This window comes from Hyperoodon ampullatus (genome assembly GCF_949752795.1).
Source record: "Hyperoodon ampullatus genome assembly, chromosome: 3".
In the NCBI taxonomy this organism is placed as follows: Eukaryota; Metazoa; Chordata; class Mammalia; order Artiodactyla; family Ziphiidae; genus Hyperoodon; species Hyperoodon ampullatus.
Genome location: NC_136916.1, coordinates 170,155,263 through 170,226,868, shown reverse-complemented (window position 1 = coordinate 170,226,868; position 71,606 = coordinate 170,155,263). Strand labels below are relative to the sequence as shown.

The following is a 71,606-nucleotide window of genomic DNA, read 5'->3' as shown; positions in this document are numbered from 1 at the left end:
GCTCAGATTCTGGAAGGCCTCGGCTTCAACCTCACGGAGACCCCAGAAGCTGACATCCACCGGGGCTTCCAGAGCCTCATCCACACCCTTGACCTGCCCAGCCCCAAACTTGAACTGAAAGTAGGCAACTCCCTGTTCCTGGACAAGCAGCTGAAGCCTCAGCAGCACTTTTTGGACAACATCAGGGAGCTGTACCGGGCTTTCGCTTTTTCTGTCAATTTCACGGACTCTAATACAACTAGGAGGCAGATAAATGACTTCGTGAGGAAGCAAACGTATGGGCAGGTCGTGGACTGCCTGGAGGAGTTCACCCAAGACACGCTCATGGTTCTCTTGAATTACATGTTCTTCAAAGGTGAGGGTTGCCTCCGGCTCCTCCATCCCCAGCCCTGCCCCTAAAAGGCACCTATCTAGAAGCCTGTAGCTGTTTCTTCTGAAAGTTACCTCTGTATATTTAAATAATGTTCTTATAGGGCTACTTCTTTTTTTTTTTTTTTTGTCCACACGCGGGCCTCTCACTGTTGTGGCCTCTCCCATTGCAAAGCACAGGTTCCGGACGCGCAGGCTCAGCGGCCATGGCTCATGGGCCCAGCCGCTCCGCGGCATGTGGGATCTTCCCGGACCGGGGCACGAGCCCGCGTCCCCTGCATCGTCAGGCGGACTCTTAACCACTGCGCCACCAGGGAAGCCCAAGGGCTACTTCTTAATTTATCAATATTTGATTTCTCTTGCCATGTTTTTCCTATTCTACTTTTATCCTGATTTTTAATACCACTGACACTCAATCTCACTTTTCTATTAATACTTCATTTTTTAGAGAAATATTTTATTTTTTATATTATTGCCTATTTCAAACCTACAGAAATATGCAGAGAATGACATAGAATCCACCATGCACTCCCCCCCACCAAGAAATAGCAAGTATTAACATTTTTACTATTTACTTCAGATTTTTATTTTATTTTTTTAATGTAATATTGCAGATACAGTTCAATTCCTTTTTAATCATCCCTTGGTCCCATTTTCCTCCTTCGATCCCTCCCCAGAGGCAACCGCTATCCTAGGGTTGGTGTGTATCCCTCACATCCATGGGTTCAACCATTACGGTCTGAGTCTGAATCATCTTTGATTCTCCAAAGGTAAGGAAAGGGCCAAGGAAAAGAGCTGCCATTGACCTTCAAGAAACAAACAAATTTAGTTGGACTGGAGCATGGAACACAACAGTGGAATGCCTAGATGGGAGTGCTGAGAGTTGTAATAAAAAAAGTAATCAGGGGCTGTGTTGAGAACCCTAGACGTTATCTTGAGATCCCCAAATCACCAAAAAGTTCGAAGCAGTGCAGTGACATACCTGTTGTAGAAAGTTCAGTCTGGCTACAATTTGGGAAATGGTTGGAGGAGAATAAGGGTGGAAGAACAGAGACAAGTTAGCTTAGTGAGATGGTTCAAAGTAAGACGGTGGCCTCAAATCAAGGTGTGGCTTTGGAGGCAGAATCAGCAGTACTTGGTCACTTGGAAGTGGGCGTGAGGGACAGGATGAGCCAACCTCCTCTCCCTGTCACCAAGATCGGTGCTTTCAGGAGGTCAAGTCAGGAGGTGGTTGTCAGTGGAGATTATAAGTAGAAAGAGACGAGATACTACACATGGGGACAAGACTGTGACAGATTCTGCATCTCTAACCAGTGTGGCTTAGTGCATGCCTGCCTAACTTGCTGTCTTAGAGTCTGTTCTCATGGTTTTGTGGGTTTTGTGTCCTAAGCCAAGTGGAAGCATCCTTTGAATTGCTACCAGACCCCAAAGCAAGAGAGCTTCTTTGTGGATGAGAGGACCTCTCTCCGCATCCCCATGATGCACCAAAAGGAAATGCACAGGTTCCTCTACGACCAGGAGATGGCCTGCACCGTCCTCCAGATGGAATACAGTGGAAACGCCCTGGCCCTGCTGATCCTCCCTGACCCGGGAAAGATGGCTCAGGTGGAGGATGCCCTGCAGCCAGAGACCCTGAGGAAATGGGATCAACTGCTCCTCCCCAGGTAAGTGCCAGAGTGCAAGGACTTTGTTCAAGAACTCGAGCAGGCCTTGATCAACTCCAGTTGCAAGACCCTAAGCCCTGGCTTGGCTCACTGCCCTACCAGCTAACCAACTGTGTGGTCTTGGGCAATTCTTGCTCTTCGGGCCTTGAATTTCCTCACATGCAAAATGGGGCCATAATAACCACCACGTTGGTTGGTTGGAGGATTAATCGAGTTAATATGTATAGAATATGAAATTGGTACCTGGTGCAGGAGAAGTGCTCACCAGGCATTAATCATTCTTATCCCCTCCCAGACATCTTTCTGCCTTTGCTCTTCTCTTTTTCTCCAAATAATAATTTACTACCAGAAGGTAGTTAAGTGTAGGCAACAAATCAGATCAAGGACAATTATTAAGAATAATTATGACCCCCACAGAACAGTGGGTGTTTCTCAAGAGTACCTCTGTTTTAATTAAAACATTTCTTTAAAAAATTAAATACCAAGAAAAACATTGTAAAAATCAAAATGCCAATTGCCAGTTTGGGGGAATCTCTACCTACCCCCTTCCACCTCACTTGCTTTTTGGTTTGTGGTTTTTCTCACAGTGGTTTTAGCCTTTTCTGGTTTCCCTAGACCCCATACTCCAGCTACCCATTCTTGAAGTGTATCTTCCTTTATGGGGCACTCTGGGATAAAATCTGGCCTCAAGTTCTAATTACCTCTTGCTGGATAACAAACCATCCCAAAATGGAATGGCTTGAAAAAAAACCCATCTGGTATCTCTCTCAATTCTGTGGTGGACTGGGCTCAGCTGGGTGGTTCTCACTTGGGGCTCTCAAGGATGGAGTCAGATGGTGGCCAGGGGTGGAACATTGAAGACTCCTCCACTCAGATGTCTGGAGGCTGGGCTGGCCGGCTGGCTGAGCTAAGGGCCGAGCAGGCACCTCTCTCTCTCTCCATGCAGCATGTCCATGAGGCTAGCTTGGGCTTCTCTGCACAGCAGCTCAGCACAGTTGATATTGTTATATGACAGCTCAGCGTCCCAAGAAGGAGCGTTCTAAAAGGCAGCAAGTGAAGGCTCCCGCTCTCTTAAGGCCTGGGCTCAGAAATTTGCCAGTGTCATTTCTGCCATATTCTATTGGTCAGATCTTTCACAGAACCCACCAGATTCAAGGGACGGGGGGCATATAGACTAAACATCTTGACGGCCATCTTTAATCCACCATCACCAACTGGTGGGCATCAGTCACCTGCATGTCCATGGGAGCCTTCTCTCAGCACCCCAGTGACATTGGGGTATCAAGGATAGAGAAAGGGTGTTTTGTTTTGGGGTAGGGATTCAAGTACCAAATAAAAGAGACACAGGTCAAGAACAGAAGCCAGGATTTAAAGTATTATTCCTGTTGCCTGTGAATCTACATAGCTCTGGTCAGTTTCTGATTCCAGCCCCATATTCCTAAGCTCCCTTGGAGTGAACCTGCCCCTTCCCCCATCACAGGAGGAAATACTATAGGATCTTCTAGACCAGTAGGTTTTCCCTTAGGAAGGGTCTCTTTTGACCTCCCACTTAGACCTTCAAAAATCAAAACCAATCCAAGTTATTTTTCTAAACCTCAGATGCTCCCTGATACCATTTCCTGTGCCCGAGAGTTACAATATCATGGCAGCATATGTTCTTTTTTTTTTTTTTTTTTTTGCGGTACGCGGGCCTCTCACTGTTGTGGTCTCTCCCGTTGCGGAGCACAGGCTCCGGGCGCGCAGGCCCAGCGGCCATGGCCCACGGCCCCAACCACTCCACGGCATGTGGGATCCTCCCAGACCGGGGCAGGAACCCGTGTCCCCTGCATCGGCAGGCGGACTCCCAACCACTGCACCACCAGGGAAGCCCTCATGGCAGCATTTGAATGGGCTTTCAGACATGGAAAATTCAGGCTGCCAGGTTTCCCTCCATTCAGCTGTGAGAAAGGTTAGTTTTTTCAAAGGAATCATGCTTCCTGGTAACTCCATTTCTTCATTTACACTGATTGAACACCTACTGTACATTGGGTTCTCTAACAGACACCCCTCAGCTAGACTGTACTCAAAGCCCCCTCCCTGGTAGGGCCTACTCTCCAAGTTCTATCTGTGAAAAAATTATGTCAAGTAAGCCCTGTTTTCTGTTGTCCACATTTTTTCCCTTTTTTTCACCATTCAACCCCTGACTTCCAACTGCCTCCCACTTCAGTTAGACATCTGGACCCTCATATTGGCCCAGGAGTTAAACCGGTAAAGATGTTCTAACCTGAATTAGCATCTCTAATCTGAATTCATTCGAGGCAGAAGTTTCCAAGCTGGCTATTAACTAAGCAAGCTTGCGGGTGTCATGGCAACTGTCAGACAATAATTCCAGAGGAGAATAATCCCAGGAAGAAAGGGACACCTTTTCTATGGGTCACAAGAAACTTGTGAATGTAACACAAGGAATATGGCAATCTGATGGTAAAGGCATGACAATAACAGGAGGGAGAGTTATTCCATTGATTTGTACCCACACTGTACATGCATGATCTCTCGTCAGATCTTCAACAGGGCGTGAAGCTCAGACAGGTGAGAGATGGTGTACCTTCTATTAGGGGGTTGCCAGTAGATGGATTTAGGATAAGGTTCAGAATCTGAGCCAACAGAGCTTGCTGATGAATTGGATATGGAGGTGGGATAATGTTAACAGTACTTAACTTCCATGGTTATTACATGGCTTCGATCAGTGAAGCCTTGTAATCCAATGTCTGGCACCTAGAAAGCCCTCCAGAAATGTGACAGAGATGAAGACCTATGGCTATGCCAGAAGTCTTCTCAGATCCAGACACAGACTCTCTGTGAGGTCTGAAGAGAAGGAAGCTCTGGGTTGTGGAATGTCCTGGCATAGCAGGTAGTGTCATGAGAAGACTGGTTCCCACACTCCGAGAAGCACATCTCCTTCCCAAAGCTCAGGCTGCCCCCAGACAGGGCAAAAGCAGCACAGATAACGAGACAGCGGTGCTTCTCCGTCTGATTCTCTCCCCAGCCTGATGGATTTGCATTTGCCAAGGTTTTCCATTTCTGGAACATATAACCTGGAAGAGATACTCCCCCATATTGGTCTCACCAGCTTATTCAACTTAGAAGCTGACTTCTCAGGAATCACTGGGCAGCTCAACAGAACTATCTCCAGGGTAAGGTGGTGAGTGTGGATGTGTGTTGGCAGAGGCGGGGTGTCTTTTCTCCTCTGACATGGGGTGCATTTGAAAGTCAAGTCCCCCCTTTTTTCTATTCTGGCTTTTTAATATCACAATCTTTAAGGCTTCTTTTCATAAGCATCTCCCTTTCCATCCCCACCCACTTCTTCTAGACCTTTATATTCTTCAAAGCAGGGACAGAGTCTTGAATAGAGTAGACACACATTCAGGGTCATCCACAGAGCCAGAGTTTCCCCAGGTGTGGGACTAGCCTTGTTTTTATCCCTTAAACTTCCTCCCAGGGCAGGTGGTGAGACTCTATCTGCCTTTGTTATAGCTGTAGAGAGTAGTGGGCATGAATAGGAAGTATATCCATCAGTTTTGCTGCAATAACAAATGATCCCCAAATCTCAGTGCCTTATCATCACAGAGGTTTATTACCTGGCCATATGACATGTCAGAGGCGTGTCACTACCATCTGGCTACAGATCTACTTCTCATGTTTTCTTCCTTCTAGAATGTAGGTCAAAGGAGAAGCTCTATTTGGGACATACCATTCTTATAGCAGTGGGAAAAAAGCAGAGATAATGTGCTATATCTCTTAACACTTCTCCTCACGTGTGGTCTCTGTCAAGGCCACTCACAAGTCATTGGCTAAAGCAAGTCCCACAGTCAAGACCACCGTCAATGGGGTGGGCTCGTGTTCTCCTGCAGGAGGTACTGTAAGCCACAAGGCATGGGTGAGGGCTGATGACATCCTACAGGAAGGGAGAGTTCATACTTGAGAATAATAATGCAATTTTCCACAGGAGGGAAGGCAAAAAAAGACCCTTCTCTGTTCTTCCATCATCTTCCTAAGATAGAGTCATTATCAGCTGGGTCTTTATTAGAAATTTCATAAGGAAAGTTTACTCTCTTTTATTTGGGAAAGACCAGCTGAGGTTTGGAATGTGAAACCATGGAACAGGGATGTGGTCTTGTGTGTGTGTGTGTGTATGTGTGATTGCGCATGTGCATCCTCTGTGGAGAAGGTAAACAAAAAGGAAAAGAAATAGTTTAGTTTTTTACAGAATTTCTTCCACAGTGACCTCAGATGTTAGATTTATCTCTTCATAGACCTTTTTGGAAATGAAAGAGACTGTCAACACCAATGTTTTTCAACTTTTTTTAGTTAAAGCCTCAGAATCCTTCCTAAGGAGTTGTGTGAAAATGAGGTTTTAAAAAAACAGAATTCTTTCCATGGAGCCCAGTGGAGGGCTCGGCACATCAGACAACCTGGTTTCACTGAGCTTATTTTGAAAACTGTTGACTCAGGCTGAGCAATCCATTTTTCTTTTCATGCTTTTTTTAAAAAGTTTTTTTTTTAATTTTATTTTTTAACATCTTTATTGGAGTATAACTGCTTTACAATGGTGTGTTAGTTTCTGCTTTATAACAAAGTGAATCAGTTATACATATACACATGTCCCCATATCTCCTCCCTCTTGCGTCTCCCTCCCTCCCACCCTCCCTATCCCACCCCTCTAGGTGGTCACAAAGCACCGAGCTAATCTCCCTGTGCTATGCGGCTGCTTCCCACTAGCTATCTATTTTACATTTGGTAGTGTATATAAGTCCATGCCACTCTCTCACTTAGTCCCAGCTTACCCTTCCCACTCCCCGTGTCCTCAAGCCCATTCTCTACATCTGCGTCTTTATTCCTGTCCTGCCCTTAGGTTCTTCAGAACCATTTTTAAAATGTTTCTTTAATTTATAATCATACTTGCCCTATCAAATCAGGACCTTGATCCATCAATTTCAACATTCTAAAATGCAAATATTTTTTAAGATGGGAGTACCTTTCATCATATCTCTAAAATGTGAGTGCTTTTTGTTTTGGAGCTCCTAATCTAATTGGTATATATGTATACGTATGGCTGATTCACTTTGCTGTATGGTATAAACTAAGACAATATTGTAAAGCAACTATACTCCAAAAATAAACAAATAAATAAAGCCAATTAGATGAGCAAGCTATTTTAAAGATGAGAAAACTGAGGCTGAGAGAGGGCAAATGCAGCTCGTAGCAGAAAATGACACTTGGGTCTGTGCCACATGCACCCAGGTGCTTGGGAAATGTCCCTAAAAGTCGCTGTTGGGTTTTTGCAGCCTGGTGCATGCTCAGGTAGCCCTCAGCCCTGTTCAGGCCCATCTGTCTCCCCTTCAAAGAACAAACAGCACGGTCAGGGTGACTCCCCAGGAAATGATGGAGGCGGAGAAACCGGGACGAGGCAGGAAATGAAATAAAGGTTGGAGTGCTGCCTGGGAAGGCGGGACCTGAACGGGGTGACTGCCTCCATCTCCCTCGTGCTGCACGAGGTGGCATCGGCCCCTGGAAACGCCCTGCCCCAGTGCTGTCTCTGCCCCTCTTCTCTCCTTCTAGGTGTCACACAAGGCGGCGGTGGACGTGAGTGAGCGGGGAACAGAGGCAGGTGTGGCCTCCAGCCTCCTCTCCCAGCCCCAGTCTCTGAATGCAACGTCGGCCCCACATGCCCATTTCAACCGACCTTTCCTGGTGCTGCTTTGGGAGGTGACCACCCAGAGCCTACTCTTCCTGGGAAAAGTCGTCAACCCAGTTGCGGGGTGACGGTGGTAGGAGGCCAGGGAGTGTCCTGTCCCCTCCCTGAAAAACAGGAAGGCCAGCACCAGCCTGCATCTCAGGGTTGCTCTGAGGACCCTTTAATCAGTGTGCAAAGATGCTAATAAAGTTGGCCTTGGGTTTTGTGAACAGTGAGGGGCAATGCTTACAAGGGGTGGGGGTGGTGAGCACGCAGAACAGCGGTCAGTCATTCACTCTACAATCTCCTCCAATCTAGTGTCAACTGTGGTTAGGAATTTGGAGGTGAGAACAGCCTCCGATTAGGGTCTCCTCAGAGACGTCCACCACTTCTGCTGCCACTGCTGATCTTTCCTGAGTGTCTTTTGGGTCCTAGGAAAAGGCACAAAGGATATCAGGAGGAATAAACGCGTCTCTCACTTCATAGTGGCCGATCTTGGCTATGCAGCAAAGTGTCGTCCTGAAACGTCATTGCCTCGATGTCAGGAGTTAGTTCACCTTGAGAGGAGATTGAAGCCGGGGCAGGGTCTCTAAGACATGTTCTATGAAAAGAAGAGGATGTGAGGATAGGCCAATGCAATAATGGGCCAATCCAGAAACGGAGGTCAAATGCCCAAGGACAACCCCAAGATCAAAGAAAATGGAAGGGTTGACATGGCCTGGTGAGACAGTGGGCTTAAGGCACAATCTTGGTCAGTGGGATGAATTCGGGGGCAGTATTCAGAGGCAATGATGCATTGTTTAGAGGTCAGAAGTCCCACTCCCACAAGTGTGCCCCCCAGTCTTAAAAAGGCATCAATCTGGAAGTGGTGGGGAAACTCAGAAATGCCATCTTAGCTGCATGTATGTACCATACATGTGACAATACATCCCCACAATGAAGTCAGTGTCGAGACCTAGAGGGTGGCTGTGTGTGGTACATGTCTAGGAAGAAGCTGTACCAAAAATCACAAGTGGTAGAACTCCCCCACGCCCACACAAAGGAGGCAAGACTCGAGTTGGGTCTTGAAAACAAGGGAAGCCTTAAATAAAGGGAAAGAGGGTAAGATAGTCCCGGAGAGGGTGGAAGAGACACACTATGGGCAAAGGCCACTGGGGAAAAGAAAGAAAAATGTATGTTCTAAGAAGAGAAAACTAGGTTTGCAGCAACAGAAAGTTCATGTAGGGTCACAGTGGAAGGTCATGATGGAGAGGGATTTGGAGGTCAAGGGTTGGAGGCTTTGGATGCCAGCGTTGAGGCAGACTTCTGGACACTAGTGAATTCTTGCCACCTCCCACCGGTCAGCCAACCTTGGACATGATGCTTGATCCCTCTGTGCCTCAGTCTCTTCTGAAGAATGGAAAACATAAAACCTAAGTTACAGAATTGTGAAAATCAAATGAGGTCACGAATGTGAAGCATTAAGCACCTGGTAAACAGTAGGTGCTCAATGAACATTTATTCATCTCCACCCTATTCTTTTGGCTGCCCCAGCCCTCAAGGCTGTCCTTTATTCTCACGGAGCATAGCTCAGGTCTAGGGAATGTCCAAATCCCCCAAGTGGCCACTGGTCCAGGTGCCAGATGTGAACCCTCCCAGTGAAACCACATAGGTAGCACATCCTCAGAACCCAAAGGTGTAGATGGAGAGCTTTCAGGGACTTTGCCCGGGCATGAAAGATTCCATCTGGAGGGCAAGACTGCTCTTGCTGCAGGGACTTTTGCTGTGACAGGGACATTCACTGTGACAGCACTGTGGCGCCCAGAGGGAGCCGCTGGCCCAGGGATCAGGGCTGAGACTGCAGAGGCACACGTGGATGACAGCCTGCAGGTTTTCTCTCTGGAAACCTGATTGTTAGTGATCATTCACTGGGTTGTTTTCTTTCTTCCCATCTTAAGCTGTCACTTTCAGTCATCTGTGAATTGAGTAAATTTCTCCCCAAGTGGAGATTCCATATGTATTTATACTTCAAACTGAACTTTTAACCATCTAGAAGAACCCGATCATTTTCTTTTTTTTAATTTTCATTTTATATTTGAGTATAATTGATTTAAAATGTACTGTTCGTTTCAGGTGTACAGCAAAGTGATTCAGTTATACGTATACCTGTATCTATTCTTTTTTGAATTCTTTTCCCATTTTGGTTATTACAGAATACTGAGCAGAGTTCCCTGTGCTATACAGTAGGTCCTTGTTGGTTATCTATTTTAAGTATGACAGTGTATACATGTCAATCCCAAACTCCCAATCTATCCCCGCCACCAACACTTCCTTCCTGGTAACCTAAGTTCATGAAGAACCTGAACATTTTCAAGGTAAGTCAACAGCTACCTAAAATGTATATTTTTTAAGATCTTGTGATGTTCTCTTTGGTGGGTCTTGAATCATTTCTGCCATGCCATAGAGTCCCAGCTACACTTATTTTGCCCCTGGGTCAAAGCAGGTAAATAGGCTTTGAATGTTCAACTAAGCCTCTGGCCAGGTACAACCTACACGTATACACAGGACCCTGTGGGGAAAATAGCATTAAAGCCACTGTCACCCTACCTCAAGTTTCCATGAGTATCACAGAGTCCATGAAAATGGGCATAAATGTTCTCCCTTCATTCCAGCCAGGAACAGATCTGAGAGCTTTAAAGTTGTCCAAGTATGAGAGGGTGTTTTCTAGACTCCTATTTACTCTTCTGTTGAACTATTTGTCTTTTCTTGCGTCAGTACTACACCATCTTAATTATCGCAGCTCTGCAAGTCTTGATATTAAGCCAAGCCCTCCAGCTTTGTTTGTCAGAAGTTCTTGTTAGCTTGTTTTAATTTGTTTTGCTTTCAATGTTTGTTTGCCATCCTGTCCACTCCAGTAGTTCAAGCTAAAGTAGTTGGTGACTTTCTCTGTTCCCCCAGCTGCAGCCTTCCAGAACTTCATACCAGCCCCAATCCACCCACACTCATGGGATCCCCAGTTCCTATAATAAAACCCTTTATTACAAAAACTACTTGCAGTGCCTCTGTTTTCCTGTTCAAGGAACCAGACGGATTCAGATAAAAACACCTTTGTTTTGCCTTCATTCTTGAAGGATAATTTTACTGGGTATGGAACTTTAAGTAGGCAGATGTTTTCTTTCAGTGCTGGAAATATGTCACTCCATTATATTTGACTTTCACATTTTTAGTTGAAAAGTTATCTATAATTTTTATAATCCTTTGAAGGTAATGAATTTTTCCCCCTCTGGCTTCTTTACATTCTTTCTCTCCTCTCTTTTTTTTGGTCTTTCAACTGCTTTAAAATGATGTCCCTAGGTACAGTTTTTCATGTATTAATCCTGCTTGGGGTTCATATAACTTCTTGAAAATGCAATTTGATGTCTGTTTTGAAAACTTCTCAGAAACTGTCTCTTTAAAAATTGCTTGTATTCCAATTTTTTTCTTCTTCTGGGACCACAGTTATGCATATATTAGATGTTCCAGTCATGTCCCATATGTCTCTTATGTGCTTTTCTGCATTTTCTATGCTTTTTTCTCTCTGGTCTTAATCTGGATATTTTCTACTTGCCCACCTCTCACTTCTGCTCTCTTTTGCTCTGTTTGATCTGCTGTTAAATACCTCTATTTTATTCTTAATTGCAGATATTTTAATTTTTTAGTACTAGAGTTTTGATTCTTTTTATGGATTCCACTTCTCTGTGAAATTTTCTATCTTTTCATCTATTTTATTATACAGAATAATCATGGTTAAAGTCTGTGTTTGATGACTCCAATATCTAGATACCTGTGAGTATTTATTCTCTACTTTTCATTTTCAGTATGTTTTCTGTTATTTGTTATGCCTGGTCATTTTTTATTAGATGCCAAACAATGTATATCAAAAATTATGTAGCTGTGGCTATTTTCTTCCTCAAGAGGAGATTTGATTTTCTTCTCTCAGGCAGATAGAGTACAGACTGGGTTTCAGTCTCTTTTGAGGTCTGGTTTATTTCACCTCCCCCGTAATGTAGCAGTGAGGAGGTATCCACTGAAAGTGTGGGCTGTTTTCCAGAGTCCTGGCTCCTTCACATGTTCATACACCAATTTTTGTTTCCTGAGTACTATCAGCCTACTAAAATCTGTGTTATTTTAGCCGGTGACTTTCTCATGATTATTCAGCATCTCATCGCATACATTCACTACACAGGAGTCAGAAAATTCTTTGAAGGGAAATTGTATGCAGAACACTGGATTCACTTCCTTGTGGTTCTCTATTCTCTAGGAAGTTGGTCCCTCGAGTCCTAACTTCTTGTTCCTTCTGAACTCCCATTTTTGTTTCCCCAGCCTAGTGACACTATTATCAGCTCTAGGCCACTGTGTCTTGTGCCCCAGATTGCAAATTAGCAAAAGTCCCAGAAGGAAAAGGCAGCAGCAAATGTTAGCTTCACTATAACACAATTCCTTTCTCTCTGGAATCTTCTCCCCAACCTTATCTCATCCTTCTCCAGTACCTTTAACCATCTATATTTTTTATCTTATTCAGCATTTATAGTTTTCTTGAGGAAGGATGAGTCTGATATTAGACTCTCTCCCATAATCAGAAGCCAGATGTATTCTTACAAAGAGAAGCCCATGCTACGATTCCATGCCCACTGTAATAACCTCATATTAGGTGTCAACTTGGCTGGTCCATGGAATGCCCAGACATTTGGTGTCCAGACATTATTCTGAGTGTTTGTGTGTTTTTTGGGTGAGATTAACATTTAAATCAATAAACTAAGTAAAGCAGATTGTCCTCCATAATGTAAGTGGGCCTCATTCAATTCATTGATGGCCTGAATAGAACAAAAAACTGACCCTCCCCTGAGGAAGGGAGAATTCACTTGCCTGATGGCCCTCACACTAGGACATCAGCTCTGCAGATTTGGGACTTGCCAGCCTCCATAGTCACTTGAGCCAATTCCAATAAATAAAGATGATAGATAGATAGACACATACATACGTACATACATACATACATACATAGAAATAATCTCTCTTATTGGTTCTCTATAGGGAAACTTTTTTTTTCTTTTTAGAAAAGACCATTGTGTAATAATAAACAAGAATAAAATGCAATTCTTTATGGAAAAGAATAGTAATAAACTTGTATTTGCCAAAAACACAGTAGCTGATTATATACAGACTATTTACTGATTGACTGATTGATTTTTAACTTGATCTTATTTTATTAATTAAAGCAAAATTGTGCTGATGCCAAAAGAGACAGATCAATGAACCAGTACATAAAACATATAATAGACCCAATTGCATCGAGGCATTTTTTTCCTTTTTTTTTTTTACTGGTTTTAAATATTTTTAACTTTTTATTTTATATTGGCATATAGTTGATTAACAATATGGTGTTCGTTTCAGGTGTACAACAAAGTGATTCAGTTATACATATACACGTATCTATTCTTTTTCAAATTCTTTTGTCTCTAGGGAACCTTGACCACACCACCCCACACTCATCTGCAATATCCAATGGCAACTCCACTGTGTGAGAAGACCCTTGGTAATGAGAAATCTTGTTACCTCTTCTCTGGATCTCTCAACATTGTAGAAGCGGGTTTGTATTTATTTTGTTCACTAATGTGTTAGAAACCAGTGTGCTATTAAAATTGTAAAAGGGCAGGAATCTGAAAACGCCCATGGTCCACTCCAATTCACAGTCCCACCTCTCCAAGAGTTTCCTGATAGTGGTGCTTGAACAAGATGCAAAAGGCAAATGGAAAACCAAGGTTTGTTTTACTGTTGGCAATGGCTTTGAACCAATATCATCCACAAAACCCTGGTCAGCTGAGCTGGACCCAGTGACATCTGCCTCAGCCCCACAAGAACTGTTTCTTCCAAAGCCCAAACCCAAATCTGGAATCCTACCATTAAGACAGTTCAAGATAGAAAGCCTGTGGTAGATGGAGGGATGAGGGAGTGTGGGATGAGGATGTACTCAAAGAGCAGACTGAGAGGGGATATGTTCGCCCCGATGCCTCATGCTGCAAGTGTGATGGGGGAGGGGCCCATTCATTCAAGAAAGAAAGCCCTCCCCCCCAAGTTAGAGGAAGGGATGACCCTCTTGAAAGCCTGCCTGAAGGGCTCTGACCTGGACTGACTACTGTAGTTATGCAGAGATGTGAGAAAGTGAGTGTCATAGCAGAGCCTTCTCCTATGTGGAGAGAGGGCTGGACATAAGATTGGGTCTGCACCCCTGGGCCCAAATCCAAATCCTGAATTCAGCTTGTGGGCCACCAGTTTGAAATACCTATAAAGCATCCAGGTTGCTAAATGTTTAAATAATATCAGGATAGCCTGGGCCCAGAAGTCCATGGACTTCCGCACCAAATAGAGTAAGATTCATGAGGCAATACTGAATCTTGTGGATCTATGGTGATGCCTTGATCAGCTTCATGTTTGAGAGGGAAATGATTCCCAAAGTAATTGGGATCTCTCAAATAATGAGTACCCTCAGCCTACATTTTATCACCCACCATTTACAAGGAGAGAGAGAATGAGAAGATGTTGATCCCATACCCACTGCCCTATTAGCGAAGGCTAGCCCTGCCCCCTGCTGGTTATAGAGGATCATTGATGCATCCTAGAAGCAGCCCAGCACCCTCTCCTCTCCCTTGAGGCTGGGCCAAGGACTTGTGGGAGGGGAGGGTTGCCAGACAAAATAAGAACACCCAATTAAACTTAAATTTCAACAAGTAATCTTTTAGTTTAAGTATATCCCATGCTATGTTTGGGACATACTTATACTTTTAAAAAAAGGTTGTCGTTTATACAATATTCAAATTAATATTGTCATATTTTTATTTGCTGAATCTGGCAACCCAGGGAGGGGTATAAATGCTCATTATTTGTGAGGGGGTCAGAAGAAAAGAAAGATCCATCAAGCTGGAGGGCAGGCTGGGTTGGGCATCAGGGTAGAAAGAGCAGTGAATATGGTTAAAAGAGAACTCAGGAGAGACATCTGTGAGGCAGAACCAGCTCCGGACCCTTGCATGTGAGCAAATCCAGGCTGGCCTGCTGAAGGATAAGAGACACATGGCTCAGGACCCTCCATCACCATGGCTGACATCCAATCTCTTGCAAAACTGTGAGTGAGGCCATCCTAAACCAGTGGCCCAGCTGACCTGCCAGCTGACCACAGATGCTGAGCAAGCCCGGCCAAGATCAGCCAAGCCTGGACCAGACAAGAACTGCTCAGCTGACCTAAAGATTTATGAGCTAACTTCTGGAGTGGTTTGTTATGAAGTAACTGATACAAAGGGGAGAATGGGTGTGGGGATGGACCTTGGGAATTCCAGACCAAGAAGACAATATGATGAGTTGTGGTGCCTGAGTGCCCAAGTTCTCTAGGTCCTTCCCAACCCCCTCCCCAAGGACTGAAGTGTCAGGTTTTGAGGTACCTGCTCATGTCCCCATCTCAAGGAATCTGACGTCCCTGAAGGTCCTTGAACAGGGCCAGCTGAGCGAGGGATGGGACTTGATTCAAGGGTAAGCCATCCATTGGCTGGCTGCCCATGAGTTGTGGCTGAGCTCGAAAAGATGAACAGGGCCAATCAAGACCTTTCCTGGCAATTCGTGAAAGTACTGTGACACCAGAGCTGAAAGGTCATGGGTCAGCCATTAAAGGCCACTTGTGAAATGGAGAAGCAGAGGATGTTGTTTAGAAGTGAAGAGAGACACAGTGGCAGAGAGACAGGCCAGAGAATGGCTTTCCTCATTTTCAGCACTGGTGAAGGGATTTGTTGGTGACCGTCTGGGCCTAGGGAGCAGAAAACTACTCAGGCTGGTATGCGAAGAGGGGTATCCATTGTAAGGATGTAGGGCCATCAAAGAACCCTCTGAAAGCCATATAAGCATTTGCGGAAAAGTGGAAACTGCAGAGTCATCAGACAGGATAACCTCTCTCTCTCACCTTCTCTCCTGCTTGGGCTCTGTCTCAATGCCAGATCACCTTGCTTCATTTAATCCAGTGTTTATCAAGGTCATTTGATCACAGAAATATTTTTGTCTCATAACACTTACATCCCACAGATTTGGTGTCCTGTGTGACCCACTTTAAGGAAGAGTGCTCTGTGGTCTGCATTATGTTATCTATTGTTCTTTCTTCTTTCTTTTTTATTTTCCTTTTTTTAGGAAGCTCCTGAGGCCTAAAGAGGTTGTTGTCCTGCCCAAGGTCACCCAGTTTTTTAGGGGCAAATTTGAACTAAGACCAGGGTGCCTTTCCAGCATAGACTATCAGGCAACTTTATTTATACTATTTATACAAGAAAGAAAAAAAAAAAAAACAAGAACAGCAACTATCACTGCTGGGCATTAAGTGACAGGCACTGGTGTGAGATATTATGGGGGTTGAGAGGCAGGTGACAGATAAACCCTCCGATTGAAAGACTGGTAAGACCAGAGTGAGACTTCCCTGGGAGGAGAACTAGAAACCGTGTACAAGCCCCTGTGTCCTTGTCTTTTGAAGTAAAAGGCTGACTCAAGAGTTAATGACTGGGAAATGAGAAAATGTAAAAATGAAGAATAGCTGTTGGGCTGGGGAACTGGTAACAATTTAGACTATAAGTCCGCCACATAGCAGAATCACCAAACTCACAGTTCCCTGAAAGATAGAGATAAAGGCCTGAGACACATTCCTACCAGATGAAAACTGCTGACCATAAGAACAAAGACCCCAGATTGGTTGTAAACAGAAGGTTGATGATGCTGACTCCCCATTACCTCACAACCAACCAGTCAGAAGAACAACCACAAGCTGATCATGTCCTGCTTCTTGAACACTATGACTCCTCACTAGCCCCTCCAGGGCAGGACACAGTCTTGAGGGCATTAGCCCACTGTGGCCCCCGTTGCCTGGCAAAATAATAAGAGCTACTCTTTTCCACTTCACCCAAAACTCTGTCTCCATGTTTCTATTAGGCACAGGTGAACAGAGGCCAAGTTTCAGCAACAAGTTCCCAGCTGTTCATCTCTGCACTTAGACAACTCTGCATACACCCCTGGATAACTATCTTCACCTGGTAGGCAGAGGCTGGACCACAGGGGCATGGGGCTCTCAAGTCAGAGTAGGCTGAATGAGTTGGCAGATCGGCCACGAGTGTCTGGGGCATTGATGAAGGATCAGAAGCCCTGGAGCCAGAGAATGTAACAGATATAACAAATATAACAGAGAAGAACAAATGTAACAGAGAAGAACAAACCTGACTCCATACTGGATCTATTCCTTAGCTCTAACCCTTGTTGCCTGTGCTTAGTCATGCTGGTTCTGCATCTTTGTAAAAGAATGTTGCCTACAGCCTGAAATATAGGCAATGATACCCCATTCTCAAGGCTCTGATCCTTAAAGGTATAACCCTTTTCCATTCATATAGAGATAAAAAGTTGCAGTACAGAGAATAATATTTGTCTTGTTGGAGGCTTATAGGAACATTGTGACAAGACCTAAATGGACAGCTACAAGAACAAAGGATTCCTACACCAAGAAGATTGCAACAACCAGCCACACGCTCTCCCCTTTTAGTATAAAAGAAGCCTGAATTCTAACTTGGGTAAGATGGTTCTTTGGGACATGAGTCCACCATCTTCTCAGTCTTCTGGCTTTCCAAATAAAGTTGCTATTCCTTGTCTCAACAACTAGTGGTTCAATTTATAGGCCTGTTGAACAGCGAGCAGTAGGAACTTCATAACACAAAGGGCTCCCTGTCACTGAGTGATGGAGTGAGCATCCCCACTGCAACCGTAGCCACCACCACTGGTCCTCGCTGTCAGTGCCTGCAGCCCTCCATGTGCTGGAGGAGACACCATCCTTGGCTCAGATGCCTCCACCCACTGCAGGCTCCTGTCCTCTGGCTTCAACCCCCCTGGAGTCTGAGGCCTGAGTTTTCATGGCTAGGAGTGCTCCCTTTTATGGCCTTACAAGTGAGAGAAGGTCAGACAGACCCCACTGCACCTGCCAGTGTTGCCGCTAGGAGGACACACCCTACTACTGCTGTGGAACTGAGTTTCAATCTTGCGGCACTGGCTCTGTAACCGTCACTGTGCCTCCTTACAAGCCAGGCTCACTATACATATCTCTGCAGGTCAGTTTCTGTTCTCAGCCTCCCTGGGAAGGGCTCCCAAATCTAACTTTCTTCCAAAAGGATTTCAAGCTATTTATGGAACTAAATAATATGAAAGAACATAACTCAAGATTTTAAAAAAATGCAAAAAAGGCCATTTTAAAAGTATGAAAAAATGCAGAAATAGAAGTTGTCTATCATTTATATTGTCTATACATGTACACTGAATTTAGATATAAGTTCTTGGTTTTTGAAGCAAAAGGAAATGTATCAGCTACATAGTGTTTAGTGGCAAGGGAGAGCATAGACGTTTGTGGGCATAGAAACACTTATCTTTTTCTTCCTGGAATCCAGCTCCAGTTGGTCTTTGTATTAGCGCAATTCTTCCTGTTCTGATTTTAAGAGGCACAGGAGCATTGTTCAAATGACTGATGCCTGCAATCAGAAAGAAAGGTCAAGAAGATGCCACGATGTTCGCTTCGGCTGAACTACATAAGGCAATCTGAACAAATGGGCTTTGAAGTTGAAGCTCAGCTTTCAGGTGAGACAAATAGGAAATTAAACGGGGGTTCAGATTTTTCACTGTCGGCCAAGACGCTGCTGCTCCCTGAGAGTGCTTCCCCTTAGGATATATGTCCCATGGCTGGATCAGTAGGACACACGGTGATGTCATTAATTGTATGATTCAGCAAACTAGACAGACCTGCTCTAGCAACGAGGGCTTTTGAGTCTCCCCTGCACGAGCTTCCTTTATTATTAATGTTTAGTTCCCCGAGCCACACATGATCACTGTGTGCACTTCATAAGGTCCATAGAAGTAGTATGAAAAATAAAATTTAGTCACCACCACCCAGAATGAGTCCTATTAGACTTTGCCATATCATTTTCTTATAATATATACATTGCTAAAATAAATAGACACACACACACACACACACACACACACACACACACCCAAAACAAGATCCTACCATACATACTGCTTTTAAAATTTTATTTGGACATAACAACATATTATTTTAATGACTGCATAATATTGCATTTTTATGTGTGCCATACATAAGTTTTTAGTTTAAAATTCTCTAACAGGTTTTAAGTTTTTAAAAAATTTTAAGAACAAAAAGATGCATATCCTTTGAATATATCTGTGCAATTAAAATTGTTCACTCAAAGGAAATACAAATTATAGGATATTGAAGTCTTTTTTTTTCAGATTATCTTCCCAAAATAGTTGTATCTGGGTAGCCAGAGTTGATTTGAATTGTGATCTTTTGTAAATCAAATTCTCCTATACACATGAATCTGTTTCTTGACTCTCTCTCAGCCAGAGTGAACTGTCTGTGTTTTTGTACCTGGTACTTTGTGTGTTAATACTGTAGTATCATTGTATGGAACAAGTCCCCCATATTATTCTTATTTTTTTAAAGATTTTTCCAGGATTTTTTAAATGAAATGAGTCTTCTAGATGAATTTTAGGATCCTTTTGTCAGAGTCCAAGAAAAATTCTGCTGGGTTATTGATAGGAATTATACCATATGTATAAATCAACATAGAGAAAATTTACATCTTATAAATTGTAGAGTCTTTCCATCAAAGAACAAGATGAATCTCTTCTCTTACTCATCTGTATGTGGCCCTTACCAAGTTTTCCTTTTTCTTTTTTCTTTTTTCCTAAAGATCTGGCACATCTCTTGTTGCTGTCATTCACGGGTGTATTACACATCTTGTTACTCTTGTGTGTAAGATTTTTCCTTCCATTTGCTGGCTGCCTTTTCTACCATATATATGAAAACTACAGACTCATGTCTTAAGTGACCACCTTAATGAATATTTTGAATGTGTTAATCGTGTCTAATACTTTTCAGTCTTTTTTCTCTTGGCTTTTCTAGCACTATAACACAGGTCATTTACATAAAATGATTATTCTGTTTCCTCAAAATGATTTATTCCACTCAGGGCCAGAGATGGAAGGGAGAATCTTGAAATTTGGATCTGCAAGCAGGATGGGGCGACAGTTTAGCACTTATCCTTAGCCAAAGGTGGCCTTGGGTGGAAAGTTCTCTAAAACTGAATGTTTACTCTCCCTGCCCAAAGCTTCCAATTCTTTACCTGTAGAGGCCATGATCCATCTGCATCTGTAGACAAGTGTGACTTGGTGCACATGACAGCTCCTGGTTAGAAGTTCCTTTCTGTTACCCATCACATGAACTCTAGTAGCCTCTAAGTCCCCCTGATTCAGCCTGAGAGAATTTCCTTCTCTTCCAGCTGGAGGATGCCGATCTGCGCTCCATTGCACTGTCCAGCCTCTCCTGTTTCTAGGCTGTGTCTTGGGGCAGCTAATGATGTTTCCACCCACATGCTCCATCTGTGTGAAGTTTGCTTTCTTTAAATGGTCTGTGGGGTCCAGCACAGAGCAGGCAGAGGTGAAAGATCAGGAGGCTTTCACAGATTCCCTCTTGGACCTTGCACTGCCCCAAACCAATAGTGAGATCTCAGCCCACAGGAAGTGTCTTGGGGACAATAACGCGCAGAGGAGTGGATGTTGGCAACTGACACACTGATGTTTTAAATGTTGTCTTTTTGCCTGCTGTTTCCTGCTGGTTCCCAATTCCACAGCAAGAATTCATTCATTTTTCTTTTCATTTTATATTTTTCTACTCTCAACCAGAGGTGCTGAGGAGAATCTTTTACAAAGAGAATTGTTTTTTCCATTATCCCAGAGTGGAAAAAGGGAAAGTAAAACCACCTGTGGATAGTGCAAATTGTGTAAAGAGCAAAACACCAAATAGCTTTTTCCTCCAGTTCTAAGAATTTTGCCAGTAGTTAAAAATAACTCTGGGGGCTTCCCTGGTGGCACAGTGGTTGAGAATCCGCCTGCTAATGCAGGGGACACGGGTTTGAGCCCTGGTCTGGGAGGATCCCACATGCCGCGGAGCAACTGGGCCCATGAGCCACAACTACTGAGCCTGCGCGTCTGGAGCCTGTGCTCCGCAACAGAGAGGCCGCGATAGTGAGAGGCCCGCGCACTGCGATGAAGAGTGGCCCCCGCTTGCCACAACTAGAGAAAGCCCTCACACAGAAATGAAGACCCAACACAGCAAAAATAAATTAATTAATTAATAAAACTAAAAAAAATAAAAAAAAAAAAATAACTCTGAAAACAAGTAAAACTTCTGGGAGGAACATAGCTTCGACTTTTCCCTTTCTGCATTATGAATGGCAGTCCAAACAATTGTTTGGGGTGTTTTACTTAATTCCAGTGCTTTATCGTTCTTTCATACAATTCCCATACAAGCCTTTGCACAGATCTGTTCCCTGGGTCCCCTTTCTGCCTGTTTGAAGCTGATGGTCACACATTTTCCATAAGCCTCCAAGACAACCTTCTACCTGCCCTTCTCAACTTCCTCCACAAACTTTTTATTCTAATCAAAACTTCCACGTTAGCTCCAAAGAACCAGAGACAACGTAAAGCGGTAGCAGACGAAGACTATATATAGGCTGAAATCCCAGCTCCACTCTTTTTTTTTTTTTTTTTTTTGCTTCACAATACTGTGTTAGTTTCTGTTGCACAACAAAGCGCATCAGCCATATGCAGACACATGTCCCCATCTCCCCTCCCTCTTGAGCCCCCCTCCCCCCCTCCCTGTCCCACCCCTCTAGGTCATCGTTCTTTACTATGTGACTTTGGACAGTTACTTAAACTTTCCCAACCTCAGTTTCCCCATGTATGAAATGGGGATAATCATGTGTTCATTTTATTAATGATCTTAAAAGCAAATTCCTTTGAGTGCTAAGTGTGTGTCAAGTAATTTGCTACACAATTTGCATGCATTATCTCATTTAATCCCCACAGCGATTTCTGACATATTTGCAATTATCATGTCTCTTTTATAAGTGAAAGAACAGAAGCTCAGAGGAGTCCAATAACTTATTGTTTCAATTCGGGTTCCTGAAAAACACTCTGAGACTCTGAAATGTGCATGCAAGAGTTTTACTGGAAAATGCTCTCAGGAACCATCCCTATGAAGGAGCAAGGGAAGCAGGTTTGGACAGAGGGAGATGTTCGATGCGCTTGCAACAGCAACCTCACGTCACAGGACACTCTGATATGGAGATGGGCTTAATAAAGGCATGGGAGACCAGGCGTTTGTAGCCCCATATCAACCAGCCACTGGTGTGGATTTCTCCCCAGAGGGGTTGTCACTTTGGACGTGGTAGCTTCCTTCAGTAGAAAAATGAATTTCAGGGCAAAACAGAGCCATGAGCTGTTAGCAGCTGACGTTGTTGGCAGCTGAATGCATGAGAACCTGGGTCCTGAAGGGAGATCTGGGTGGTGCATCACAGCATCCTCTACCCAAACATGACAGAGATGGTAAGTGGTGGAGCTAGAATTGTCATACACACCTACTTGGTACCCAAGTCCGTGCTTTTATCCACTATCCTACACCACATTGAGTGAAATTAAGTGCATTAAGTGAAATAGCATATTAAACTTCAGGGACCACAGTAAGTGCTAATTACATGTTGATTTCTGGTCAATCTGGGTCCAGTGAGGAGACAGAAACCACCTTGTGATTTAAACAGGACAATTTAATATGAAGAATTATGAAGCCATTATAAAAAAGTAACTATAAGATGTACATGAACTCTAGAAGATTCTGTAGGACTGACAGAGAATACCCAAGAAAGGACAAACTTGGAAAGGGAGGGTCCCCGCCCCAAGGGGAGAACGTGCCTGTGCATCCCACTGGTGTCAGAGAAGGTCACTGGTTTGCCCAGGCCAGAACTGGTCTGCAGTCACTGGGAAAGCAGGAAGCAGCCCCTCCAAGGCACAGGCAGGCCACCGTCGGTGGCTGGTTGTGCAGGCATGCAGCAGGATTGCGGGCGCTGGTGCAGACAGGAGGTCATGTGGTGTCCGTGTCGGGAGGACCGCAGCATCAGGAGGGCCACAGGAGACAAAACTCCAGAGGGGAAGGCAAGCAGAGGCAGTGGGGGCACCAGTGTGGACGGGAGGCCTGGAGTTGGTGTGGAGCGATTGGTGGCAACCCCCATGCTGGGCTTGGGCTGGCAGGTGGCTGAAGGGTTGCACATTCCTGGCGTGTTCTGGGACAAAGCATCACTGGATGGTCTCACACCCACACTGTGGTCCTCCCACTGACCTCCCACCAACACCATGACCTGCAGGGGCAGCTGCCGGAGGAGGCCGGGTAGAAGCCCTCTTCCTCCTGCAGTGCCTCTCCAGGAGGAGAAATTTCTACTGAGAAATCTTAACACTGTAAAGTAGAAATGCCTACAGGAATCATGCTCATGATGCCGTTGTCACAGAGCTTGGATTGGAAGGTGAATGTGGAGGTGAGAGGCAGTATATTGATAACTGTGCAAGGAAATTAAAAAAGCATCATCATAGAACAGTCCTCCAATAAATCAGAAACATGGTGTGATGGTCTGAATTGTGTCCCCCCAAATTAATGTGTTAAAATCCTAAACCCCAGTACCTCAGAATGTGACTGTATTTGGAGATAGGGCCTTTGAAGAGGTAATTAGGTTAAAATAAGGCCCTTAAAGTGAGCCCTAATCCAGTATGACTAGTGTCCTTATAAGAAGAGGAAATTTGTACACACAAAGAGACACCAGGGGCACACATGCGCAGAGGAAAGACCATGTGAGGATGCAGTAAGAAGGTAGCCATCTGCAAGCCAAGGACACAGGCCTCAGAGGAAACCAGCCCTGTTAGCACCTTGAACTTGGACTTCCGGCTTCTAGAACTATGAAAAATAAATTTATGTTGTTTAAGCCACCTATTCTGTGGCATTTTGTTATGGCAGCCCTCGCAAAGTAAAACACGTGGACAGACTCTATTGTTCAAACACACGAAAACTAAATCTAAAGCAAAAACCTGCCAACCAACCCAAACGACATCCTTTTCCAATGATTGACGGCTGTCCCTCCATCTACTGGTAACCCAGCAGCAGTGTTTGTTTGCCTTTAGAATGTAATCTAAGACAACACTTGACGGGGCCTAGAAACCCGACTGGCTTGTCTTTCCTGAGCCCAGATTCACAGGCAGCAAGAGAAAGCAGGCTCCCTGCATGCTGGACAGTCAGGGAAGGTCAGCAGGACCTCTGACCTGTTCTGGAACATTGGGGAGAATGGCTGGTAGATTTGCCAGTTAGTTGCTTGAAGCTAGATACTAACAGATAACAAGGTGTTGCTTCTTTTTCTCCTGGCATTTCCCCATCCTTATGTCCACAGTGTAATTGGCTGGCCTCATATCAGACCCAGGAGAAAAGGAAAGTTGCCCACTGACTTCAAGCTCTCAGATAAAATTTATTACTTACAATTTTCAAAAAGTTTGATACTGTATATAAATTATGTCTTTTTAATTTGAATATTATGTTTTATTCCTAGACAATGTCCTATTGGTACAATGTTGTAAATCAACTATACTTCAATAAAAATAAAATAAAATAAAACAAAATAAAATAAAATAAAAATAGAGAACAATGTCCTGGAATGCTATTTTAACTTACAGAATTTAAAAAGAGGGAAGGGCTTCCCTGGTGGCGCAGTGGTTGAGAGTCCGCCTGCCAATGCAGGGGACATGGGTTCGTGCCCTGGTCCGGGAAGATCCCACATGCTGCGGAGCGGCTGGGCCCATGAGCCGTGGCCCCTAAGCCTGCGTGTCTGGAGCCTGTGCTCTGCAACGGGAGATGCCACAACAGTGAGAGGCCCGCATACTGCAAAAAAATAATAATAATAATAAAAAATAAAATAAAAAATAAACTGAGAAGACTCAAGATTTAAAAAAAATAATAAAATAAAAATAAAAAGAGGGAAAAGAGGTTCTAAAATAATGTTCCCAGTATTTGTACCTCAAAATAGCTTTGGTCCTATTGATCTAAGGCTGAAACTGGATTTTCCTGAAGGTTCTTCACCTCCTACCCAGCCCCTTCTTCTTTCCCAGATCCTGGGTCCCTTGGATGGCATGACCGGGTCTCTGAGCTGGACTGGAGGCTTTTCTTGACTCCCCATTCCTAGGACCCCACCCAGAATCCTGACATGCGAACCTGATGTGGCTTTGCAAGCATCCCCTATGCAAGTCGGGAGAGTTCCCAGCTCAGTGTCCTGCAGCCACATTAGAGGCTCCCGCCCCGTGGTCTGCTCTCCACAACCTTGATTCCCAAGTCAGCACCTTGACCATGCAGAGCTTCCTTCATCTGCTCCATCTCGCTTTCAGCAAACAGAGACAATTGTCCCCTGGGCTTTTCTCTTAAATTCATCTACGACTCACTGCTCCCTAAACGAGGGAATAATGCAGTTAAAACGTGTGGCACATAGTAAGTGCTATATAAGTGTTAGGATTTTTTTTTAATTGAAGTATAGTTGATTTACAATGTTGTATTAGTTTCAGGTGTACAGCAAAGTGATTCAGTTATATATGTGTGTGTATATATACATTCTTTTTCAGATTCCTCTCCCTTATAGGTTATTACAAAATATTGGGACTTCCCTGGTGGTCCAGTGGTTAAGACTCCACGTTCCCAATGCAGGGGGCCGGGGTTTGATCCCTGGTCAGGGAACTAGATCCCGTGTGCTGCAACTAAGTATTTATTTATTAGTTTAAATAAATATTTTTAAAATATTGAGTATAGGTCCCATAAGTGTTAGCTAAATAAAAGTAAACTGTGCTGCACTTGAGTGAGAAACATTGCCTGGAAGTTGCTGCATCTCCAAAGAAGTAAACCAGAAACACAGCCCTACCTTGGCAGAGAAAGTCACAAAAGCACCTGTGTTCCCTTATCTGTGATTTGTGACATTTTTACTTCTGGCTTCCATGCCTGGTTTGAGCTATTTTCAATAGGAAAACAAATATCAAATAGGGTAGAACTTGAAATTGAATGGAAAACTAAGTAGAAAAATTCAGACGCTACTAGACACTAAGTAGAAGACAAGCAGATTCTAGCAAGGGCACAGAAAGTAGATTGGATTTGACAGACTAGGAGAATCCCCGACATTCCTTCCGTGGAGAGTCAAAGGTCTTGTGCTTGAGTGGTTGTTCCTATGAGTCTTTCAGAAATAAAGGCCATCAGATGCTTCAAGTCTTGCCACTGTCACTTTTGCAGGAAGATTACAAACTAGAGTGGTGTTTGTTAAATCCTATTCTGGGAAAGCGTGGCAAAGAGTCAAGTAAATGAGTATGTCTTCAGTGTGATTTATTCCAGGTTTAGGCAGCTCCATGATTACGAGGTTGCCCAAGTGTTTACTCCCTAGAGCTAGCTATAGGGTCTCTCCCATGGTTAGGTAGTTAGAGCACCTCCTCTTGAAGTCACCATGACATTTTCGGTCTATCCAGGGGCATACGAATTCCTTCAGTCTCTGCTGAGAATGAGCTCTGGGCCAGGCCTGAAGATTGGGCCTGTGCACAGAGGCCGGGGAGCAGGAGTGGGGCTCTGTGACAGAAGAGGAAGTCACTGCTCCAGGACAGCAAGACAAGGAAAGGTAGAGTGTTATCCTGGTGGTGATGGGGGAGGGGAACGAGAAGAAGAGGAAACCAGCAAATGGAGAGATCACATTTCGAGCGATGATAATATGCCCAATCTTGTGCTGGTCCTTTGCGTATATTTTCCCTTTCATTTCTGGAATTATATTTTTTTAATTATAAAAGTAATACACAAATAGTATACCACATAAGAAGCAAAACTCCCCCCTAGAATCCCATATTCCAGTAACGACCGGTGTTAGTTTGTTTAAAGACAAATGAACAAGCAAAAAATAAACAAAATAAACCTTCTTCCTTTTCTGATAATGAAGTAATTTGAATCTACCCTCCCACTAAAGACAATTAAAATATCTGGATTAAATATTTTCCAAAACTTTCCCTTAAAGCCTCAAAAAAGTTAACAGGATAGTGAGGCTTATTGAGCCAAGTTCCAGGAAAAGATGACCATCCTGAAAGGTAAGCTGGGACCACCATTAACAAGCGGATGTTTTCTGATCCAGAAGAGGCTTCTGATTTCAAAGAGACTGCTAAAGGTCTGAGCAGAATTTTTTTTCTTTTTTTTTTTTGAGCAGCATTTTTGACAACCTCAGCAAGAGTCGGGAGTACCTGTGATCTGGGATCACCTTAATGTAACTTAGGTCTTGAAATTACATCTGGATCAAATCCCGGACACCTGGCTGAAACAAAAAAATCCTATCTGGGGGAAGATACCATTATCCTAGATTATTCCTTCAAATAATTTTTCAAATACAATGTAACACACAAAATGAAAGATAACTAAGCTGAAATATGAAGAGACAATACACCACACACAAAAATAAATATAAGTAACAGGCAAGAAAAAAGTCCGGAATTACCAAACAAAAAACAAACCAACTATGTTTCTGAAGATTAAAATAATCCTTTTAAATTTCACGGGGAGTTAGAAAATATGAAAGTGACACTGCAGATTTGGGAGAAATAAATTCTAGAACTGAAAATAAATTAAGAACTCGATGGGTGAGTTTGACAGCAAAAGAGTGTCACATAGTTGGTCAACAAATGTTATTTACTAGGAACAAATACTTTTTAAATGCCTAATATGTTCCAGGCAATGTTCTAAACCCATGAGTACTCAGTAAATGTAATAAATCCCCTTTTGTCATAGAACTTACAGCATAGTAGGAAAAAGAGAGAAAAAATGTGATGATGAAGGATATTTATGCTCCCTATTACTCTCACCTGCAGGATACCAAAGCCTTATTGTGGCACCAAGGACCTTTGCCATGGACTGAATATGTCTCCCCAAAATTAATATGTTGAAACCCAAACCCCCAAAATGATACTTAGGAGGTAGGGTTTTAGGGAGGTGATCAGGTAGTGAGGGTGGAGCCCTCATGAATGGGATTAGTGTCCTAATAAAAGAGACCCAGAGAGCTCTCTTGCCCTCTTTCCACCATGTGAAGACATGAGAATTCTGCCATCTGAAAGAGGGCTCTCTCCAGAGCCTAACCATGCTGGCACCCTAATCTTGAACTTCCAGCCTCCAGACTATAAGAAATAAATTTCTGTTGTTTATAAGCCACCCAGTCTATGGTATTTACAGCAGTCTGAATGAACTAAGACAACCCTTAACATAAAGCTGATTTGGCCTAAGGCACATTCTCTGAGCAAATGATTGGGCTGCTATGATTACAGTTTTGGAAGAAAGCTCTGGACAATATACACTATGATTATTTATCACATAATGACCATGGAACTGTGGAAAGTTTTCAAGAACACAATCTGACTAAATCATGGACAAAAGAGAAAATTTTGGATAACAAAACATGTAAAATATTCAGGAATTGGAAACGTTTGCCAAAACACACAAACTCCCTTCTTTATTTAAAACTAGAAGTTAGGTATGAATCATCATGCAGATCACATAAAAGAATCATGTTGCAAAAACAGAAAGCCTTGTCCCCTGCTGGGAAAAGACTCACCATCGTGGTGACAGGAGAAAGTCTTTTTTTCCTGTGAATATTTGGAGGTTGTATGATATTTCAAAAAATTTTTTTCTTTGGAAGAACCAGTTTTAAAATATGTGTAATACGGTATATGACCTGGCCAGCTAAGCACAAATTCACCTGACGAATCCTAGATCCTTCCACAAACATCATCTTGTAAAAGCATCCCTGCTCTTTTTCAGACAGTGGCTTGAGAGGATGATCTAAAGAAAGTTAAACTAGCAGACATGGATGCTTTTCACTTGAGATTATGGGAGATAATACTTTATTCCCATTTTCACTATGTATTTAATCTTGGCAGAAAATACTAAATTAATTTCATCACACTGAAAAAAAGAGAGAAGTAGGTGAACTGGAAATAGCTCAGAAAAAAACTCTCCAGAATACAGGATGAAGATATCAAAGGATGAAATATACTAAGAGGGTTCAGTGGACATGAATAGTATCATGAGGAATTCTAAGACACACATAACTGAAATCTCCAAAAAGGCAGAAAAGAGAGAATGGGCAGAAGTAAGTCTTAATAATGGCTAAGAATTTTCCAGAACTGATGAAAGACATCACTTTCAAAATTCAAGAGACCTAATAAATCCCAAGGCAAATTAACGCTTTTAAAAAGAAAAGAAATTAAAACAGAGGCGCAGCATCATTTTTAACTGCAAAAAATCAAAGACAGATACTTCTTCAAGCAGCCCAGGTGGTGGGGATGCATTATCTTCAAAAGAGCAGGAGTGTGACTTCTGATGTTTCAAGGACAACTAAGCAAGATCAGAAGGCAATGGGAATAGATAAAGTAGGAAATGAAAATAACTGCCAGTGAAGAAAGTTAGAATTCTACAACCTAAAAATATCCTTCTAGGATGAAGGTGAGATCAAATGTTTTCAGATGAGAAAAAGCTGAGAGAATTTGCCAATAACAGACCTCACTAAGGGAAAGTCTAAAGGAAGAACATGCAGGTATACCTAAAGTTGACGCTCTACAACAGTCATAACATAATAGCATAATATTTATATGGAATGTAAAATGGACAACAAAAACAGCTTGTGTGTTAGGAGAGAAGTACGTGAAATTAAGGTGTTCTAAAGTCCTCATCTTATCCAGGAGGAGGGTCAAAGTGCTAGTTAGCATTGTACCTTGATAAATCAAAGAATGCGTGCTCACTTTGTAGGGTAAGCACTAAGAGAATAATGAAAGTGTTTATCTTCCAATGAAGCAGGGAAAAGTGATATAATAAAAATATTAATTGTAAATAGGGCAAGAAAGGAGAGAAAAAGGACTGTTGAATAGAAAAAAAATAGAAAGCACCTACAAAATGGTAAATTTAAATCCTAGTATAACAGTATTCCACTCGATGTAAGTAGAATAAATAGGGATGAGTCTTGGCACATGTGAGATCTGAGTCCTAAGCCCAGATGGTGATGGAGAGAGAACCGAGAATGTTTTACCAGATCTTCCAAAGTCAGCGCCTGGAGCAAGTTGATTTCATAGCTGCAGCTGGTGCCGGCTGAGGTGTACAAGGAGAGAGAATCCATGCTGAGACAGGTGCTAGGACCCAGCCAGGGCTTAGTCACAGGTAGTGGCCAGAACCCCTTGTTCGAAGAACCCCTGGTCCCAGTAACCACTAGATGGCACAAAACCCAGGATAGTGAAGAGAAAACTAGCATTGGGGCCAGACCACGTGGCAGCTAAAAATGAAACATCAGGTTAGTAAAAGAGACATGACCAGGGAAGGTGGAAGAAAATAGAAACCAGAGTCCATAGAACCAGTCAGAAAAATAGACAGCATGTAAAAGGAAATTGAAAGACTTATGAACTAGACTGGGACTACAGTGAACATTTCAAATGAGAGAGGAGATGCTGTGAATGTCATTTAATGAGCATCAGATTAGGGTGATCACAAAATGGGACTAATGGCTGACTTCATTAGTACATGGAAACCCGCCTGGAAGGCTTAGCACTGCGTGATGGTGATAGTTGCTGTGATGGTAATGATGAGGAAGACGAGGATAAAATATACCCAAATATGTCCTCTATACTGGACATTCATTTTGACAAACCCACAAGGTGTATAACAGTAACGCTCAGTATGTAAAAAGTGCTTTATTATCCTTGAAATGCTGCCAGCTGTTCTATTATTATCTGCCTTGATCTCCCAGAGCATCATTCTCCCTCAGTTACAGAAAAGGAAACAGGCTCAGAGTGGGGAATTGACATGCTTGAGGCCACTCGGGAAACCCACACTGTGATTCATGTCTTTTCATGTCATTCTATATCTTTCTGTCGCAGAAGGGACTGCATATATTATATCAGAAGACTCATCATTGTTACGATGTCAATTCCACCAAATTGATTTATAGAATCAATGCAATTGCAAAAAAAAAATGCTACCATGCTTTAATGAATAAATTGAAAAGCTTATTCTAAAATTCGTATGGAAAAGCAGAGGAACTTGGATAGATAAAACAACTTTGAAAAAAAAAGAACAAAGTTGGAAAGCTTCTATTACCTGATTTCAAGACATTGTAAAACTACAATGCGGTGTGAGCACAGAGCACAAATATAAACAAATAGATCAAAGGAGCAGAATAGAAAGTATAGAAATAGACCCACAAATATAAGCTCAATTGATTTTTGACAAAATTACAAATGGCAAGTCAATGGTCAAAAGGATTTTTTTTTTTCAAGTAATGGTGCTGAAACAATTTGACAAAAATAAGCCTTTGGTCTATATCTACACTTTATACAAAAATTAACTCAAATGTATTATAGAATTAAATCTAAAACTTTAAACCACTAACTTCCAAGAGAAAACATAGAAAAACTTTGTACCCTTGGATTAGGTAAAAATTTTTTTGATACGACCCCAAAAGCACAGTCCATAAGAGAATAAATGAATTCAGTGGAAGTTCATCAAAATTAAGAACTTCTCTCCTTGAACAATACTGTTAACAGAATGAAAGACAAGATGCCATTTGGGGAAAATATTTATAAATCCCATATCTATAACGGACTTTTTTCCTGAACGTATAAGAACTCTCAACACCAAAAAATGAGAAAACAAAACAAAACAAAAATCTCAATTAAAAATATGGGCAAAAGAATTTGAACAGGCATTTCACCAAAGAAGATACAAAGATGCTGAATGAAAGAAATCAGGCAAAAAAGAGTACATCATGTACAATTCCATTTATAAAAATCCTAGCAGATGCAAATTAATCTGTAGTGACAGAGAGCCAGTCAGTTACTACCTGGGCATGTAGAAGACAGGGATGGAAGTGGAGTTACACCAGGACCATTGTGGGGGGTGGGTTATGTTCATACTTATTGATTGTGGTTATGATTTCATGAGTGTATACATATGTCAAAACTTATCAAATTGTATACTTTCAAGATGTACAGCTACTATATGTCCATTTTACCTCAATAAAGCTGTTTAAAAAGAAATGGAATATGACTAGCACTCCAGACACTCCCACCCCACCCCATTGTGCTCCATTCAAATCATTAATTCTCCCTCAAAGCTAACAAGCATCCTGACTTCTAAGCACAGATTACTTAGACCAGCTTTGAACTTTACATATATGGAATAACACAATACATAACATTTTGTGTCAAGCTTCTTTCACTCAATATTATATATGTGAGATTCACCTATGGTATCAAAGTTAACTGCCTACTAAAACAAAACCGCAACACTTCTCAGAGAAATATAACAAAACCCAATGTCTTCACACCATAACATTCACGATGTCTGGGATACAATCCAAAATTACTCAAAACACAAAGAGCCAATGACTTTAAAGCAGCTAGTATAACGATGCTCACTGAGGAAGATGACAATGGGAATCAAAAATGGGAAACTTCAGGAAAGAGAGAGGGAGTAAGAAGTAACAAAATGAAAATTCTTGTACTGAAAAATGCACTATCTAAAATTAAAGTTCACCAAATGACCTTAATAGCAAAATGGAAATGACAGAAGAATAAGCCATATATAACTTGAAAATAAATATATCAGTAAAAATTATCCAATCTGATGAAGAGAAAGAAAAGAGATTTTTAAAATGATCAGAGTCTTAAGAACCTTTGTTACAACATCAAAAGATTTAAGATATCAAAAATTAGAGTACCGGAGGCATGAGAAAGAGAGAGAATAGAACAGAAAATATATAGTGGCCCAAATTTCCAAAATTTGGTGGAAGTCATGACTGTACAGAGTCAAGAATCTCAATGACCCTCAAATGGGGTGAGTAAGAATGAAAATTAAATAAATCATGCCTAGGCACAGAACAGTCCAACGGCTGAAGACCACAATTAGAGAGAAAACCTTGAAAGTGTCCAGAAACAAAATGATACATCATAACAATATGAAGTTTCACAGACATCTCATCAGAACCAGGGAGGCAAGAAGACAGTGGCAAGGATTTTAAGACAACCTTTAAAAGACAAGGACCGTTGACCCAGAACTGTAGATAGAGAGAAAAAAACATCCTTCAAGAATAAAGGCAAAATGATGAAATTTGCAGATAAAGAAAAACTAAAAGACTTCATTGCCACCAGAAACTACAGGAAATTCTTCAGGATGATACCCGAGGGAAACTATCTTCAGGAACAGATCTTCTAAACTTGTAAATAAATGGGTAACAAAAGAACTTATTTTTTCCTCTGAATTTCTTCAAAATAGCTATGCCTATTTAAAGCTAAAATTCTAACATTTTCTTGTGGGGATTAGTGTAGGTAGAATATAATGGATGACATATAATGACTATATTACAATGACTATAACAGCGTGATGTGGGTGAGGATGAGGTGGAATGGATCTATTCAAGGGCAAAGTTTCTGCATTTTTCCTTGAATTTGTACAATACTAACTCTGAGCCGAAAGTCTCAGCCACCCTGGCAACCCTTAATCCAAATTTCTGACAACGCTGCTGATGCTGAGAATTTTGGACTTGATTCTTTTGACTAAATGAAATCATTGGAGATTTGAAGTGGTGGGGTGACAGTGGTAGTGGTAAATGAGCAGTACTCGTTTTCGAAAGATCTCTGACCACAGGGTGGGGGATGGATTGAACGGAAGGTTAAGTAGGAGGCAGGGAGACCACAACCACCATAGTTACCATGTGTTAAGTCTTGACAATTTGGGCTTCCCTGGTGGCGCAGTGGTTGGGAGTCTGCCTGCCGATGCAACGGACACGGGTTCGTGCCCCGGTCTGGGAAGAACCCACATGCTGTGGAGTGGCTGGGCCCGTGAGCCATGGCTGCTGAGCCTGCGCGTCCGGAGCCTGTGCTCCGCAACGGGAGAAGCCACAGCAGTGAGAGGCCCACGTACCGCAAAAAAAAAAAAAAAAAAAAAGAGTTGACACTTTGCGCCTCGCTAGGTGTTTTACCTGCGTGATCTCCTGGTTAATCCTCACAGAACCCTAAGAGGTAAGTATTATTGTCATCTTATTTTCCCACGGAGAAAAATGAGGTCCAGGGAGGTTTCAAAACTCAACAAGATCTCCGAGTCTGTTAGTGTTTGGAGCTGAGACTTGAACTCAATTCTGCCTCAGAAGAGTTCCTTCATTGATCTCTATTGGAAAGCTTTTTTCACCATCCAAATGAAACAGGTGACCAAGGGTAGGTGCAGGCTGTGTCTCAGGCCCTTTCCTTGTCTTATCCAGATAACCTTGGTCCCTGCCCAGCCAAATTCCTGCAATATTTCCTTTCTGTTTCCCTCATCCCTCCAGCAGGGGATGCTCTTCCATGTAGGCAAAGTGGGAGTAACCACTAAAGACTCACCCAATTCTACACTGAAGCCCAGTCTGGGGAAGCACCCTGCTAAGGTTACCCATGGAACTAGTGTCAGAGCTCAACTGGGATGCTTGTTTTCTGACTCCAGACCCAGTTCCTCCCCCGTTTGGCCTGTGCAGAAGTCAAATGGATGTCGGAGCATGACTCTGGAGTATTGTAAACATAATCACCCTGATTTATAACATTGATGACACCATGCTGACTGCATCCAATGAGCGGGAAATAGCAAGTATTTTAGCTGCCTTAGTAATACATATGCATACTACAGGCAGTCAGAGACCTGCCACCACATAGGAGCCTCTGTGCACTCAGTGGTCTGGCCTATGTCAAGATACCCTCTCCAAGGCAAAAGACAAGTTGCTGCACCCTGAACTGCCTACCATGAAAAAGAAGGCCCAGAGCTTGTTAGGCTTTTTTTGGTGAGTTTAAAGAAATCCATATTGGAGTATGGGGTTCACAATGTGTACTGCTATTCTCTGCTTTTCGTCTCTCCAACAAGTATCTCCCACCATATTGCCACTTGCAATTATGTTCCAGCCACACGAGGTTTCCTGTAAATCCTGGAGTAACCTCTGTCCTGCCTCAGGGCCTTTACATTTGCTACTCTGTCCTTTGCTTATTTCACCTTCAGTCTTTATCCCATAGGTATTGACTCGATGTCACTGCTTCATAAATGATTCCCTGAACACCTGACCGAAAGTGGATTCCCATACACACCCTTCCTGTCCATTTTAGTCCCTTGTTAGTTTCCTTCATGACATAACATTTATCTTATCTGTTTATCTTTCTTGCGGATTTTTTAGCTACCGGTTCATTGTCACTCCAACACTCCTCCTTTTTAAATGCTTGACAATTTCAATATCTGCATAATCTGAACTTTCCAGTCCCTGGACCTTTTCCTCTCCTACAATGATGTTTCCCTCCCTTCTGTCTAAGACACACACTCCCATGGCCACACCCTTCATCTCATATTTACCAATGACTGTGTGATCTTCATTATAATCACTCAACTAACATGCTCCTTTCTCTCTTTGTCATACTAGCAAAATCAAACCCTGATAAAATCCTGCCCTTCATCTACTCCTTGTGTGCAGCTGTACAACTGAAGGAGATGGAAAAAAACACACATGGCCGTAGTGACGGGCCGTTCCTCCACTTTACACTCTATAAACACAAGGGACCCTTAACACCACTCAGAAATTACACTATGTGTCTCTAATCCATTCTTCCCCATTTCCTGTGACTAGTTCATACTTTCACCTCTCTCCTAAGACTTCTAAAACAGTCTCCCCATTGTGGTTCTAGGCTGATGACTTTATTTCTTGCTGCATTGAGAAAATTGAAACAATCAAAAGAGAACTTCTACAAGATTCCAGCTCAACGTTCTTCTACTTTCTTACAGATATGTCCTTAAACTCTTCCTTCCCCATAGTATAACTATGGATGAAGCATCCATGCCCCCAGCCAAGGCCAACACCTCTACTTGTGTACCAGACCCACCTCCTTCATCACCCCAAGGACCACGCTCCAGCAATTCTCTCCTCTCACCCCTGCACCATCAATGTTTCCCTCTCCACTTGATCATGCCCCTCGGCTAACAAACATGACATCTTCCTGCCAAACTCTGCGGCAGGTACCCTGGGATGCACAAAGGTGAATAAGCGGGTTCCTGAAGTCATCCTTTCCCTTATGTAATGATAATGTGGTTTGTGATATGAGACAAAGGGAATCTCTGTTCTCTCCGTGGGGTGATGGGAGGTGGAGTTGGGAGCTCAATGTGTGGAACACAACACCGGAACACACAAGACATACTGGAAAAGTTTCGAGTAATTTCACTCTGGTCTCTCCTGGCCATCATTCCCTCAGGAAATGGAGGCCCCTTGTAGGGGGAGTGAGCCTGCTCGGCTAAATAGGGAAACAACCTCATCCCATGGGGAAGGGGTTGGCATCCAGGGACCCAGGGTGCAAACACACAGAACAGAGACCTGAGGTCCCTGGAAGAGGTGGGGCTAATGTTGGTAATCTGCTAAGGGGCTGGTACCTCATCTAGTCCCTGAACTCAGGTTACTCATAAAACAACTCAGAATGAAACTACTAAGATTTCAGAGACTGGTGTGATCTCTTCTAGATGAGGAAATATGAAAGGGGTAGCATTAAACCGGGGCATGAGAGCATGCCAAAGAGGCATCACCATAACTTAAAGAAGAGAGGCATTCATTCTCACTAGGGGATTCATAGCTTCCAGGAACAACGTGCCAATCCCCTAGCTCACTGCCAAGGGAAAGATAGAAGGTCAGCCACTGAGTAGGGATCTTTGGAATTCCAGCCATTCCTCAGGGCAGGACTTGGAGTCAAACACTGTTTGCAGTTACTTCATGACAGTTGTTACCCAGAGTCATTGAGTAAGGTCGCTGGCTGCTGGGATCTAAGCACTGCAGTGCTCTTCAAGCCTCACTTGTGTTTGAGACATAGATTTTGCTGGTCGACCTTGAGAAGTTTGCCTTGGTTATTTATCAACCAGTGCAGCTCAGTTCCAGCCATGATGTATTTTCTGTGCACATCTATGAACTGAGTTACTTAAACCGCCACAGCTCAGACTGCAACTGGGAGGCTAATACCTTCAGGTAGATTCAGTCAAGGGTCATCACTGCTAGAAAGCAGATGTCCAGATGTGGATGTCGGTTTGCAAGGCTCTGACTTGGTACTTGTAAAGTAGTTGAGTAAACTGATGGAGAAATAGCAGCTATGTCACTTAGAGTGTTTCTCAAGAGTCAACTTGGGCCAATGATTAACATACTCTGACATACCCATAAGAACTGTGTAGGGGTGAGCTGATGAATGTCAGTGGCCTTGTTCACAGAAATAGGGAAGGCAGAAAGGAAGAAGAGCTGTCACGGAGGGAGATGGAAGGTCGACAGATTGGAGCATAAATCAGGAATCAATCATTTGACATTTGAGCCAGCCCTCACTTTGCTTTTCCAGACATATCACCTACATTAGCAGTTCCCAAATATTTGTTCATGGTCCAGACACTTTGCAATCAGCCTCACTTGGGGAGTTGTTAAAATAGATCCTATACAACTTTTATAGAGGCCATCTAACCCCAAGGGTGATGTGCCTGAGATTCTATAGAAAAAGAATTAATTACCTAAGAAGACATCACACAGGAAAATAGAACCATCTCACCTGCAGGTACAATAATTTTGAGAGGTTTTATCTTAAAATGTAAAAGTTGAAATCATACGTCCGTGAATGGATTAATAAGGCTTACGGTCTAGGCTTACATCAAACATAAGGAATCATTATTCCTATTTTTGGTTTGCTGAAAGCCAAAGTAATAACCCTGACCACTTCCAGGTAAGTAAGACATTTATTATTTTAATTAAAATGACACTTTTAATAGCAGGAATTCTATAGTGACAAGAAGAACCAAGCTGTGGGCTTCCCTGGTGGCGCAGTGGATGAGAGTCTGCCTGCCGATGCAGGGGACACAGGTTCGTGCCCCAGTCTGGGAAGATCCCACATGCCGCGGAGCAGCTGGGCCCGTGAGCCATGGCCGCTGTGCCTGCGTGTCTGGAGCCTGTGCTCTGCAGCGGGAGAGGCCACAGCAGTGAGAGGCCCACGTACCGCAAAAAAAAAAAAGAAGAACCAAGCTGTAGCATGAGGTGGCTTCAGAAAATTATCAATGTTATACTGTATTAGTCAGAACAGATTAGGTTATGCTTCAGCAGCAAACAACCTCCACAACTGCAGTGACTTTATGACAAAATTTCTCTCTCATGTAATTTGGTTACAGGTTTATCTATACTTTCACATATATTCCATTTTCTTTATCATTTACCTGTCAACACTCACTTAGGCTGTTTCCATATCTTGGCTATTGTGCATACTGCATGGGAGCACAGATGTCTTTTTGAGATACTGATTTCATTTCCTTGGAAATGCACTCAACAGTGGAATTGCTGGATTATATGGTAGCTCTATTTTTAGTTTTTGGAGGAACCTCCATACTGTTTTCCATAGCGGCCACACCAATTTACATTTCTACCAACAGTGCATGAGCGTTCCCTTTTCTCCACACCGTCACAAACATTTATGTCTTATCTTTTTTTTTTTTTTTTTTTTTGCGGTACGTGGGCCTCTCACTGTTGTGGCCTCTCCCGCTGCAGAGCACAGGCTCCGGACGCGCAGGCTCAGCGGCCATGGCTCACGGGCCCAGCCGCTCCGCGGCATGTGGGATCCTCCTGGACCGGGGCACGAACCCGCGTCCCCTGCATCGGCAGGCGGACTCTTAACCACTGCGCCACCAGGTAGCCCTGTCTTATCTTTTTGACAATAGCCATTTAACAGGTGTGAAGTGATATCTCATTGTGGTGTTGATTTGCGTTCCGTGATGATTAGTGATGTTGAGCATCTTTTCCTGCACCTGTTGGCCATCAGTATGTCTTCCTTGGAAAAATGTCTCTTCAGGTCCTTTGCCTATAAAATGGCCCAGCCTTATAAATGCTGCTCAGTTCAGTTCTGTGATGCATGTGTTCCTCCAGCTGCCAGCATGAAAGGATGTAAAGTCGGCCATTGGCTGGACCTAGGAAGCAGGGGAATTCTGGAATTGGCTCTTGCCACTTGCTAAACTTCTTGACATCAAGACCAGACATAGCGCATCTAGGAGGACAACATGTCGCGGCTCCTTTTCTTCCATTACACACTTCCTTGCTGCCCATATTGAGCAGCCAGCCTTCTCCCCTAGTTACAAATGCAGAGTAGACGTAATTTCCAAGGTGCTTAGAATGTCAGGCACTAAACTCCTGTGCATGTGTGTGTGTATGAATGTGTGTACCCACACACCAATTATATTAAACTTACCGTAATGACTCACAGCCCATCACAGGATGGGACTAACCCAAAAAGCTAAAGGGACATGGAGATTTCAAATGATCATGTGTGCACAACTAATATGCTAAAGCCCGTCAGTACACTTTAAAATGGTGAAATAATAATAATTTCAAATAAATCATAAGATCAGGGTGGTGCTCCTAGCATCCATGGGAAAATTCATCTGGAAAGATACACTGAGATTTGCTGCTCAGGCTGATTGCAGCGTGGTAGACAAAATCAAGATAATCAGCTGGTTTCTGTCTAGGGCCTTTACTAAAACCAAATTTAAGCAGCAAAGGAAAGAAGTTGGAGCAAAACAGAAAATTATAGGCTGTGAAATAAAGGTGTTTACTCAGCGACTTCCTCAGATTAAAGGCTTTATAGTTCCAGGGCTCTGAGAGATCCAACCCGTTAGAATCCTAATGACTCCCAGACGTATAGTTCTGTCTTGATGTGATGGTTTAATACACTGAACTTAAAGTTGCAGGGGAAAATACCAAGAGCACTTTTTGTTGATTCGTTGATGAGTTCAGGCAGCAGGAACTCACACTAAATCTGCAGTCATGACTTAGAAAATCACAACTGGAGACCTATTTCAGAACTGCCCTGAGCTCAGGAGAATGGCAAATCCTCAAGAATTAGCAAAGTGTTGGGTAGAAAACAAGTCACAGTTTCAGAAGAGTTTATGCATGAAAGTTAAAGCTTATAAATATATTCATCAATTATTTCTCCAATGGCTATGATAGATGTGCCAGGCACTGGACTAGAGGCTGGATGTGGCCAAGATATTAAGAGTCACAAGTATCTACAGGCTCCTCTTCACTTCCCAGCTTCCCTTGCAGTAAGGTGAGGGTCATGTGGCCAATGGGCAGTGAGCAGAGTGAAGTGTGTGGCTTCCAGACCAAGGGAGTTAGGAGCTAGTGGGCCTGCTCTCTCTTTCCCTGCCCCTTGGAGGCCATGTTTCCAGAAGGTGTAACTATGATATGGAGAAGGGTCCCTAACATTCCTGTGCTAAGACCCTGGGATTTGGAAGTTATTGCAACAGCTAGTGTTACTGATCTTGGCTGGGGACTAAGGAGAGAACAATCCAGACCTGGTCTTTGCCTTTATGGACACTACACTCTAGTGGGAATGGTGCTCTAAGTTTTTGCCACTGCCTTTAGAATTCAGACCTCAGATTGTGTCAAAATTATTAAACTGAGTTTTAAGTGCAGGGTTTGGTACTGAAAACAAATTATGCCTGATTACATTGGCATTTAAGAGTTTAATTCCACTAGTACAATCATGCTATAGATATTTTTTGAACTCTTACAGTGTACTAGTTATTTTTCTAGGGGATACAGCAATGGGCAAACCAATGTGTCATGTTTATAAAAGACTTATAGCCCAGTGAGAGAGACAGACATAAACAAATTAGCAAATATATATATTACAAAATAACAAATAAAATACATAATGTAAATATAGATATACAGTATAATGTCAGGTAGTGATAAGTGTCGTGAAGACAAACAAAGCAGGTCAAGGACATTGTGTCATAATTAGGAGGGCTGATATTTCAGATGGGGTAGCCAAGGAAAGCATTCTCTGTGAAGGCCCATTTGAGACATGACTTCAATACAATGTAGGGCCATCCATGAGGACACCAGGGGAGACTATTCTAGGGAAAGGGGCCACAAAGGGTAAGTACCAAAGCCGTTCTGGCAGCTCAGGCTCTGTGCCCAAACTCTGGGAAATGGCAGCTCCACCAAGTGCAAGGAAAACTTGTGGTCAGGCTTAAGTGGGCCAACTCACCTTTCTGGAAAATAAATTAGGCTCCCAAAATCTATATTCCCAATGATTTGACTGACCTCATACTTTGGATTTAAACTGTGTCCATGAATTTTTTGAGCAAATAGAACTTATTAAAGTCACATTTTGCACTGTTCGTGTTAATATCCTTGTGGATTTCCAGTGATGTCACCTACGTTTTGAGGCCCCAGTTCTAGATTTCTGCAGCCTTACATTGCTTTCCCTGCCTAATCCCTGGATACCCAAATAGATCCAATGGATCTGGTAAAGCACAGAAAAAATATTGTAAAATTGTATTCATATTTTTATCTCCTCCTTAAAATGTCTATTTTTATTTGTTTAATTAAGGCAAATAATGCATCAGGGCAGTCATACATGTATATAATTTATAAATAAATGAAGAAACATATTTTGGAGGTACTACTTTTTCATTTTACTAATAGAGATGGATCAGCCCATTAGGCTTATTCAAGCCTTTGTCACATATGTTGTTGTGAGTCATGGCTGCCCACAGTTTGGGAGAACAGCTCCAACCTGCCTAGTTGACCAGATGACCAATACAATTAGATATTATGACAAAAAATCTGAACAAGGATCTTGATGGGTGCTGATTTTGCATTTTGAAGACGTTCTTTACATGCAAAAATGTTGGATTTCCCAGAGTCATTCCTTATTAATGAGGTTATAACAATAATCCGAAGGAGATCTCCAATCTCTGATTAGAAGGAACATATGTGGTGCAGACCGCAAGAGGACAAGTGAACGACAAACACAGACCTTACAACCTCTCGAGGCACCAGGGTCAAAGCCAAAATATGACATGGCTCTCGTGTGCATAATATATACATTGTAACATACAAACAGAGAAGGAGGAACGCTGCTGGTGTTCCAGAGCGGAACTGGGCAAGTCGCTTAAATTATCTGAGTTTCGGTTGCTCATCTGCAGAGCGAGATGATAACGGGCAGTGACTATTCCACAGGGCTGTTGTGAGGCTGCCAGAGGCAATATCCACGAAGACTGTGATCTACACATTGTACGGGAGGAAAATTGCCACTGCATTCATGAAGGAGCTTCTATACGCTTGGGCTGTACACTGGCATCTCATTCAGAGTTCCCCCCAAAAATCTAAAGGAGGCACAATCGCTATTTCATTGCTGGACTCACAGAGATTAAGTAATTTTCATAAGGTCCCACAGTTAGTAAACAGTTGACTAGAATTGAGCCCTGTACCATCTGACTCCACATGGAAGCCTTTCCGCTCCGTCAGGCAGACGTCCAAGAGGTAGGGCATTTGGAAGAAAGCCATAGTGGTAAAAGAGATGTCCTGAGGCAATCTCGTTTTTCAAAGACCTTGCAAGAAACTGTCACCTATGTGAATACAGCCTCCTTCTTTTGGGTGTTAAGTTATAAAGAACCAAATATGCATTTTTTTTCATAGAAGCCACCCATTCTTGTTGTGAAAACATCAACACACAGGAATACACAGAAAGAGGAAGTAAAAGTCACCCCAGCTGGTAAGTGTGCATCATTCCAGGATGATAAGCCGGAGTTTGTCTCCTTCCAGAGCCCTCTATGCATATTCTTTAGTTGCTACATATATAGGTTCTTACCCTCTACAGTGTATTGTGAATGACATTATTCTCTTATTTCCTCATGTTCAAACCAAACCAAAAGACCAAGAGGGAAGAGAAGGGGAATCAATATTTACTGAGTGTCCATGACATACCAGCCCTTTACATATATTCACTGATTTTTACCCTAACAGTCACCCTACGACCTTGGAACCAAAATCTCCATTTACGGATAAGGACAGTGAAGCCATGAGGGGTTAAGTAACTTGTCCACAGGGAACTGAAGCTAATTCTGACTGTCCCCGAATCCCACCTTCTTGCCAAAGTCCACACTGACCCAAGCAGTGTCAGGACCACCATTTTTTCAGAGCTCTGCGTACAAGAAAGGGGAGCCCCAAGTCCCACGTGGGGATGGGGATAACATGTCTGCATGTGTGTGCGCACGTGTGTGCGCATGTGTGCGTGTGTGTGTGTGTGTGCGTGCATACGCAAAGTGTTTGCCTTCCACCCCTTGAGCGGTGCCAGCCTCCCTGATGAGCCTGAAGCTCCAGCCCACGGGAGGAGGCCATGCTGCCCTGAGTCCCTTCCCCTCAATATCCAGCGCCTGAAGCCGAGTCACTTACACAGCCTCCCCCACCTGCTTCCCTTTTACCCCCTGGAGGCCAGAGGTGGAGGACAAGGGCCAAGGAAGGCCCGGAAAACACACGTCCTCACTGTTTGCTCTGTGCAGTCCCTCTTCCCAGGAGGCATTGTTGACCTAGCTGTGTTTACCTTCCTTGCCCAACACTCTGTAAGGTGGATGGTTGAATACGAGGCCCCAAAGCCTGTGTAAGTAGAATGGAAATCATTGACTTTGCCTACATGCTGGGGGCAATTGTGTTTTTGTTCCCAGTCATTTCACTGAATTATTTCATTTCTAGTTGCCTGCTGTTAAAATCACCACAGCACAGCTCCAAGGATGAAAAAAAAAAGGGAAATCATATTTATTGAACCAGACTTTTCATGATCGGTATCTCAGGCAATCAATCCTCCCTGGAACCCCGTGGTGGGGAGATTATCATCCCCATTTCACGGAGTAGATGAAACCAGTAAGTGGATCCAGGTTCTCAGCTCCTAAAGGCAAGTCTGAGATTTGAACTGCTTCTCTGCTCCAAACCTGGAAGCCTTTTGGACATCAGGAAGGGGAAGTGGAGGGGAGAGAGGGCAGTTCCTTATAAAGTTCCACGTAGAAGATCCTGTCACTAGCCATTCCACCCGAGAGAAATGAAAACATGTTCACACAAAGACGTGCATGTGGATGCACACAGGCGCCTGATTCCTAATAGGCAACATCAGAAACATCCCAGATGCCTCTCAACAGATACACTGATTGTGGTCCATCCCTACGATGGAATTGTACTCAGCAAGAAACATGAGCGGGTTTCCCTGGGGACCTTTTGCTGGGATTATGCTGTGAGCAGCTGGGGCAGGGAATGGCAGGGTCAGCTCCTGGGCAGGTGGGCCAAGAAGAGAGGCCCCCGCACATACCAGGCTGAGCCTCAGGGAAAACGGAAGGAGGGGACAGCGGGCATGACACAATCCCCTTCCCTGGGTGGCATTTCACCATTACAGCTCAGCCTCCGCCCTGCTGACCTCCCGTGAACTATTCCCCTTTTCTCGTGGGGCAGAGGAGGAAGCAGATGGGGAAGCCGCTCTGGGTAATGGGGGAGGACAGGCGTGGCAAGCAGGACAACCAGGCTCTACGTCCAGGCTGTAAGGGACAACCGGCCACCCCTCTCCCCTCGGCCTTCCCATGGCGGGGGCACATGGGAGGGTCCTCAGATGATGACTTCCGACTGGCCTCAAATAGACAAAACAACTGCTTGTTTTTTAATCTAAGAAGTTGCATGCCCCATGCAAATTTTTAGCATCCCGAAGGTTTTCACATTTTCACCCCAACAAGACACCTTAACCATCTGGTGATAAAACAAAAACAAAAACAAAAACGCACCATTTCTATTCTCCTTCATTTATTTTAACTCTGTTCTTCAAGCACCCTGTGGGCACCCATTCTGTGCTCAGCCCAGAGTCAGAGAGATGGAAAGCCCAGGGCCTTGGCCTCAGTTAACCGCAGTCTGGTGGCAGAGCTGAGCCGCGGGGTTTGTGCCTTGCCCTGAAGTCACACAGCCTGGTTCGAATCTCCCCTGCACCACTCCCCAGCTCTGTGATCTGGGGCTAGTTTATTGACATCTGTGAGCCTCAGTTTCCTCATCTGTAAAATGGGGGTAACAAAAGTACCCACCTCATTAGGCATATTGTGAGGATAAGAAGAGTTCATCTCTCTGAAATGCTTAGGATGGTGTCTGGCACGCATGACCCGCCCAGTGAGTGTCAGCTATTATGATAAATGTTCTAAAGGAGGTGGATGAAGCACTGCGGAAGCAGCAAGAAGGGACACCAGAATATGAAGGTGGGGGATCAGGAAGGCTTATCGATGAGTCTGTCCTGGACCCAGATGCGGAGGGACACACAGTGTCAGCCATGCAAGGAGGCAGAGAAAGGTGCTTCCCTTGCGAGATGGAGAGCAGCCTGGCAAACGCTGGCAGCCTAGGAGGCAATGCCGGGCCAGTGACAATGTGACAGTGAGATGGAGGTGTGAGCGTGACTGGGGTCTCGGTCAGGGATCAGCACGTTTGTTCTGGGAAAGCCGGACAGTAAATATTTCAGGCTTTGGAGGCCGTACAGTTTTTGTCACAACTACTCAACTCTGCCCCGGGAGCATGAAAGCAGCGCTGGAGAATGAACGAACAGGCGTGGCTATGTCCCAGTCAAACATAATATGTGGATGCTGAGAACTGAACTTCATATCATTTTGTGTGTGTGTTACAAAATATGATGCTTCTTTTGATTTTTTTTTTTCTCAAGCATTGAAACACGTAGAAGCCATTCTTGGCTTGCTGGCCATACAAAAGCAAGCAGCAGGCCAGATGGGCCTGTGGGCCATTGTTTGTAGACTCCTATGGAGGGGAGGCTGGGATGAGCCCAGGGAAATGAGATGGGCCTGGCGGTGGAAGCGACAGCACCAAGAAGCCAGTGTCGGGGCTCAAGCTGTGGTCCGCAGTACCAGGGCATGGGAGGGGGACTGAGGGTGACAGATGGATGGAGAGTTAGGGCTTGCTGGGTGGGCACAAAGGAAAAACAAAGGGAGCTGAAGGTTGTATGAGCGTCCTGCTGCTGCTGTAACAAACTACCGCAACTTACTTGCCTAAAACAACACAGATTTATTATCTTACCGTCCTGGAGGTCAGAAATCTAAAATCAAGGTGGAAGCAGGGCTAAATTCCTTCTGGAGGCTCTGGAAGAAGATTCCTCCCCTTGCTTTCTCCAGCTTCTAGAGGCCACCTGCATCTCTGGATCCGAGGCCCCTTCCTCATGTCACCCCGACCTGTCTTTCCATGGTCACGTCTGCTTCTCTGACTCCGACCCCTCTACCCCTCTTTGATAAGGACCCCTGTGATTATATTAGGCCCGCCTGGATAACCCAAGACAATTTCCCATCTCAGGTTCCTCAATCTTAGTCACATCTGCAACATCGCTTTTGCCATGTAAGGTGACACAGTCACAGGTCCTGGGAATCAGGACATGGGCATCTCTGGGGACACTATTCTATTGATGACAAAAGTGTTCACAGAAATGGACCAAAGAGCTGGACCGTGAGGTTTAAGCAGATGACGCCACACCATCTCCATGTGTCCACAGTGGCAGTCCATCAGGGTCAGGGCCGGAGGGACAGGGGCAACCAAGAGGGGGCTATGGATGAAGAGTTGGTCAAAGAGGCCTCCAACCTGACAGCGAAGGTCCAGGTGGGTCATATGCGGGTGGAGAGGAGTGAAGGAGGTCGTGGGAGATGAGAGGGACAGGAAGGGAGGGGCCAGGGGCTCCGGGTGCCATCCGCAAGGATGGTGAGTGACGCAGAACAGACCAGGCTGGGCCCAGGTGCCCTTCTCCTGTGATGTAGGATGTGACCCATGGGCCTGTGGATGTCAGGGATAAGGCCGGGGGAAGGTGGGACTGTCCAGGGAGGTGGCTACATAATTGCTGGGGGAGGAGAGGTTTGGAGGCAGTGGCGGGGATCTTCTCATGGCAGGTGTGTTGGAGAATAAACAGCCCGTACTGGAGAGGACTTTCGGGGAAGCAAGGTCTCTGGGGAAGCTGGGTCTCAGCTATCTGATTAGTACACGGGAGGAGCGGAGACTGTGGGGTGAGAGGATGGGGGCCTGAGCCCCAGAACTGAGATGGGGTAGAAGAGGAAAAAAAGAAAGGGGCTGTGCAATCCCCCTGTTTTCCGGGGCCTGCCAGCTGGCTGTGAATCTGTCTTTGGAGTCTTTGCTCCTTCTTTTCATGGGAGTTGGGAGAGACTCTACCTGGGGGATGGGAGGGTTGGCGGAAAGAGAACTGAACAGAAAGTCTGGACATGTGGATTCCAGCAGGGCTTCCAGGGAACCCTGAGGTCCACCCGTGCATCCTGCCACCTACCCCCAATGTCAACCCTCGTCTGTTGCTCCTGCCTCCTGTTTATCTCTCACACCCGTCACCCCTCTCCACCGCTCCCTCACCGGGACATCTGAAAGGGCCTCTGTGGTTCCCAGGGGCTTGGGCCTCCACCAGGCTGTGAGTTTCTGAGCAGTTGAGACCCCATCTTTTCACCTTCACAAACTCTGAGCCAATAGGTGATCAATACATAGTATTTAGTGAGTTGAATGAACAAATGAACAGAGACAGAGGAGGGAGCAAAGCTGAGGGGCTGCATTGTCAACATCACGGTAACTGTGCCTCGGTTTCCTCATCTGTACTAAGGGAATATTAATGGTACCCACCACCCAGGATTAAAACAGAGCCTGGAAGGTAGTAAGTGCTCACAAAGGATCAGCTGTGATGTGATGCAGGTAGTGACAGACCACACATTGGAGTGAGTTTGGGGGGTTGTATTGTAACATGAAAGCAGCAAGAGACTCAAGCAAACAGAAATGTTTAAAGTCAACAGGATAGAAGGCAACAAGGTAAATCGAACCATTGCAACCCAAGGTCTATGTTGGGCAAGTTGGAAGAGCCCTATTGCTCTCTGTTATCTGAGACACCCACACAGCGTTTATACTTCTGCAAAACAAGTCCCAAAGTCCTTCAAGGTCTCCTGCACATCCGGCCCTCCCTGTGGTGCCCAGAAGGACCTTTGCCACCCCTGCTGTCTTCCTCTCCCAGAGACGGTCACTGACACCATGTCTTGGGGCAGAAGAAACAGAAGATGGGTCTGGGACATGGTGTCACTGCTAGAAAACAAGTGTGTGCTTTCTGAGATATCAGCAAGGGTTGCTGAAAAGAGAAAAGAGATAAATTAAAGGGACTCCTAGCGGCCAAAGCGTGACCACTTGACCGTCCAAAAGGAAATACTAATTATCGTTAAACAGCATGGGTTGAGCCTCCTAAAAGCTGAAAGTCCATAAAGGCCATAATGGTCCATACATTCAAAAGGGTAAAGTTGAAATAAAGTGTAGAAAAAAATAGTGATAATAAAAACATTACTTTTATTAATTTTCACAAGTAGGGGCGGAGGTAATAGCTGGATGTTTTATTCCTTCTAGTAACCATATTGTCATTTACAGTGCATGGAGTTGCCTTCTTTTTCTCCAGGTAAGGATGAAGAGTGAAACAAGAAGCTATGAATAAGTCAAATAGTTCCAGAAAAAGCAAGAATTGAACCGTGCACAGGAAGCAGGCTTAGAGGTTGTGCACAGAAGGAAAGGGGGTCCACCAGGGTGTTGCAAGTTGGTAGACTTGCAAGATGCTAGGAGGAGACAAACTAATGATGCAAACTCAGTCGCTTTCCTGGACTCAAAAACCTGGACCATGCAGCTAACCTTACTAATTTAACCAAGTTACGAGAAGACAAGCACAGTGCCAGTTATGCTAACAGAGCAGGCCTGATGTCAAACAACTCACCTAGCGTCCCTACATTTAAGCCTCACAACAACTATATGAAAAAATAGACTCTTAGTGTGCCCATTTTACAGAGGAGAAAACTGAGGCTCAGAGAGCTGAAACGAGGTCCTCCCCTGAACCAAGTCCCCCCGTCCAGCTCCAACCACCCCTCACCCAACTCGGCCTGCTGCACGTCACAGGTGCTCAGAAAGACACTAACCACACCAGGCTCTGTGCCCTCAGGAAGCAAAATGAGCCCAGGCCCCAGGAGAGGGGACTGGTAGCCTTTGGGGATAAGCAGAAGCTTGAATCTGAAGAGGTGTCCCTGGACAAATATGTTGCTGTCCAAGTCTTTCTCCTGCTCAGCCCCTGGGACCCACTTGAAAGGTTTCCTAGGCTCAGGACATCGAAGATCAGAAGTAGCTGGCATTGACTTAGGGCCCATCTGTGCCTGAGGCCACCCTCAGTCTTATGCATTATCATCTCACTGGCTCTTCACAATCCTGGTAGAAGTGACCATTCTTATCGTCCATCTCACAGATGAGGAAACGGAGGCAGAGAGAGGTTAAATGGCTAAGATCTCCCAGAGAGAATGGTGGAGTGAAGGCTCGAACCCAGATGCTCAGCCCCTGAGCCCATGCCTGAACCACTGAGCCGCACTGCCTCCTGAAGAAGGGAGCTGGTGCCTGGAAGGGGGCTCCCATAGTGAGTATGGGGGGATCTGAGTGTGGGCGTACATGTGACATGTCAGTGTGTGTGCCTGGGGCAGTCAGTACAGGCTGGTTTCCGCACTTTCTGGGGGAACTCTACCAACAGGTGTAACATCCTTGAAGTTCACCACCGCTCTCTGGACCAGTCAGGGCCTCTGGTCCTTGATCTGCTTTGCCCCGGGCCCCTCGCACACCCCTCCCTTTCATTCCCTTCTTGCTGCAGACCCCACACCTCAGCTCTTGTGCTTCTCTCCATCCCTCTCTCATCTCTCGGCAGGCCAACGGGGGGATAGGGTCTCCCCAGACACCCCTTATCACAGCCAGCCCACAGCATCTTCCTAGGATATATTCAGTCCCAGGGATCAGTCCAGATGTTACAATTGACAATTCCAGAAGTGACCAAGTGGCCAGGACTTCCTCCACCTTGGCTTGTGGCTCGGGCCCTGGAGAGTGGCCGCTGGGTGCCCCCCACCCTGGGCGTGCTGTCCTTTGCCCATTTTGCCAGATCGTCTCACCCCTTCTCCCCAGGGTGCCTGTCTAGAGGAGCTCTCCGCACCATGAACTGCTGGGGGGAGGGGAGTGTGAGGATGGGAGACAGAGAAGGGCTGAGTGTGGAGCCCTTGACTCAGAAGGGATAGGCCCCACCCCGAGCCCCACTTTCTCCCACTCTCCCCCCACCTGCTCTTTCTTCACTCCACCTCCAAGTGCCCAGTCCCCCCGGCATCCTGCACCTCTTCGTCCCACAGCCAGGGTCTGTGACGCACACCTCCCCCATACGCACGGTCCCATCTCAATCTCTGCGGGACTCTTCTTGTGCATTTCAGAGGTGGCTCAGGCCTCGTCCCTCTACAGGGGGCCCTGGAAACCTGCCAGGACCCTGATGCCAGGCTCTGGGCCAACGGATGACATCTGTCATCTCCGTTAATCTTTTCTGGCAGGTGCTACCAGCCTGCCTACAGAGGCTCAAAGAAACTGGGTGATCCTGGGCCACACAGCCAGACACAGCAGGGACAGCAGGTGACACACAGGACTTCCTGGGCCGGCTCCTGGCAGCTTTGTGCAAGGCAGCTTCCTGCTCCAGGTCCCCGCCCCTCCCAGGCCTGCTGCCTGAGCCACCCAGAGCTTCCTTCTTCCTGTGCTGGCACAGCCCGGGTGCTGCACTCAGGGACACATAGCCTCCACGTTGCAGCCAGGAGCCCCAGGGGGAGGAGGAGTTCCTTCCGCTGCAGGAAGTGGAATTGAAGGTAAGGGGGTTGGAGAGGAGGCGACACCTTCCCACCAGCCCCAAGCCACCGGGCTGAAAGGGTTGTCGCACCCGGCGACAGCCTGGGTGCTTGCCTTCGCCCATTCAGTGTGAGAGCTGGGAGGGGCAGCCGGGTGTGGAAGGAAGCCATTGCACAGATGGGGAAACTGAGGCACAGAGAGGGGAAGAAATGCCCAGAAGGTATGGAGGGCAGGCCTCACCTCACCACACCCTAGGTCTCCAAGCTGTGGGCAGATGTAGTGCCCTGGGGGAGATGGCCCTTCAGCCAGCTCAGGGGAGAGAGTCAGGGTTCTGAAGTCAGACTGTGGAACCGGGGAGTCGGGAGGTATGGGAGGGGGAGTCCACCCCTTCCTGAGCTCATTTCTGCTTCTATATGAGGGGTGGTACATACTCCCCTCACAGGGGGTACTGACAGTACTGAATGAGGGAGTCCTGGGGGGAAGCTCCTGGATTGTTCCCCCCCACCCACCCACCCAGAATGACAGCCGTGAGACCCACTGCCATGGGGATGCCAACATCATAGGGGGTTCACCGTGCGCCCCCAGCACTGGGCCCTGAGCTTACCTGAAACTGCTGCATTTAATCCTCGCAGCAGCCCAGCGAGGTAGGAACTGTCACCATCCCCATTCTACAGATGGGGAGACTGAGGTACGGGGAGGTTAAACAGCTTGCCTGAGATCACACAGCCAATGAATGGGGGCCCTGGGTTCCCTGGTCTGACCCTGTGAGCTAGAGGAGCCTACAGGCTATTCACCTGGCAGAGTCCCACAGCTGGGACCGGGGGAACGAGAGAAGGACAAAGACGTGCTTGTCCACTGACTCGACAAATATCCACTCAACTCAGAAATATCCACTGCGTGCCAAGGGGGCATGGGACGGTGCACACAGTGTGATGCCAACTGCCTTGGGTTTTTAAATGGATCAGGGTCAAGTAGGGCCCCACTGGCCTCAACCCTGCACCAACACCCCCAAGCACCACCAGTGCCCCCAAAAGCCTGCAGTAGCTCCTGCACGGAGCAACAGTCCCAAGGAAAATTCAAACAGCCTGTGGATCGCATTAGTCTGCCGGGAGCTGCATCCAGTGGAAACAGACATGGGCCTGAGGCTGGCCAGGAACTGAGTCTCTTCCTGCCCGGAGAAGCCTGGAGAGAAGGTCTGAACAGAGGGCTGTGCAGACCGAAATCAAGAGCCTAATGTGTGCCCGGCGCTTTACATCAGTGATCTTGTGTATCACTGACAACCGTGCTAGGAAGTGGGACCTCCAAAGCCCTACGATGCAAACAAAAATACCTCGTGGTTCAGAGAGATGAAGCGGCTTGCCTGAGGCTGCACAGCTCTTCATAGATTTACTCTCTGACTCCCGGCCTCTGCCCACGGCCACCCATACAAGCCTTAAGCGGCTGTATCAACAGTGGTCAAGCCCCATTTTCTTTCCAGGGAAGTCGAGAGAGGTTTTGTATCCGGCTTGGTGACTTTGGGTGGATGAGCAGCCTTTCACCCTAGGCCTCAGTTTCCCCATCTTCCAATTGGACTCACAACCTACTTCACCCCCTGCATCTTCAGCAGTGGGCATTTCAAGGTAGCTCTATAAATGGTAGCTCTTGCTACCAGTGGGGCAGCCACTGAGAACTCCCCAGCGGGAGCACCGGCCAGCAGAGTCATGCCATTCTGAAGGGTGTGAGTCACATGCCACCCCAGCTTGGAGACAGAGGCTGTGGTTTATGAGCTGGGCACAAAGACTCCCTTTGGTATATGGAACAGAGGGCTGCATGCCGCCCAGGAGGAGCACATACGGGCAGCGTGGGCAGGAGGCTCAGTGTCCAGTCAGTGAACTTAGTCCCTGTTTACTTCTCTGATAACTGGGGTGACCTTGGTTAATATTCACCAGCAGCCTCCCACATCGCCCCGCTGGATCCACTGCTTAAATACAGGCAAGGACAGGGCTCTGTCTCCCCAGCCGTGGTCACCAGCCCCGACCTGGGACAGTGAATCGTAAGTATGCCTTCCACTGGCAAGAGCCTCCAGAGAGGCCTCCGGGTCCCTGCGCTACCCGGGGAAGGCCCTGGGGCTGCAGGGAGGTTGGAGAGGGCTGGGGCTTGGCCTCCTGTTGTCATAGTAACAGCAGCCCTGGGGGTCCTTTCCTGCTCCCCAAGCCTGTCCAGGGCCTCCCCAATACCTCCCGGTGATTAAACCGGCCCTCTGTGGGCAGAAGTGGAAATGGGGGGCTGGCTCTGGCATCCCGGGACCGAGGAAGGAGTACGTTTCTGCTGGCACAGCTTCTGTGTCTTTCCCGTAGGTTGTCTTCTGTAGGTCTCAGCACCTCCCCTACTGCTCGGATGTGTATCTTTCTCCGCTTCTACAGATGAGAAACATAAGGCTCAGAGGGGGACAGTGAGAAGCCCAGGCTCACACAGGGACCCGGTAGGGGGGCCAAGCCAGACCAGAAGCCCAGAGTTTCAGCTTCTCCTCAGGCCTCCATCCTCTCCCAAAATGCCCAGAACAGGACCACACCAGGTCTCAGCCTGGAGGTTCCAAATTGGGCCCCCACCCCGTGCACTGTGGGCCTCTGGGCGTCCTCATATGCAGCAGAAGATGGGAAGCTGGGGACAGGCACCGTCATCGGGGGGCTTTGAGCTGTATTCCTGAGCCCTCGCTCTGGCCAGGCAGCTTCTATTGAAGCCTCATGGCCATCTTCTGAGGTGCTTACCATGGCACTCCCCTTTTACAGACGAGGACATCCGGGACGGGGAGGCTCATCACTTGTTCCCAGTCACACACCATGTAAGCTCAAGCTCAGGCCGCCTCGCTCCAGAATCCCCGCTCCGGACCCCAGGTCCACTGCCAACATGGTTCCCTCTGGCCTCAGGCACCAGCTGGGGACTGGGAAGCCTGGGTTGGCCTTGAGCCCCTCTCATGCTGGGTGACCCTAGGAAGTTGCGCAACCTCCCTGTCCTTTTGGTCAAAGGATAGATAACCTTTGCCCTCCTGACCCCACCCCACTCCCACTGGCCTTGATCTCTGGAGTTTAGGAAGGATATGATTTTTCCATCATTGGTTTTTGGAGATGGGGCCTACAGAGATGACAAGGCCAGGGAAATCAGACTCCCTGAGAGGGCTCTGAAAGATTCACAGTATCAGTAATGACTGATGCCTCCTGAGAGCTGACTGCATGCCGGGCATTTCTTGGCACTTTGCACCTATGTCATTTGCATAATAGCTCCATGGGGTAAGTACACCCTTATCATCTCTGGGAAACTGAGGTTCAGAGAGGCTGAGTAACTTGTCCAAGGTCACACAGCTGATGGTGAATTGAACTTGGGCATTCTGGCCTCGTAGCCTCTGATCTTAGCCACAGAGTGGTGTTGCCCCTCTTCATTTAGCCAGGCCACCGCTGAGTTTTCTGTTCCAAGGCCTCTGCCTTCAGCTTTATACACAGAGAAGGGTTAAATGCCAGACTCAGAAATCGAAATACCTAGGATTAAATTCAGTTCTGTAGGGACTTCCCTGGCGGTCCAGTGGTTAAGACTCCGTGCTTCCACTGGAGGGGGCACGGGTTTGATTCCTGGTCAGGGAACTAAGATCCCGGAGGCCGCACGGTGTGGCCAAAAAAAAAAAAAGTCAGTCCTGTAAGCAACCAGCTCTGTGATTTTCAGTAATTTACGTAACTTCTGTAGTCCTCAATTTCTCCATCTATAAAATGAAGAAATAAAATGAAGAAAGAATAAGAAACACTTGCTGTTTACTCAGTGTGGTGATGAGGAGGATGCTGATGATAAATACCATTTGCTTGGAATGAGGCTTGGCAGCTCATAGGCATTAAATAAAGACTTGGAGAATTGAATTGAACACACTCCAAACTCAGAGGCCATTCTTTGCTCATCAGCATCCCCCTCTCTGGTCCTGGGTAGTGTGGCAACCGGCCAGGAAGAAACCTGCCAATTCTCAAGCCTGAATCCTACTTGTGCGCAGGTACGGGGAGGCCTTCCACACCTGCTCAGTGCCCGCCCACCCACCACCTTGTTCGGTCCTCACGTCTGCCCTTCAAGAGATTCTTTTCTCTACTTTACAGGAAGCCGAGGCTCAGAGAAGTGAAGTCACTTGCCCAAGGCCATTTGCCCGTAAGTGGCGGGGCTGGGTCACACCTGGGCTTATTTAGTGCCAGGTGTCAGCAGGTTGTGACCTTAGGCCACAGTCGCTTCCCTGGACCCCACTAGGTTGCTCTTGGTCACTCATTTTATGTCCTGGGGGAAATGGCATGAGATTAGGCAAAGGGACGGGTCACTTTACTCTCCCTGACCTGCCCCTGACTCCAGAAGTGTCACTGTGACATCTTCATTCTATTGGTTTAAAGTTTGGTCCCTACACCTCTGGGCACGTCACCATTTACTTTCTCATCTCCATTTGGTTCCCGTACTAGCATTTGGGGGGTGTGGGGTGCTGCTTTTGATAGAAGGGTGAGGAGAGAGAAGTCTTAGGCCCCCGAAGTTGTAAGGAACAGACTGAGAGGCAAAATGAAGCCAACAGGGGCTCAAGGTTAACGGCAGAGTCCTCAGGACCTAACTCTGACATTTACAGGGTCTGAGACCTGACGACATACTGTCCTATCTGTAGTTCGAGTGGTGGGAAAACCAAGGCTTGCTCAAGCCAGCTTTTTCCCTGACTCACTGTGTGGCCTTAGCAAGGCCCTTACCCTTTCCTGGTCTCAAGCCGTTTACTGTGAAAGAAGGAAGCCAGAGTAGGTGATGTAACCCCCTGGCAGATGGACTGGGTGGGAGCCAGGGATGTGCTCACCCCAGCTTTAACTCCACACCAGCCTTGTTACCTTCTTAAGGCCAGCAACCCTCTCAGCGGGAGGGCACCACATCCCATCCCCCATGGGAAGTCTCAGTCCATGTTGTTCCACCAAAGCCAGATACCCCTCTAATTAAAAATCCAGCATTGGTACACAGGGACCTCATTTAGATCCCCGCTGCCTCGATTGATACAGCTGGTGAGAATGAGGCCCCAGGATAAGAAGATGCTTGCCCAAGGCCAAGTGGACAGAAGTGGCCCTGTCAGGACTAGAAGCCACGGCCTCTGGCCTTGAGACCACTCAGCATAGTTAGTGTCCCCACCCTGCAGAAGCCCAAATCCCTCAGGATCTCTGCGCCCTGCAAAGATGGGGAGTTTCCATAAACCATGAAGGACCACAGCAAAATCCAGTGGAGGAGTAGAGAGAAATCCAAGGGCAATGGAAATATACAGAACTAATCTTAGCACGATCGTAAGCTCTAAAACCACTGGCTAGTTTAAGAAAAATATAAACAAGTATTACATAATGCGTGGTCTGCTCTGTTTGGATAAGTTAGAGGTGTGAAGGCCGGAAGGAAAGGTGGTGGAAAGCAGCCAGTTTTGTGCTTCATCCTGCTGTTTCATTGGAAGGAAACTTTTAAAAGTCCAAGGGGTAGATGAAACCCAGCATTCCTTATTTCCAACTTTTTCCCCTCAGGTTCTCATATGCCAAGTTCAAGGGCTCCTTTGTCTTTGTATTTTATTAAAATGATGGTTTTAGTTATACGACTGATAGCTAGCAGCAGACGCATCCTTCTCCTCTGCTTGGACCTCAGTTTCTCCATGTGGGAAGAGAGCAGGTTGTACTTAGGAGGTCTCAGCCTAGTGGCCCAAGGCTGGGATCTATATGGAGTAGAGGGAGTTCCGTGGGGGCAGAACTGGCCGTGTTGCTGCGGGTGACAGGGACTTTGACTATCACTAGATAGAGCCTGACCTTGCTGGGTCAGCCACAAGCTTTGTCATTCCCTATTGTCTCCCCCCACCCATGGAACTCATCTCCCTCCCTGCCATCCTCGGAAGCCTTCTCGTTTGCACCCCTACCAGCCTCCCCTCAATGTAATCTCTCTCCAATGCCTTCAGTGTAAGGCTTGGTGTCTAGACTTATTTCACTAAGTTCTCCCAACAATCTTACTTTCTACATGTGACAAAAAGAGGGCCAGAGAGACTAAATGACTTGGCCAAAGTCACACAGCTGGTAGTGACAGAGACTCGGATTAGAACCCAGGTCTTTCTGAACAGAAAAGTGATGCTTTTTCAAATCTTATCCACCCCACCTCACCCCTGCCCCAACAAACAAACCCCACTTGACTGGAGGAACCAGACCTCTAACACCCACATCCGCGCTGAGCGCAGAGCTGGGACACAGGTGGCGAGCGAGATGAGCAGCTAAGCTGACTGCAGCCCATTCCTGCGTCTGAGGCCATGGACTCCCTCTGAGGGCAGCCCTCTAGCTCAGGAAGATCTACTAGGGGCTGAGGTACACTGTGAGTGTTAAGGGGGTGCGGCCTCCCATCTGGGTCCCTCACAGCCCTTCTGTGTTCTGACTGGGTGTCACTGGGCTAGATCCTTCCCACTCAGGGCAGCAGCCTCTCTGTCCGTTAAAAACAAGGGTTCAGTAGAACTCTTCCTAGGGCTGTTCCGGATCCAATCATCCCTGAGCCCGATCTGGCCCATGTCCTGGGCAATCATCTACTTCCTGTGCCTCAGTTTCCTCTTTTGCAAAGTAGGGGCTATGGCACTTACACCTCGGGCTCATTGCAGATGTTAGTGGAACCATCGAGAGTGTGGACTCCAGACCCAGACTACCTGGGGGTGTGATTCTGGTCCTGCTACTTTACTGCTCTGGAACCTTGGACAAGCGACTTAACCTCTAGGAGCTTGGTCTCCTCATCTGTAAGGTCAGGATAGTCGCCTGACCTACCTCATAGGACAGTTACCAGAATGCAGTGAGATAAGACAGTAAAGTGCTTAGAATGGAGCTTGGTGTATGGTAATCGCCATAAAGTCTTTGCTGTTGTTCTGAGTCTTTCAATGGTGCTGATGTAGGAAAGTGCTTGGCACATAGGTGCTCGATAAACAGTGGTTGCTTTGACATGGCGTCCATCGGTGATCGAGGGACTCATCGTGTGGCCTGACCCGGGTGTGGTACCCTTCTCTCTCTTGCAGGACAATGGCATCCTCCATCACGTGGGGCCTCCTCCTGCTGGCAGGCCTGTGCTGCCTGGTCCCCGTCTCCTTGGCTGAGGGTCTCCAGGGACACGCTGTCCAGGAGACAGAGGCATCCCAGCAGGATCATGAGCACCACCAGGAAGCAGCCTGCCACAAGATCGCCCCCAACCTGGTCGACTTCGCCTTCACTGTGTACCGCCGAGTGGCCCATGAGTCCAATGCCACCAACATCTTCTTCTCCCCAGTGAGCATCGCTACAGCCTTTGCGATGCTCTCCCTGGGGACCAAGTGTGACACTCACACCGAGATCCTGGAGGGTCTAGGTTTCAACCTCACTGAAAGAACAGAGGCTGAGATCCATGAAGGTTTCCAGCATCTTCTCCACACCCTCAACCAGCCAGACAACCAGCTGCAGCTGACCACTGGCAATGGCCTTTTCATCAACGAGAGCGCGAAGCTAGTGAGTAAGTTTCTGGAGGATGTCAAGAACCTGTACCACTCCGAAGCCTTCTCCACCAACTTCAGGGATACTGAAGCGGCCAAGAAAAAGATCAACGATTATGTAGAGAAGGGAAGCCAAGGAAAAATTGTGGATTTGGTAGATGATCTTGACCAAGACACAGTTTTTGCTCTGGTGAATTACATATTCTTTAAAGGTAAGCCTGCACAACCAGCCTGAAACAGAAACACCCCCAAAATATTCTCAAACACTCAGTTCTTAACTTTCCTGGCAGTGCAGAATGGGATACAGCCATGCATCTCTGCACGTGTTATTTAATTTTCCACACATGACCACTAAAACTTTCCCTGATCAAATAGGGTTAGGGAACTATGGATTAAACAGCCAAAGTATCATCGTCTCTGCAGGACTTTTCGGAGCCTTAAATGTCCTAATGTGCATTGTAAATCCCTACCTGGGAGGGGTGTGTGATATGCAATGTCTCCCAAAATAGAGAGCCAGAAAAACAAATTTTGGCAGAGCGTACAAAGGAAATAGGATTTCCTGGAACACGCTTCTGACAACTCGACTGTAGAAGAACCAGTGACACCTTTGGAGTCAGAAAGACCAAGATTCAAATCCTTCCTCTACCACTTAATAGCCTCTACAAAATTGAAATTTTGGATACTACTCCAGTCTTGCATTATCCTCCCAGAATACCTTTTCTGTAGACTGATTGCTCATTTTAGCCCCATTTTATAGATGGTGAAGCTGAGGCCCAGAGAGACGTATCTCACCAGGGGGCTCAGGGCTCCTTTATTCTACCACCGTTATTAAACCTTCTCCCACCCCTGGCTGATGTCCGCTGTCCCTTCTCTCCAGGAAAATGGGAGAAGCCCTTTGAGGTGGAGCACACCACAGAGAGGGACTTCCACGTGGATGAGGAGACCACCGTGAAGGTGCCCATGATGAACCGCCTGGGCATGTTTGACCTCCACTACTGCGACAAGCTCACCAGCTGGGTGCTGCTGATGGACTACGTGGGTAACGCCACCGCCATCTTCATCCTGCCCGACCAGGGGAAACTGCAGCATCTGGAGGACCAGCTCACCAAGGAGCTTCTCACCAAGATCCTGGAAAAGAGATACGCAAGGTGACTTCCCAAACCAGAGGCCAATTCAGGAGCTGCCACAATAGGTCCAGCCTGAAGGTGGGGGGTAGACCCACGTCCCATGGCCATGACCACTGTGCATGACCTTGTGCCTCCAGCAGAGGCCAGCATCCGTGCAGGTAGTATCAGCCGGGCTCCATGGGAGGGACGGTACCCAGGGGTGAGGAGGGAAAGTCCTGTCCCTGAGGACTTCCTCCCCAGCCTGGACAGTGTCCCTTCCCAGTGGCCGGTGCCCCGTGCAGGGAGAGCAACGCCAACCCATGTTGTGGGCAAACCCAGAAGGAAGAGGTGGGCTTCCTGGCAAAGGTGGCAGTTGAGTGTGGACTTTCAGGACAGAAAGTCCACGGCAAAACAGGGGGAAAACCTCAGAGAGGCCTGAAAAGCAAAGGTCCAGAGCGGGAAACTCCAGGACACGTTTGACACTGGTTCTGGATCCTTTGTCACTAGATGAGTGTGGTTGGTCCCCTTCATGCACCCCAAATTAGTGCATGCCTCTGTATTTGTAAATATGCCCATGCCCGGATGAGCTGTTTTCTCATGTACGATATAAAACAAAAATACAGAGAAGTACTCATCATTCACTGAACAGATGTCACTCAGGACCTGCCAGAACACCCCACGGTCCAGGGGAGTCCCAGTCTGAGGGGTGACCAAACCCTGCAGGGAAGCAGTGTGCACAGTCCTTCCAGAGGACACCCTGGATCCTCCAGGAGGCCTTATCAGAGGAGGTGGCATTTGAGAGGCTTTGCAGGACAAGAGGATCCCCGTGATTCTAACATTCTCTGACCCCACGTGTAGAGGAACTAAAAGTAGAATAGATCAAGGCTGACCTCACATCCTTGCATGGGCAGGGGGACAGGGCGCCAAGTGGGAGGAACAACCAGAAAAGGAAACACTTTCAATTCTGTGAAACTTTTTTATTTTCTATCCGTCGTGACAGTTCTGCCAATTTACACTTGCCCAAACTGTCCATTTCTGGAACCTATGATCTGAAAACTCTCCTGGGTAAACTGGGCATCACCAAGGTCTTCAGCAACGGGGCTGACCTCTCAGGGATCACTGAGGAAGTGCCTCTGAAGCTGTCCAAGGTGAGTGTGTCCTTGACCTCTGTAGGCCGCAATGTGCACGGGGGCTGCAGCTCGAGGGTGAGGCTGAGGAAGGGACACAGGGACACAGGCACACCTGCAGACTGAGGTCCCTGAGGAATGCCATCGCTCCACCAAGACTGCAGTGTGGCCGGATGATGGGGGGGAACAGGGGGCCTCACATGCTTGGTGCATTTTATTTAAGGACCTCCTCTGAGGCTGTGTCACTCAACCTCTGTCTCATCCTTGGCTGGGGACTTCTCTTCTTTGGGTCCCGATAAACCCCTATTTACAGAGAGAGGCTTAGGCTCAGGGATTGCAAAGGACCTTTGGCCCTGCGCCTGTGACATCAGGAGCTACTGGTGAATCACTGAGTCTGAGTTACAGAGTGATTTCGACCAAAGATGCCATTTACGTGGGAGAATTACAGGTGCCCAGAGAAACAAGTGCAGTTCAGTGACTGACTGTGAGCTGAGTGCCCGGGTGGGGATGAGGCGTGTGAAGGTCCCCATCGAAGCCCTGGTCCCCAGGGAGTTTAGAATCAGGTCTACCAACAAGTGCGGAGCCAAGGAGACAAAGTGCAAGAAAATCCACCTCCCGAGGTGGTGGGTTCCTTCCCAGGGCCGTTGAGGAGGCTGGTCAGGAAGAGGTGAGGGTCCCCTCGTGGGTCAGACACAAGCGTTGAGAGCCATGCCTTGTGCCTCTCCTGCAGGGAGGGGAGGACAGGGATGGGGAAGGACAGGCCAGGCGATGAGAGGCCAGAGCGGGCCCCTCCCTGGGCAAGGCTCTCCTCGCGCCTTGCTCCCAGGCCTGGCTGGGGGCCGGCAGCCTGTCTCCATTCAGATGGGACCTCTGTGCTCTCCCCTTTGCAGGCGCTGCACAAGGCTGTGCTGACCATCGATGAGAAAGGAACAGAAGCTGCGGGGGCCACGTTTCTGGAAGCCATCCCCATGTCAATCCCCCCGGAAGTCGAGTACAACAGACCCTTCGTCTTCATCATCTACGATAAAACCACCAAGGCTCCCCTCTTCGTGGGAAAGGTGGTGAATCCTACCCAAAAATAACTGCCTCTCTGGGTTCAGCTGTCCCCTCCAGGCCAGGTCCCCTTCCTCCATGGCATTAAAGAATGACTGACCCGGCCCAAGCTTGTGTGTGGCGTGTAAATCCCTCATCCTCTTGCGTCTGAGTCTCTCTTTACGTCCCCAGGATGTGTGTGAAATCCAGGCCATAGCGATCTTTCAAGTGTCCACTGCGTTAGGGTTTACTAGCATTTGCACCATCCAGCCCTGTGCTAGGCCTGGGTGAAATGTAGGCTAAAACCCACAGCTTACTGTTCCTTCCCCAGTCACTGTGGAAAACCTCCAGGCTTTCCAGTCTCCTCTGGGACCCCCAGGAGGAAATCGCACGGGCTCAGAATCCAGCCCGTGGTCCCCACCTCCACCCAGTGTCCACCAGGTCCTCTGCTCAGCGCCCCACCCCACGCTGGTGCTCATTGCGACCCCCGATGAGAGCCCCTCACCCTGCAGGGCTGCCACTGCTCCCAGAGCCCTCAGCTCACACGGGGACACTGGGCCGCCGCGTCACCAGCAGCAGGAGAAGACCAGGTCCTCTTCTTATCCCACACTGTCACCTGAGCCAGGCTTGAGCCCTGAGTGCTCACAGGTCTTTCCTGCAAAAGGTTCTGGCTGATTTTTCCAGGGACCCTTTCCCATGGGGCTGGACTGGGAACACATACTTCTGTCTTTATCGCGCCATCTCTGCTCCAAGACCCTCAGACGTACCACTCCTAGAAGCAGGTCTCATCTCCCCAGTGAAGCGAAGGTCTTGGTCTGTATCACTTGCTCGGACTCACCCAGGATGTCAGGCCCCCAAGACCACTTACGCTATGCCCTCCTGTCTTCCCTAATCACACAGCCAAGGTGCCCCAGAGGGCTCTGGAAAGTCCCGACAGTGATTCCTTGGCCATAGGGAGAGAGGGTAGAGCAGACCCCCCATGCCCCAGCTGCCCTCCCTTAGCCAAGCTGTGTCAGGGGCCACATTTCCACGTGCCTTGTTCCTACCCCAGGGCCCTCCCTGTGGTCTTTGGAGGAAAACCACAGCTCCCTGGGCCACAGTCAGAGGCTGTCCTGGGAACAGACTTTTTCACTAAGGGCCACGTGACTCCTTCTGGCCCTCCAAGCCTCTGCTGGAGGGCTGCTACAATCGGGAGGCCTGGCTGGAGCCCAGCCTGAAGGAGCCAGCTCCCTGAACTCTCGCGGAAATACGCTTGTCCCGTGGAAGGACGGCCCTGTCCTACACAAATCCAGTAATCACCCTCTAGCCTCTCACTGGGATGAATGTATACTGAAAGAACAGGCTTGAGTCATGTCGGATTTACACCGTTCAAGTCAAAATGGCCACATCTGTGCAATTTCACATAACATAATGGGTACAATTGGACTGTTTCCCAAATAAGTCTCTATCCTCTTGAGTTTTCTCTGCCTAGAGACTTCCAACTTCTACAAATTCCATTAAGGATACAAACATCTTCCAGCACTTAGAATGATGCCAGACCTGAGGGTCTGAAGACCTGGATCAAGTTCAGAATCTGCCACTTCCCAGCTGTGTGACTTTAGTGAAGTTGCCAAACCTCTCTGGTCCTCAATATCCTCATCACGGTTACAAAACCTATGTTGGGTTGCTGTGAGGTTCACATCAGTGTGTTAAAACAGATTTTAAAGGACAGCAGAGGAGGGCAGTGGTGTCAGGGACGATGTTTGCTGCCTTTATGAGCTCCTCCTCTAAGCCGGGCTCCCTGGGAGGGGCCGTTCAAGCATTTTCTCACTGAATCCTCATGGCTGCACTGTGATGTTGGGAGTGGAGCTGCTCCGCTCTTACATGCAGCACGTTCTACAGATGAAGAAACTGAGGCTCAGAGAGGCTCACTGTCTTGTTCAAGGTCATGGTAAGTGGCAGAGCTGGCCTCCAAGGCTCTCCTTGTTCCCCCAGACCTCACCACATCACACCAGATGGGCCACGTGGGACTTAGGCAGAGATAAATCCCCCCTCGAAGTGTGAGGAGTGCTGGATGCCTCTGCAAGAAAAACAGTCCCCGGATCTTCTGGAGCTCTTCCCACCTGAGTTTAAAGAGCTCACAGCCTTGAGCAAGCAACACAGCATACTCCGCAACACTGGCTTCTGGGGAAGTAAAGGGTCAGATGCAAAGGCCACTGGGAATTCCTGAGAGTCCAGGGAATTCACCTAAGATACCATCATTTCACATCAAAGAATGGCCTGTCATTACATTAGTCTGGACTCGGGCTGGCAAAGCCCCAATTCAAACTTAAAGCCCCAGAGGGGATTTCATTGGTTCATATGGGAACCAACAGGGTCCATTCAATGGGGTGGGAGGGGCAAAGCATCAGGGCAACCTTGTCATAAGGAGCACAAGAGTGTGCCACAAACCAGGCAGGACAGCCATAAACCTCAGCTTTACCTGTTCTTTAGAGTTTCAAAATGTATTCACTGCCTCGTCTGACCCTCAAAATCAGTCCTTGAAGGACCCAGCTGGGAATCGTTATCCCCAAGGTACAGATGGGGAGATGGTAGGTTGGGAGACCTGCCCAGCACAGTCCTGGAAGGCAGGTCCCTCACACTTCAGCCCGGGCTGCCCTAATGCCATATATTCCCCAATCCATCTCAGACCTTAGGAAGAATGCCAACCTCCCGGTCCACATGGGGTCCACCTCTCTGCCCTAGCACCAGCTGAAGCACAGCTGCTAGGGGTTCTGGGCTGGTCCAGGTCAGTTTGCCCCTCCAGGCAGGGACCCAGCTCTGCTCTGAGACAGATGAGAGGGAAACACACAAGCAGGCTCCAGGCTCGGACAGGGACAACGTGGAAGGGACATTTACACCCCCCATCAGTCTGCAGGAAAAAGACATACCAATTCGATTTTAAGCATAAATCAATGAACCTTTGTGGTTATGTGCAAGCTCTGCCTTGACTGGTGGGGTCATCTGAGATTCATTCATAAAATGAAGACAAAGGTCAGGGATGCTTCTGGCATTTCACACATGCACACTAATTCAGAAATGGGAGATACTGCTTACATGTTGATTTTCATCCCAGGAGCTCACTTGATCCTCTCCACAGGCCCGTGGGGTGGGCATTAGTTCAACAAGGAAAAGAAAACCTTTACTGGGTGTCTGCAATATCCCAGGGATGGGGAGGAGACCCACCCTCAAAAAACACCTGTCTATGGCTGTGGATAATGGGGAATGAATGAGGCTGTGATATCATGATCAATAAGAAGAAATATATATATATATACGCTCTTCATCCCAGTTCTGGCGTAGAGATCCTAAAACCCCTGGATTTTCCTAAGTGATGAGCACCAGAAAGGTGGGTTTTGTTATGTTAGTGAGGTGATTTTGGAAAGCCCCTAGGTCCCCTAAGGATGGGGGTTGGTTGCCATGGGAAACCAACCTCTAACCTCCAGGAGGGGAAGAGGGATTGGAGATTGAGTTCAATCACCAATGGTCAGGGAATTAATCAATCATGCCTATGTAATAAAGCCTCCAAAAAAGCCAAAAGGATGGGGTTCAGAGAGCCTCCGGCTTGGTGAACACTGGGGAGAGAGATGAGCTTGGAGGGGACATGGAAGCTCCACTCAGTGTCCCCATACCTTGCCCTATGCATGTCTTCCATCTGGCTGTTCCTGAGTTAATCTTTTTTAATCAACCGGTAACCTAGTAAACAGAAGGTTTCTCTGCGCTCTGTGAGCAGTTCCAGCAAATCAGTTGAACCTAAGGAAGGAGATCGTGGGAACCTCCAATCTATAGCCTGTGGGTCAGAAGCACAGGTGACATCCTGGACTTGAGATTGGTGTCTGAAGACGGGGTGGGGCAGTCTTGCAGGACTGAGCCCTTAACCTGTGGTAGCTGATGCTGGCCCCAGGTACATAGTGTCAGAATTGAATTGTAGGACAACCAGCTGGGGTTGGAGAATTGCCTGGTGTGGAGAAAACCCCACACACGCTGGAACTGGGTGCAGAATCATTAGAGGCCTGGCTGCGTGGTGACTGTGCACCTTCAGATCCCTTCCAGAGCTGTTAGGAATGATCCACAAACATCCACAAACAACATGGACAGCTTGAGAGCTCCTTTAGAGGCTGGGGACTTTCTGTTGCCGTCCTTTGTTGGGTATTCATACTCAGTGCAGCAGGCAGAGCACGCGGCCTCCCTCACAGCCAGGCCCTGCCAGGACAGCTTCTGAATGACGTCTGAGCCTAGTGTGGGAGAACAAATGGAGTGCCCCTGGGTGGAAAAGTCAGAGAAAGGTACTCTCACCAAGATGGTTCCCTCCCCAGTGAGGACACAGCCAGAAGCCCAGGGTGGTATGAGACTCACTCTGGCATAACATGAGAGATATTAAGAGACAGCACCTGTGTGTCTTTGGGAGAGTTCCTCAACCTCTCTGTGTCTCGGTTTCCTCATATGTAAAAAGTGAAAAAGAGTATCTACTTTGCAGCGTTTCCATCTGGACTCTATGAAATGGCTCATTTCTATCAATATAAGGGCTCTTGTTTTGGGCCTGGGCAGCCCAGAAGTTGTCTGTGGGCTGGGTGTCAGGCCATGGGGAGACCTGGCCTCAGTCTCACAATTCTGGGTGGTGTGAGCTGTCTAACTCAAGCGCAGGTTTCTGGAAGCCCACTGTCCCACAGAAATAAGCCCCATGTTCCAAGATCAGCTTTATCAGAAACAAAGGTGCTATATGTCCCCATAGGCTTTATTTTTGTCCTTTCACTCAACTGGTTTGGCACCTTGGCAGGAAAGATGAAGCTGTTCAATTAAGCTTGAACGATGCCAAGAGCAGGCACTCTGATGGTTGCAGTAGTCTTGTGACTGGTGCTGTTGGTGTCCTGCTTGCTGTAGCAAAGGTTACATAAGGAACGAGCAAAGGAACCAGAGTCAGAAGAACTGAAGCAGGAACTTGGAGCCTCCTGCAGCCTGGTCCCTGTTTTTCCGTGATGGGCAGAGCCCCTGCGTACATCCCACAGGAGACACATAGAGTGAATGAGATATCACCTTGGCCGTGTTGAGCCCTTGAGGTTCTGAGCTTGTTTGTTACTGCAGAGTAACCCAGCCCATCCTAACTAACACAACTAGAATTCGAGAAATTGCACTCAAAGAAGTCTTCACCTAAGAAGCAAGCCTGAAGTGATGACTAAGACTGAAAAGGAAGGCTGAGGAGCAACCCTCAGGAGGGAACCACATTAGAAGGTGCCAGAAAGGGGTGCTAAGTAAATGCCAGGGAAAGACAGCCCAGGTGCGGTGGTGAGCACATGCCAGGAAATTTGGGGGATGTGGGACTGAGTCATGTAAGACAGGGTACCAGCAGGTCAGTCCCACAGGGGAGGGCCTGACCCAGGTGGAGCTGTCAGGTAATTACCAGGAAGTTTGCTCTCAGAAGGCAAAGCTGCCTTTCCAAGGTCAGGTGCTTCCTTGTTATCAGGTATCACTTTGTTTATCTAAGAGCAACATGAACATCATATAATGAGAAATCAGAGCCATCAGAATTTTTTTAATGTCACGGCATGACTTTCACAAAGAGCACAGTGAACAGAGCAAGTTAGAAATACATATTAAGTTTTAAAAAAATGATTTTTTTTCTTTAGTCCTCAGATGTCAATAGCCTTGAAATATGGTCTGAGTAGTATCAATATTATCGTTGCAATTTTCTTTAGTTCTGAGGCGACTTTCAGCAATGTTAGGACGAGAGTGCTAACAGCAGTATAAACAAAGTAGGGAGAATCCAGGAATCCCAAATCAGCCTTCGAATGAACGTGAAACCCTGAGCAGGCCATTTGATCTCTGTGTGCCTCAGTTTCCATTCCTGCAAAATGGGGATAACGAGACTAACTCACTCGTTTCCTTCTTTGGATGATTGTGCATGGTGTCTTTTTTTAGTGCTGGTTCTTACCAAATATTAAACATTAATCAAGACTGCAGATTCCAAAAGTAATATTTTGGGTACTAGCTTCCCCTGTCCCTTGATTTTGTCTCTCAGCTCTACCACTCACGTGCCTCAGGAGCTAGAGAGATCACCTCCCCTCTGCGAGCCAGCAAAAATGTGAGCATTAAGATCGCTTGAGGTCCTGATATTCTTCAGTATTCTAACTCCATCAGGATGGTCCCATGTCATTCTCTCATGTGATTCCTCTGAGCCTTGGCACCTGTTATCTTGGCCTGTTATCTCCCTTCTGTGCCTGGAAAAATGGGCTTTGGAGCCCAAAGAACACAGATTCCAGCTCCCAGTGTGAGGTTTCCTAGGGCTGGGACCTTGACAGTGACAAACCCGGTGACTTCAGGCAGCTGACATTTACTGAAGTTTAACTATAGGGTACTTCCCTGGTGGTCCAGTGGTTAGGACTCTGTGCTTCTGCTGCAGGAGGCACGGGTTCGATCCCTGGTCAGGGAACTAAGGTGCCACGTGGCATGGCCAAAAATAAATAAATAAATAAATAAATAAATAAGAATTTTTTTTAAAAAAAGAAGGTCAACCATTCATCAGGCACAGTTCTAGGCTCTGGACAGATTTTTTTTTTTTTTTTTTTTTTTTTTTTTTTTTGCGGTACGCGGGCCTCTCACTGTTGTGGCCTCTCCCCTTGCGGAGCACAGGCTCCGGACGCGCAGGCTCAGCGGCCATGGCTCACGGGCCCAGCCGCTCCACGGCATGTGGGATCTTCCCAGACCAGGGCACGAACCCGTGTCCCCTGCATCGGCAGGCGGACTCTCAACCACTGCGCCACCAGGGAAGCCCTGGACAGATTTTAATCATTCTTCTCAACAGCTCTGGGAGACAAGTCTCAAGGAGAGATGAATCCTTGGGTTGCATGGTCACAAGGCTCCCATCACCCCGTCCTCCCAGGTGGCCTTGTACCTGCTGGTTCCACTGGACTAGACCACTTCAGGGAAGAGCAGCAAGGCCCTCAGATGATATCAGCCACACGCTGGCTGAGCTCTGGAGGCTCCCCAGGCTTATTTCCTTCAGGGTGTGGGGAGTAGGGGCCCGTAGGACTGAGCATCCCAACGCCCTGAGACTGCCCTAGAAGTAGGCGAAGGCATGTGCCAGTGTGGTACGGCCTGTGGGGTGAGTCCAGCCCAGTGAGCCTCCCGGAGGAAGAAGAGATTTCCATGCACTGAGTGAGTAGCTCTCCATCAGCCCTGTCCTGAGCTGACACGGGTGCGTGAGGCTGGGCCACCTTGACAGAGGAGCAAACTGAGGCACGGGCAGGTTTGACTCCGATTTGCAGGGTGAGGATTTGAAGGCGGGCAGTCGAACCTTTGCTGTTCTGCCCAGCACAGTCGGTGGGGAGGATGGAACGACATCATTCAAACCCCCCCATTCTTTTTCAGATTCTTTTCCCATATATGTTATTACGGAATACTGAGTAGAGGTCCCTGTGCTATACTGTAGGTCTTGGTTGATTATCTATTTTCTATATAGTCATGTGTATATGTTAATCCTAAATATCATTGTACACCTTAAACTTGCATAATGATATAAATCAGTTAAATCTCAATAAAGTTGGGGGAAAGGAAGTAAATGTTATAAAATAGTTAAAGGCGAAAAATGTAGCCACTAACAACCTGAAGAAAATATAGCTGAATATTTAACTGAAAAAAAAAAAAAAAGGTCCCAGCACACAGGAGGCCCCTATAATAATACAGGCTGGTGGGCGGGGCTGCTTCGGGGTTACCTTTCTTCTTCTCCCACCCTCCCCAGGCTTGGACATAACCCCATGGCCTTGGTGGTCTTCAGCTGTGTGTCTCCCCCCCTGTAGAAGGCAGGGACGAGGCCCCCTGGAGGAACCGCACCCCGTGCCCCATTCTCTAAAATGCTTCTCTGCCTCAGGATCCTTCCCTTTTTTGTACTTCTTTTCCTCTTGTTTGTTTTTGTTTTTGTTTTGAGGTAGATACTATTATTTCCTTTTTCTTTATTGTTTATTTCTTTATTTTTTTTTTTATTAAGAAGATTCTCCTTTCTTACCTTGTTCTTTTCACTTCCAGCCAGAGCCACAGTCTTTGGCCTGGCCTGGTAGTTTCCATGCCCCAGCACTTAACTATCTTGCTGGAGAAAGCTGATCCCCCGTGATGGCCTGCCCCCCAGATTTTCAGAGGCCAGCCCAAGGTCTCCCTCTCTGCTCCCCAGTGGACCCCTGGCCTTGACCTCATTGTTGGAACTGCTCCTTTGAAAGGTTGAGGTGTATTCATTAACTCCTCAGATAACCCTGCTAGCTTTTCTGTCACCTCCTCCCCTTTCTTATCTGGGTTCATGGCCCTGTCTTCTATCCGCTGGCCCCTCACTGATCCTAAAAGCTTTAGTTGGCAAAACCCACCGTCCCCCTCCCCCAGAAAGCTCAAGAAAGGCTTTCCGGGGCTGTGGCTGCATGTGAGTGTCTAGCTGGAACAGCCCTGATACTCAGGGGCTGTTGTCATTACGCCTCTTAAAGGTGCTGGTCATCAAGCTCCTGGTAGCCAAAGGACCACAGAGGCATCTGAGCTCCCAAGCTGACAGCCAAAGAGATTTTTCTGTGGTCTCCCGAAGGCCTCGCACAACTTACCACAGCAGAATCCTGGGGTCCCTTGACAAGGTCCCCACCCAAGAAGAATGAACACCCCAAACTGACTGAGTCCATTAAACTCTTTGGCCCCAGTGAGCAAACTCAAATGGGAATCACTTGACCCAAACCCATTCCAAGATGAGAAAAGTCTGGTCAAGCAGGAAGAAGGAGGCCTCCCAAGTGGGTCTCGTGCTCTGAGCCCTTCCTCCTTCAACATGGGAGCTCCACAGGGGTGCTTTGGCCCTGGGGGACCCTGGGCAATGCCTGGACAATTTTTTATTGTCACACCTGGGGGTGGGGAGGGGCTACTGGGATTTAGTTTTATCCAGGATGCTGCTAAACACCCAACAATGCACAGGACAGCCTCCCCACAGCATAGAATGTTCCAGCCCAGAAATAGTACTGAGCTTGAGACCCCTGACTCCCTCTGTGCCCAGCCCTTAGAAGCAGCCAAGCTTCCACTTCAGGAGGTAGTTATCGGATGAACAGCCGCCTGAACACAGAACACCGGGCCAGAAGCAGAGAGACCCGTCTGTCTTGGCTCTGCTTGGCCACCTATGTGGCCTTGAGCAAGTTAATGACCCCCTCCGAGCTTCACGTTTCACATCCTGTAAAATGAAGATAACAAAACGCTCCACAAGACAAATGTCTGTGAGGGCCGCGAGGTTGAGGGTTCTCATGTGCTCTAATTCAACAGCCTTCTCCAGGCCTAGAACATTATAGAATCAGATGATAATCAACTCCAGGCTCAAGTGGCCTATAAAGTGAGAGCTGTAGCAGTTTCAAGAAAAAGGAGATGGAGGAAGTGTGTGGAGTTAGGGAGAATCCGGGCCTGAATCAGGCAAGCCCTTCTGTGTTCTGACTGGGTGTCACTGGGCTAGATCCTTCCCACTCAGGGTAGCAGCCTCTCTGTCCATTAAAAACCAGGGTTCAGTAGAACTCTTCCTAGGGCTGTTCCAGACCCAATCATCCCTGAGCCTGATCTGGCCCACTTCCTGGGCAATCATCTACTTCCTGTGCCTCAGTTTCCTCTTTTGCAAAGTAGGGGCTGTGGCACTTACACCTCGGGCTCATTGCAGATGTTAGTGGAACCATCGAGAGTGTGGACTCCAGACCCAGACTACCTGGGGGTGTGATTCTGGTCCTGCTACTTTACTACTCTGGAACCTTGGACAAGTGTGACTTAACCTCTAGGAGCTTGGTCTCCTCATCTGTAAGGCCAGGATAGTCGTCTGACCTACCTCATAGGACAGTTACCAGAATGCAGTGAGATAAGACAGTAAAGTGCTTAGAATGGAGCTTGGTGTATGGTAATCGCCATAAAGTCTTTGCTGTTGTTCTGAGTCTTTCAGTGGTGCTGGTGTAGGAAAGTGCTTGGCACATAGACGCTTGATAAACTGTGATTGCTTTGACATGGCGTCCATCGGTGGCCGAGGGACTCATCGTGTGGCCTGACCCAGGTGTGGTGGCCTGACCCAGGTGTGATACCCTTCTCTCTCTTGCAGGACAATGGCATCCTCCATCACGTGGGACCTCCTCCTGCTGGCAGGCCTGTTCAGTCAAGTCACTGGCGCCACGCGTCAGTCCAGCCCTGATATTTAGCAATACGATCTCCCACACTTCTCCAGCTTCGCCTTCAGCCTGTACCATGAACTGGCCCGTCAGTCCAACGACAAAATCATCTTCTTCCTAGTGAGCATCGCTATAGCCTTTGCGATGCTCTCCCTGGGAACCAAAGATGATACTTACATCCAGATCCTGAAGGGCATAGGCTTCAAGTTAAAGAAGGCGCCTAACGCTGATATCCACAAAGGCTTAGGGAGTCTCCTTGAAACCCTTAAGCAGCCAAACAATCAGTTCCAGCTGACCACCTATGACTATGCTAATCATTGATTAGAATCTGAAGCAAAAGCCTGAGTTTTTGTACAATGTCAAGAAGCTGTACCACTCAAAAGCCCTCTCCATCAACTTCAGGAACATCAAAGAGGCCAAGAAAGAGATCA

The 71,606-nt window shown here is 46.6% G+C and overlaps 2 protein-coding genes across 2 annotated transcripts in view; both read left to right on the top strand.

Moving 5' to 3' along the window:
- The window catches only part of SERPINA11 (serpin family A member 11), a gene marked incomplete at both ends in the record, with an annotated part of 8,123 nt that extends 288 nt beyond the window's left edge, over positions 1-7,835 (top strand). The window contains 4 exons of the mRNA XM_079701309.1: positions 1-355; positions 1,760-2,033; positions 5,059-5,206; positions 7,632-7,835. The exon at positions 1-355 is cut by the window's left edge and continues 288 nt beyond it. Of these exons, the coding sequence (XP_079557435.1) occupies positions 1-355; positions 1,760-2,033; positions 5,059-5,206; positions 7,632-7,835 (981 nt within the window). The remainder of the gene's footprint in view (positions 356-1,759; positions 2,034-5,058; positions 5,207-7,631) is intronic.
- Positions 7,836-57,300: 49,465 nt separating this feature from the next.
- Positions 57,301-61,130, top strand: SERPINA1 (serpin family A member 1). The gene is made up of 4 exons (XM_079699750.1): positions 57,301-57,959; positions 58,625-58,895; positions 59,854-60,001; positions 60,871-61,130. The coding sequence occupies exons 1-4, from the start codon at positions 57,305-57,307 to the stop codon at positions 61,060-61,062; spliced, it is 1,266 nt and encodes a 421-aa protein (XP_079555876.1). The 5' UTR covers positions 57,301-57,304; the 3' UTR covers positions 61,063-61,130.
- The last annotated feature ends 10,476 nt before the right edge of the window (positions 61,131-71,606 follow it).

What these genes read in the sequence shown, in the direction of transcription:
- SERPINA1 (XM_079699750.1), top strand. Translation starts at nt 57,305, where the DNA reads ATGGCATCCTCCATCACGTGGGGCCTCCTCCTGCTGGCAGGCCTGTGC. An exon ending in CTGGAAAAGAGATACGCAAG is followed by an intron (nt 58,896 to 59,853) that starts GTGACTTCCCAA and finishes CCGTCGTGACAG; the next exon opens with TTCTGCCAATTTACACTTGC. An exon ending in TGCCTCTGAAGCTGTCCAAG is followed by an intron (nt 60,002 to 60,870) that starts GTGAGTGTGTCC and finishes TCCCCTTTGCAG; the next exon opens with GCGCTGCACAAGGCTGTGCT.